Source organism: Tympanuchus pallidicinctus, unplaced genomic scaffold, assembly GCF_026119805.1.
Source record: "Tympanuchus pallidicinctus isolate F22 unplaced genomic scaffold, pur_lepc_1.0 scaffold11, whole genome shotgun sequence".
In the NCBI taxonomy this organism is placed as follows: Eukaryota; Metazoa; Chordata; class Aves; order Galliformes; family Phasianidae; genus Tympanuchus; species Tympanuchus pallidicinctus.
In genome coordinates this window covers 3770424-3842078 of record NW_026294627.1, presented here as the reverse complement: position 1 = coordinate 3842078, position 71655 = coordinate 3770424, and the positions used below count along the sequence as shown (strand labels likewise).

The 71655-nt window shown below is 41.6% G+C and overlaps 2 protein-coding genes and 1 non-coding gene across 6 annotated transcripts; 1 reads left to right on the top strand and 2 right to left on the bottom strand.

The window, feature by feature from the left end:
- The first annotated feature begins 17510 nt into the window (after positions 1–17510).
- EED (embryonic ectoderm development) lies at positions 17511–33714 on the top strand. Of its 2 annotated transcripts, XM_052670076.1 has the most exons (12): positions 17511–17639; positions 20599–20751; positions 25173–25265; positions 26068–26133; positions 26877–27002; positions 27119–27200; positions 28641–28732; positions 29618–29751; positions 30794–30899; positions 31931–32089; positions 32464–32537; positions 33386–33714. In XM_052670076.1, exons 1-12 carry the CDS (start codon positions 17517–17519, stop codon positions 33510–33512), a joined length of 1335 nt encoding a protein of 444 aa, XP_052526036.1. In that variant the 5' UTR covers positions 17511–17516; the 3' UTR covers positions 33513–33714. The 2 variants fall into 2 exon arrangements, with proteins under 2 accessions (XP_052526036.1, XP_052526045.1); XM_052670085.1 differs by lacking the exons at positions 27119–27200; positions 28641–28732.
- On the bottom strand, positions 19394–19512 carry LOC128075019 (U5 spliceosomal RNA). Its single transcript, XR_008203563.1, has one exon. It is a non-coding gene; the product is annotated as a U5 spliceosomal RNA (small nuclear RNA).
- Positions 33715–45123: 11409 nt separating the features above from the next.
- HIKESHI (heat shock protein nuclear import factor hikeshi) lies at positions 45124–54385 on the bottom strand. 3 transcript variants are annotated; one of them, XM_052670490.1, is made up of 6 exons: positions 54248–54369; positions 53823–53954; positions 53365–53602; positions 49737–49888; positions 46890–47008; positions 45124–45337 (listed from the first exon to the last, which is right to left on the bottom strand). In XM_052670490.1, exons 3-6 carry the CDS (start codon positions 53513–53515, stop codon positions 45283–45285), a joined length of 477 nt encoding a protein of 158 aa, XP_052526450.1. In that variant the 5' UTR covers positions 53516–53602; positions 53823–53954; positions 54248–54369; the 3' UTR covers positions 45124–45282. The 3 variants fall into 3 exon arrangements, with proteins under 3 accessions (XP_052526450.1, XP_052526449.1, XP_052526442.1); XM_052670489.1 differs by having other exon boundaries at positions 53846–53954; XM_052670482.1 differs by lacking the exon at positions 53823–53954 and having other exon boundaries at positions 54248–54385.
- Between the last annotated feature and the right edge of the window lie 17270 nt (positions 54386–71655).

Below are 71655 nucleotides of genomic sequence, written 5' to 3'. Positions count from 1 at the left end.
ATTGTGGCTATGAGTGTTCTACTGTGTAATGTGCAAAGTTGGAAAGCATTTCTTTTGCTTGGTTGTGAATGTTCTCCCCAAGCTACAGCCCCCCAGTTGTGATCTGAGAGTCGTTGTGCCTGACCAGCAAAGCAGCAGGAAGCCTCCAGATCATTCCCATTTCAGAACAAAAAGAGAAGCTCATCAAAGAGTTAAAAGCCCCCAAACTCTTTCCCTGAAATTTCGGAGGATTTTCTCCAAATCCCTCCCTTCCACAAGGCCCACAGCCGAACTGTTGCTGATAATAACCCAAAGGCCACTGCTCTTAGGTCCTGTAAGACTATTTTTAACTCCAGCCCATCCACCAGACAGAGCCTATAGACAGATGTCTTCCTGCAGAGCCAGCTGTTGGTGGAAAGTGTGACCACTTCTGCCTGAGCCCCCTACCTCATAAGTTACTATGTTTTCCACCCTTTTAAAATGCCAGCTCCATAGATTTCTTCCTCTGAAGCAGTGGGAATTCTACTAACCCAAATGAATGAAAAATTTTCAACTTAGCTTTGAGAGTTTAAATAATTCACAATTTAGGTCGCTTTGCCTGAGAAGGGTTTAGAAATGTTTACACGAAGAACTCAGCTGACAGAAACAAGAGGTTAGGAATCCATGGAAGAGAGGCAGCAAAAAACATTAGGGAGTGCTAACACTTTTCAGTGTCCCAGCTGGATGCAGAGGGAAGTATCAGGTCACAGTCTGAAAGTGCCTACTGTTCAGAAAGAACGTGGGCAGCTGATGTATGCAGCTAGTAGCAAAGCCATGTTTTTGCCTGGGATTCTGGCTGGGCTACTGTTAAAAATGGAAAGCTAAACTAGGAAGGCAATCAAAATAAGGCAGATTCTCTCACATCTAAAAAGGAAAATTGTGCATCACCCTTGTATTACAGCACTCTGAATTCACCAATAACATAGGAAGTGAAGAAATGTAGACTAGAATCATGGAATTTGAGAGTGGTGTAGGTTGGAAAGGACCTAAAAGCTCCTCTACTTACAATCCCTTGGATGTGCAGGGACACGTCCTGCTAGCTCAGGCTGCCCAGGGCCTCATCCAACCTGGCCTCAAACACCTCCAGAGATGGGGCATCCACAGCTCCTCTGGGCAGCCTGTGCCAGGTAACAAGGGAGCTGGAATTGAATGAGCCTTTGAATGCTGTTCCAAGATCATTTCTCATGAGAATGATCAAATGAGAGAACAAATGCTCTTTCTACGTGTCATGACTGCTCTCAAAGAAGAGCGTCATAAAACAGACGGCAGTAAAGCATTTTCTACCCAAACTAAAATCTTGCTTGCATAATAAGAAAAACAATTTCTATTATTATCTGTACAACTGCCGCCTGGGTGCTACTTATATTCCTTGTTTGCAGGGGTGTCGATGGATTTATTTATAAATGTTCACAAACTGGAAAAGAAGTGAGAAGCAGGGAGGCAAAACCTGCAGGCGAATCAGTATTATTTAAGGAAGGAGAGACCTGGAAACACTGCAGAGATTTTCTGAAGGTTTATTCTGGAATAATGTGCTCAGCTTGGTGACAGCATGCAAAAAAAGAATGCAGGTGAAGGAAAACAATTTGAAAGTTGGGCATTAAAACTCAGGTAAGAATGGGAAAAGTGTGAATATTAAAGAAAAAATGCTGAGGCTTGATTTTAGGAACAGGACAATGAAGGGAGACTGTGATGAAGTTCATAAAATGAATGCTCAGAAGAGGCACACCAGGGATCTTCCATACATGTGCTTTTCACAAGGAAACAATCACTGAAATGGAATAGCAGTCAGCATGAAAGGCATGGAAGGAAACATTATAAACATTATACAACCTCCACTGACTGATGGGGTGCTGGGTGAGAGATGAGCTGTGCTGAAAAATTCGAGTGAAAAATGCAAACATAAAGGAATAGAGACCAAACTTTTGTGCAGAAGAGAGATAAACCCCCAGATTCCATGGCATTAATGTAGCCAAACTGCAACTTATACAGTTAGGAGGAAACCACTTACCACAAACATTCATACACCTGGCTTTATGGGGTCAGGCCATTACCAGGACAGAATATTTAACTAATTCTGACTAACACAATTCAGATTCATTCCTATGCAAGCACTAACATGATGGTGGGTATCCTGATTAAAGATAATGCCTCGTTGCCAGAAGAATTTAGACATCTATTTTGAATCATCTTGTTTGGCTTCTAGTGCCAGCAGCACAAGGCAGCAAGAATTGATTAATCATGATGTGATGTCTGCAAATTCTTCATAAAAGATCCCTTCAGATCCTCCCCCTCACTACAGTGACACTTGAAGTGTATCATGCAAGTGAGTAGGTATTACGTGGGAAAGTGGGGGTAGTAAAACTTCTGTCCTCGGACACCTCTGAAATTGTACATTCCCAATTCAAAAAGGATTCCAAAGCCAAAAACTGCTGGTTTTTTTCAATTTCCTTTTTTTCTCCATGATCTTCAACTCAAGACCCAATTCAGCATGGTGTCAAACACTCTGATGCATCTATGATATGTAATTACAACTGGGAGTTTTCAGAAATGCTTTGCTAGCCAACAACAGTATGTGTACATGCGTTTAAAGCTAGGCATATCTTTAATTGCTGTGAACCTGTAAAATACCACATTTTAGCACTGAAAATCCTTCTCTAAATTCTTAATCCAGAAACAAGGATTGCTTTCTGTAATGGAGTGACAGCTCCAGTGGACAGCCAGAGAGCTGTGGTCGATGGCTCTATGTCCAGAGGGTCACAAGTGGTGCCCCCAGGGGTCTGTCTTGGGTCTTCAGTATTTATCAGTGATACAGACAGTGGGATCAAGAGCACTCTCAGCAGGTTTGTGGATGACACCAAACTGAGTGGTGCTACTGATACAACAGAAGGAAGGAATGCCATCCAAAAGGTTGAAAAGAGGGCCCATGCAAACCTAATGAACACAAGGTGTGGCACTTGGGTTGGAGAAATCCCAAATATGTGTACAAACTGAGAGAAGATCTCATTGAGAGTAGCGCCAAAGAGAAAGACTTGGGGGTCCTGGTGGATGGAAAGCTGGATATGAGCCAGCAGTGTGTGCCTGCAGCCTGGAAAGCCAGCAAAATCCCGGGCTGTATCAACAGAAGGTGGCAGCAGGGAGAGTGAGAGGATTGTCCCTCTGCTCTGCCATTGGAGAGCATCTGGAGTACCCATCTGGAGTACTACATCCAGGCTTGGGGTACTTGGCACAAGAAGGGTGCAGAGCTGCTGAAGTGAGGGGCAATGAAGATGATCAGAGGGTTGGATCACCTCTCCTATGAAGAAAGGTTGAGGGGATATTTCAGTATCTATCTAAAGATTAAAGCTATTCCAACAATATGGAATAATTCCATAATAATTCCTGGAATTATATATATAAAAAAAACAGAGATATATCAATTCACTTCTTTACTCAAAAGCTTTAAAGACTACTCCTTCCGTGGGATGTGTCACAAGATTTTTGTACGGAGTTCATTACTTTGCAATTTGCTATGAATCAGTAACACTGTGCATATGACATGAACGTGCATAAGGAGAAGATGATCGTGAGCAGCAGCCTGACAGCCAGTGCCTCTTTAGCTGCTGTGGGAGTCTGTATGTGAATGGGAGTATCACTAAGAACTTATATAGAATGACAGAATCACCAAGGCTGGAGAAAGCCTCTTTTATGTGTTCTTATATCTTCTTTTACCGTGAAGTGCCATTCCCTGCATTAAGTAAAACAAAGGCTAGATCAGCTGATCACTATTGTTTCAAATCTTAAACCAAAACAAATTAGTCTTTTTCTGCTCTCCCAGGACTTAATCATCTCATTGTTGAGCGAAGAGTAAAACAGCACTGTCCTGTGGAAGCTCATACCTTATCCCAATATGCAGCTGTTGGAACAAAAGTTGCTAACTGGGACCTCCAGAAAACTGGCCTCCAGCTCAGGCCTTTAACAAAGTGGCTGCATTCCACTTGGTATCTTTAGGGACCTCCAAAATACACTGATCTCCATTTCTCCTCTCTGTTTTGTAGTCCAAGATGTAGGAAACACTCCTTTGAAAAAGATAAGGACAGTCTTATTACTACCTCCTTCATGCCTCCACATTGTTCTGAAACTTGACTTTATAAGTAACCTGGTCAGATTAAAGGTGAGTTTAGCTTTGTGATGAGCTGTGAGGAGAGTGTTCAGCTGTGGCTTCTTGCTATGAGCTCAGAGATGTTTAGGGCTGTGACTCATAACAGATTAAAAGTGGCTGCAGGGGATGACATCTATAATATGAACACAGATTTCAATGTCCTCCATTGCACTGACACTGGAACTTGTCCAGTCCCTTGGCTTACTTCAAGGCATCAAAGTGGCAGGAAACTACTTTAGGAAAAAAAAAAAAAAAAAAGGGAGTGAAAAGTTTCTGCTGATTTGGTGCCACGGATTGTGTCATTGAGGGCCATGAGAATGAGTTGGCACTAGGAACAGGGTGGGATTATGCAGTCATGGACTGATGGAGGCTGTGGCAATCGGACTTAAATTGTCACAGAATTGTGATCAGAACCCAGTGGCTGGGTATGGACATCCTTTCCTGTGCACAGCTGTGCTAGCTGCTTCTCCCCAGCCTCCTCCACCCACCGAGTGGTGATGCTGACAGAATCACAGAACGGTTAACACTGCCAAGATCTTCCAGCAGAGCTGCCCCATTCAGTGACAGACACTTACTCTTAATGAGGTGAAGCTAACCAAACTATTTGGGACTGAAATAGGCTGGGAGACCAGCAGACAATAAGCTCCAGAGATAGGACAAGACAAGAGGTGTGATGGGTACACACAGCGAGAACTTCTGTGGCCACAACTTCTCAAAAGTATGCATGGTTGTTTGTAGCCTTCAAGAAAAAGAATGTTTTATCTTCAGGAAAAAATAAAAAGAAAGCAAGTAAAGAAAAAAGAGAGACAGGCTACTAGGTGGCTTGACAACATTTACTCTTATAGGGAAGAAATAACAAGTCTCTTTAAGTTTAGCTTAGCCGAGATAGACATAACAAGAAATAGCTTAGAGCTGGAGCCAGGCAAAACTCACATGAGAAATAAGGCAGAATTGTTCAACTGTGACAGTGATTAACTGGTGGAACAGACTGCCACAGATAGGTTTTCCATTTCTTCAGGTCTTCAGCTCAGGTCTGGATGCCTCTGAAGAAAATGCTTTCAATAAACATGAGATTTTGGGCTTAGCAGTAACTCATAAAAATGCTGTCTTTGTGCATGTTAAGCAGCAGGTCAAGGTAAATGATGCAATACTCCTCTTAGTCTTAAAAATTGATAAAGTATAAATGAAACAGCTATTGAGTTCCACTATGGAAATGTTTAGGGTATGTTTTCATACTCTTTCCTTGTCAGCATCTTGTGGCAATGGTTTGGCTGGAATACTGCAGCTCCAGATGATCTCATGTCCACTGCTGCTGATCTCCCCCTTGAGGTCCATCTCTCTCTTTTCTTAACACGATGGCCTCCAATCCAGCATTCTTTGTGTCTAATTCAGATTGTACTACATAAGAAAAGAACTACAAATCAGGAGAAAGTATGCATTGGTACCAAGCGAAGGATAAATGGAAAGAAGCATTTAGTGAGATACAACAGATGCTAAATGTGAATGAAGGCTGAGTAACATGCTTTTAAAGTAGTCTTAGATCTGCAATTTTCTCAGCAAGTTATGTCAGAACCTTTCCAAGTCTCTAAAAATCTGAGCTTTTTCTTTTTTCTTTTTTCTTTTTTTTTTCTTTTTTCTTTTTTTTTCTTTTCTTTTTTTAAAATTAAAATAATAAAGCAGCTCTTAAAAGACCCTCAGTAGATTCCTCAGTAGAGTCCAAAGTTCATTAGTAAGGAAGTGAGCACTATTATTTCCTTCAGCTTTAAACATGGAAGTGAAAAAATGTGTTGTCCAAAGCTAGGCAGGAGCCTGTGACAGTGATCCTGCTGTCTCTATCTCAGACAAGTATCTCACAAGATCACACATATACATGTGCAGCAAAGTGCAGCACATTGACAAATAAATGATGTGAGGTGGGAGATGATAAGAAGTACTTCATGCTCAGCTTGAAATTCATCACGCAGCTGTGCAGCTGCTTCACATGCATAAACCTAGATAACTGTGTGCAATGTGAGTACAGGAATGAAACCATAATTTGGAACAGTTAGCATGTATGTTATTTATGCACTAGGCTATTCTTACAAGTTTTCTATATATAAATCAAATCTTCTTTGATTTTTTATGGGACAAGAGCTAAAGCCTCTTGTCCCATAATATATACATACATACATATATATATATATATCTTCTCTTCATTGGTCTTTCATTTCTTTCATGCCCTATTATCACATCTCAGTTTTCTGTTGCTTAGGGTAAGAAGTTCTGATTCCTTCAGCTTCCCCATTGCAGGTCATGGTTTCAATCTTCTCGCTGTTCCTATTGGTTCTTCTCTGAGTACTCTCAAATTGAATCATACAGTTCTGAAACTGCAGTGCCCGAAACTGGACAAATAGTTGAGACCTTAGCTGCTATGGAAGACTTTAAATCTGCTGTAATCTCCTCAAGCTCTTCCAGACATCTGGTCCTTACTTGTGTCTTCCCTGTCCCACTCTCGTGCAGTTGAATATTTCTGCCTAAGCATGCTATCTTGAATTTGTCACCATTAAAAATCTATTTTGAGAACCTTTTAGAAATATGTAAGGAACTTTTGGAATTCTAATCCTATGTACCAGTGTGCTTCCAGTCTCTTCCCACCGCTATCATTTCCATGTGGAATGGGCCCATTTTCCATTCTAGAAGTAAGTTTAAATAGATTAATGGGGAGAGGCCAACTAGATTGTGCTGACATTCTAATAAATCACGGGAGCAAGGAATGGTACAAAGCAATTCTGACAGCATTACCTGAGTCTGGTACTATTCCAGCACAGAGACATACTGAATTCATCATCTCCATACCTTTGAAGTCTTTACATGGAAAAGTGGCACAAAGAAATATGGGCCATGGCTTAACCCACTGTTCTTGAAAGCAACAGTACTTTATGCAGTTTGTTCCATAGGATGCTTGTTCTATATGATCCTTGGAGGCACTCAAGGCCAGGCTGGATGTGACTCTGGGCAGCCTGTTGTGGTGGTTGGTGACCCTGCGTGTAGCAGGGGGTTGAAACTCGATGATCATTGTGGCCCTTTTCAACCCAGGTCATTTTATGATCCTATGCTTGCTCATACCTCAGCACAGCCTCTTTTGTAAGGCCAACACCACCAACCATTTGTGTGGTGAAGTGATAAACCAGGTTGGGAGAAAACTAACAAAAACAGGGGCATAGTCCAAAGCTGGGTGCATGCTCTGCTAATTCACCATGTGAGCTTATGCCAACACAAGGCAGAGGGCAGAAGAGTATGGCTGGGAGTGTAAGCTCACAACAGGTTTCAGACAAACTAAGCCTGTGTTTTTGCTCACAGGACCTGTGCACTTCTATGCTCTAGTTTTCTCTCTGATGTTGGGTGTATACTTTCAAATACTGCATTCCTTTTGGCTTGGTTAGCTTTCCATCTCATGGGATCTGTGATCTGGCTGATCACATATCTAAGAGGTCTTTAATTTTGGCTCAAGACAAGTATTGGACACATGAAAAGAGTCCAAAAAAAATTAGTTTAATGACCAGCTTTCATCTACTTAGGATGAGGTTTTGGCCTCATTTATCACACCTTCCATCACCTTGGTGTGTTTCTTAGTGACATACCAGTGGTGTACTGGGGCTGTGGAATCAGTGCCTTTGCATTCTTAGCTGTCTGTATTGCTAAGGACATTCCACCTGTAATTCTGCTTTCCATCCCCAGCTCTATATCTTCTTGTCCAAGATACCCTGGCAATGTTTCCCAGAGCTTCTGAGGCAGTATATTTTCCTATGTTTTTCATGTTGTTCTCATGCTGCTACTCTCATGACCTTGCACCTGCAAACTTTGATAGTTTTCTTGGCAGATTCTTATGGGAAGTAATTGCCACCAGCGTGAGAATCACCCTTTTCCCCCACTTTCCTACCCCTTGTTTGTAGCTTCTAGTTTATATTAGAGGGGACACAAAGAGTAACAACCAACCAGTATGCATCAGCTGGAACATAAGTCACAGAGTTTGAGTAGGTTCTGATGAAAACTGTACAGTTACTACGAGAAAAGCACTACACTGGGTGGGGAGGAGTGTAAAAGGAGTCCAAGAGATGATATTTATCTCCCCACAATTTTTTTCCAAGCTGCCCACTTGAAAGATGTCTACATTTCTCTCTTACTCACTCTCTCTCCAGTTTATTTGCACTGTTGAATTCAATCATATGTATGATGACATCAGCTACGAACATTGCTAATAAATCTTTGTCCTGATAAATTCTGTGCATCCACATCCTATGCACAACAGGGGAATGGTATGCAAGGCAGCAACACCCCAGCAGCCTCTTTGCTTTAGCAGCAACACTGTCTTTTACTTGTTTTGTTCATTTTATAGGTAAGAGTGTGGGTCTTAAAGCAGTTTAATATATAATAAAAAGCAGTTTAAATGAATATAAATTAGGTCTGCCATCTCATGTAACAGACAGGAGGGAATACAGACTAAATCAAGACTGTGGAATGATAACATATTTTTCTGTGGCAGCCTGCACCTACACTGAGTTGGGGTAAGGTGAAACTGAGTGGGAAGAAAAGGCACTAACACTCAAGATTCTCTTCTTGGTAAAGAGTTAACAAGAGTTTACATGAACTGGTGCAACCAGAGGAACTGTTCAGGAATAGAAAGTTTCCATGTAGATCCCTGGCTTGTGAAATGGGGCTCCTGGGAGAAGAGGGAGCCAAAGAAAAGTAATGAGTTGATAGGACATAGGTGCTGCTCCAGCAGCTGCTGCTTTGGGTTGTTGTTGTTAATACCGGTGGTAAATCTGTGCCTGCAGTCTGTTACAAGGTTTGTGGTTACTTTGGAATTTTTCCAGTGTAACTACTGAAAAAATTAAATCAAAACATGAGCTGAGAGAATAAACTATTTATTTAAATGTAGATTAACCTTAGGAGTCAGACCATTTCTCCAAGCAAACAATTCCTGCACCATGCAGCTAAAGAAAGCCTGAAGTAGGAAGAATAATAAGTGCCTGTAAGGCGTTTCTAAATCGTCAGATTTTGTTGCAGCTGAGCGCTGCGCTGATATTTTAGTACCGCAGCTTCTGGAGTTGATGCCAACACAGTCATCACGGCTGAGTGTGTTTCAGTGGAAAACATTCTGGATTAAGTGTTGGGCGTGGCTATTTCAATAGAAAAATATTTAAGGGAAAGTGTATTGTCATGGTACAAATAAGGTGGGGCATGGGAAAAAAAGGCAGAAGTTGCATACTACTGGGAAAAGGCAAAAGTCACATTTTGTAAAATTTGATTCCATTGTATTTTTCACGTAAGGCACTCCTTTGTCAAGTGCTGCTTACACAGAACAGACAGCTTGGCTCAAAGCTGAGTCTGTAGCTGAGTACTGACTTCCCCAGAGACTGTCTGCGATGATATTTAAGAGAATTCCCCAGTGTTTGTAATGGGGGTGCTTATTTAAGAGAATTCCCTGGTGTTGTGGAGTGAACCAGGCCATAAGTACACTGCCCTAGAGGCACCAAGACGTAATGGGAACATGGGGCTTCCACAGAGGATGGTCCTGACCTGCTGCATCAATCCCAAGCTGAAGGCAAATCTTCCAAAAAGCTCCGAAGTGTTTTTTAGAAAGGTGTGGAGAAAATTCTAGGGAGGTAACTCTGCATTTTTCTGTTCTCAGTACAAGGAAAGTGAAATGCAGTTTATCAGAACATAGGTTTCTTATACTGGCCCTTCAGATTCTTTGTTGCTTTGGTGATAGATGTAGTACCACACACACTTATAGGAGCAAGTTCTAGGATGGCCAAAAGGATGGATATTAGTTCTTAGCATTCAGGATGTTTCTGATAGTTGCTGATAAAAAAAATAACATGTTAAACCAGCAGCTGAATTCCTGTTGATGACAGAGGTTTTATGGCTACTGGACTTTCACACAGCCAGTGTGAGGCTGCAGATCCCTCAAATTTCTTCCATAAACTGGGGTCTCAAATCGCTTTGTAAACAGGCTTCATACAGTGTAAAATGTGACTTCCTGGCTCAGTGAAAGCTTCTTCACATGCAGAACAAGTTATTCTGGAAGAAAGGTCACTATAAACTGGACAAAAGGCTCTGTTCACATAAGCTGTGCGTCCACAAGGATTTATTTGGTTACGATACTGGCTTAAGTAATCTTAGCTTTTTTCTTCCCATTTGCCTTTCTTCCCACTGATGGTTTAATGGAGCGCCACTCCCTGCACCATGCCAGCAGAACTCTGTGTAGCTACATGATGAACAAACAATCAAACTGACCAACTGCATCTAGGCAAAATGGAGAAATACTGTTTGTTTTCTTCACCCAGAATGCTTGTGATTCATTACACAACTACACAGATTGCTCAGCAGCACAGAACAGGAGGGCAGGTGGAAGTAGAAATTAGCTGGATGGGCAGAGATGGGACTGTCTGAGCACCACTGTTGCTGACTGTGGAACAACAGACTTGCATTTAGGCTTTCTTGTTGCTGCTCAGTCATCATGGAAGCACAGCTGTTAAAGCAGCACAAATAGTCATATACCTTGGGTCAAACTCCTTCACCTTTGAAGATGAAGCCACAAACTAGGGCTGGGATTTCAGAAGGTTGCTGATCTGTAGCTCATCACCAGCACCAGGAGGTGATCTTGTGGCCATCAGAAAGTTTGCAGAAGTATGCATCCTCGTTAGCTAAGGAGAAAATACAAAGCTGCTTTGTGCTTGATCAATTTTCTTTTGGGTTAGTGAGCTGAACTGGATCATTGATAGCCTTTGAAAAGCAGAGCCCAGGAAAAAAGGAGTGGTGGAAAACCAGAACTAGGAGAGAGATATCTTTCTTTTTCCAGTGTTGAGCTGTTAGATCAATCCAGCTGTCTCATCTCCTGATTCAGATACACCTTCCACTTTCATGAAGGTTTTTAGCTTTAGCAGAGGAATGAAATTTGTGATTTTTATCCATACCATCCTTAGCTTCTCCAGGAAGATTTAAATCTGTGAGCTGTTCCCTGCTTTCAGAGAATGAGTCAGCAACATGTTTGACCCATTAATCTTTCAAAAGCAAGAGGGGGAAAAACACTGCAGCCTTTTCTGGCTGTTGTGTTTCCATTATGCAGAAGTGATGCTATGGGTTTCTGTGTCACTGGTTTTTCATTGGTTTCTAAATATGCTGTTTTCAGAAGTCAAAACCTATGGTATTAGACTTAAAAACTCAACTGGTGTTTGAAAATCCAGCTGTGTTTTCAGATTCTTAACAAAAACTAACAGTAAAACAGCCCCTGTAATTGGAGCTTAACTGATGGTGCTCTTGACAATACATGAAGTAGAACAGAATCCACCTCAGTTGCCATGGCTGTATTTTTCCATTGAGCTAACAGAATTAAAAATTTACCTTTGCCAGTTAATTCAGCAATTCTTACCAATATGCCCATGGAAAACAGTTAATATTAATAAGAAAGAACTCTTTTTATACAGCAGATGCTGTTATAGGGTAATTTAGAAGGAGAGCTCTCTCTTTCCATAAGTAAAGTATCTGTTAACTAAGACAGAGTAAAAACAGTGGCAGCACAAGGCCAGGACCCAATGTAAATACCAGAGCAATTCACATCACAGCGCAGCCCCTTCATCTTTGGGATAGCAAATTTCAGTACTAACTAGATAGCAGAGAAACTGTGAGATAACTCTGCTTAGAAGGTTACTCTTCTTAACCCACCACAATTTCTTAGGTACTCTCTTAAGTATCTTGTACAGCCTTCTCTTGGAGTAAAAAAAATATCGGGCAACCTGGACCAAATAACTGCTCAAATCACTGTAAAAAGGATGCAAGAAGGTGGAGATCCTTCTGTTTTATGTAGAGGATCTGAAGCATATCAGGGAAGAAAGATGCCAGGGGAAATGTCTTGCTGGACCTGTTACAAACAAGAGCTGGTAAAAGATGTGAAGGCACAGTCTTGGCTGCAGCAAACACAAAACTGTAGAGCTGAAAATCTTGAGAGAAATGATCAAGGCAGTGAGTAAAAACGCAGCCATGGACTTCATGAAAGCAGATACTGGGTTACTTGGAAATCTCCTTGGCAGGATCCAGTGAGAGACTAATCTAGAAGAGAAGTGGCTCAGGGCAACTGGTTGATCTTCAAAGACAACCTCCTCTAAGAAAAAGAACTGTCCGCTCTGATGTGCACAGAATCAAGGAAGTATGAAAGAAGGCCAGCTTGGATCTATGAAAAAAATCCCAGCTGAGCTCCAAGATGAAAAAAAGTACGCAGAAAGTGGAAGCACAGATGGGCTGCCCAGGAGGAATACACAGACATTGCTTGAGTGTTCAGGACTCATGTTAGCAAAGCCAAAACTCAGCTTAAAGTTGGAACCAGACAAGAGGTGAAGGTTAACAAGAAACGCTTCTGTAGGTACGCTGTTACCAAAGCAAAATATGGGTCAGTTTCTCAACAGAGATGATGATAAAGAATATGGAAAAAGCTGAAATGTTTTTCCACCATGGTTTTCAGATACATTCTATGTGTAGGCATCCCAGTTCCCCAGTCCAACTAGCAGAGTGTGTGGAGTGAAGCACTATCCAGCAAAGGGAGCACCAAAGCCAACTGAACATAAATAAGTCCACAACGGCTACTGGAGGAGCTGGTCAGTGTAATTGCAAGGCTCCATCATGTTTGAAAGGTTACCTTGATCTTGAGAGGTTCATGATGAGTGAAGATGGTTAAAGATCACACTTTTGTGTAGGGCAAGAAAAAAAATCTGCAAAGCAAGAGGACAGTCTGCCTAACTTTAGTCCTTGGGGAGGTGATGAAGCAAAGCCTCCCAGAAGCCGTGTCCAAATGCATGAAGGACAAGAACGTGATTTTGAACAGCCAGCATGGATTTGCCAGGACGAAATGACTGCTTTCTACAATGAAACGACTGGCTGTGTGGACAAAGGGGGAGCTACGGATGTTGTACAATTTTTGCAAAGCTTTTTACATGTTTCTTTAGTATTGTTGCAGTCTGATTGGTGAAAAAATGGATGGATAAGTGGATTACAAGGTGGATGGAAAGTTGGCTGGGCCACTGGCTCAATAAGTGACCAAGCAGTACAAAGTTCAACTGGCAGCAGGTTTCCAGTGGCAGCCCTCAGGCACAAATACTGGGGACAGTATCGTTCATTGTGTTTTTATCGATGACCTGGATGATTCTTAGCTTCACCCCTGTGCTAGAGAAGATCATGGAGCAGATCCTCCTGGAAGCTATGTTAAGGCACATGAAAGAGAGTGAGGTAATATGGGATAATCAGCATGGCTTCACCAAGGTCAGGTTCTGCTTGACCAACTTTGTGGCTTTTTACAATGGCATAACTGTCAGTGGACAACAGAAGAGCCATTGGTGTTGTCTCTCTGGACTTCAGCAAGGCATTTGCTGTGGTTCCCCAGGACATCTTTCTTTCCAAATTGGGAAGATATGGATTTGATGGGTGGACTGTTCAATGGGTGAGGAAGTGGTTATGAGATCATAGTCAGAAAGTGGTGGTCAATGCTTCAGTGTCCAGATGGAGATTGGTGACAAGCGTTTCCCTCAGGGATCAATACTGGGAGCAGTGCTCTTAGCATCTTCATCAATGACATCAACAACGGAATTGTACCCTCAACTGAGCTGAACAGTGTGGTCAACATGCCTGAAGGACAGGATGCCATCCAGAGAGACCTACACAGTCTCCAGCAGTGGACTCAGGAGAACATCATGAGATTCAACAAATTCAAGTGTAAGGTCTGCACCTGGGTCATGGCAACCTCCACTATCAGTACAAGCTGGGAAATGTAAGGAGAGAGCACAGCTCTGCCGAAAAGGCCTTTGGTATACTGGTTGATGGCAAGATGAACATGAGCCAGCAATGTACCCTTGCAGTCCAGAAAGCCAACTGTATCCTGGGCTGCATCAAAAGAAACGTGGCCAGCAGGACGAGGGAGATGATCCTGCCCCTCTACTGTGTGCTCTGAGACCTCACCTGCAGTACTGCATCCAGATGCGGAGTCCTCAGTACAGGAGAGACACAGACCTGTTGGAGCGTGTTCAGAGGAGGTGAACAAAAATGATCCAAGGGATGGAACACCTCTCCTAGGAGGACAGGCTGAGAGAAATGGGCAGTTCAGTCTGGAGAAGAGAAGGCTCCAGGGAGACCTGAGAGTGGCCTTTCAGTGTTTAAAGGGAAGCTGTAAGAAAAAATGGGACAGACTCTTTAGTAGAGTCTGCTGTAATAGGACAAAGGAAAATGGTTTCAAATTAAAAGAGAGGAGATTTAGACTGGACATAAGAAAGAAGTATTGAGGAACTGGCACAGGTTGCCCAGAGAGGCTGTGGATGCCCCTTTCCTGGAGATGTTTAAGGTTAGGCTGGATGGGGCTCCAAGCAACCTTACTGCAGATCTCCCTGTAACGCTGCAGGAGTTGGACTGGAAGACCTTTATGTGTCCCTTCCAACTCAAATAATTCTGTGATTCTATGGGATGGAGAGCAATCACAGCAAATTTGCAAACAATACTAAAATGTGGGTGAAAATTGATAAACTCAAGAACAGGACTTCAATGCAGAGGATCCTAAATAAGTTGGAGAAACAGATTCACAGGATCTGTGAATATATACAGAGATATATGTGAATATATACAAAGATACACTGGTAAAATTCTCATCAGGGGAGAAATATTCTTATGCAACAGAAAAGGGTAAGAACCATCACAGGATCTTAGCAGGGAAAGACTTGGAGGTCCTGATGGACAGCAAGTGGCACATGAATCAGTACAGTGCTCTTAAAGACTAACCAAAAGTTGTTAATGACAGAAGTGTAGCCAGCAAGTTGAGGGAAGAATTTCTTCCCCTCTTTGTGAGAAGACATCTCACATGTGTCCAGTTTTGAACTCCTCAGTACAAGAAAGATACTGATATATTAAACTGAGCCCTCTGGAGAGTCACCAAGCTGTTTAGAGCCAGGTAATCATGATGTATGAAGAGAACCTGAAATAACTGGGCCTGTTCAGTCTGTGAAGAAATGTACTTGACAAGAATGAATGAAAGGAGTAAGTCTCATTTACTTTCACCCACATATAAAAACATATTTCAGTGTCCCTGTATGATCCAGAAATATTTTGCTATGTTGAAAAAAAAAATAATCCTATCTGTTGAAGATTCAATGGCTATATATATATCTTCAACAGACAGGATTATATATATATATATATATATAATATTTACTTTTGGAATTCTATGAGAACTCACAATTGGCTAAATACTCCCATATATATCAAATCCAGTCCTTCAAAGCACATAATGTATGCTCATAAAATACCACCAAATCATCACTAATTGAAACAATGTAGATTTCTTACAGTTCTTCCATTTTCGTCTACATGCTGTTCCAAGGGCCCTATAACTTCTTAGTTAATCTATGCATATTCATATAATGATACCATACTAATTAAACTAATGAATCAAAAACCATGATATTCATATTTTCTTAATCATCTCCCCTGCCAGGATGTAGGAGACACTACTTTCACAACATAGCTGAGAAACTGAGGGACAGAGAAGCTCGTAGGATTTCCAAATAGAACTTTGTCAGAGCACAAACTGAAGCTAAATCTCTGAGCTTTCAAGCCAGTACTTAACCACAAACTAATTCTTCAAATAGAAGCGGGATGAAGTGTACTATGACTGTTGGAAACTCATCTTCCTCTTCTGAAATAGAAGGAAAAGCAAGTGGTTTGGACTAAGAACTAGACAGAGAGAGCAGGAAGACTGTCATGTTGTGAAAGAAGTCCTCAAGAACTCAGACAAAGGAAGGCAAAGACCAGTTTAGGCCCAGCAAGTTGATGGAGACCGAACGGTTTTACTGGCTGATTCTGGTGTGGGTGGGAAACCTTCCTGTGTGCAGGCCAAGAAGCACAGGCTGGCTGGGGCTTTCACTTTCCTTGTGTTTGGGATGAGCTAGTGAAACGTGGCAGAGCTGAGTACGTAGCTGGCCATCTGGAGGATGTCAGGTGACAGCTGCAAAATGAAGGGGAGCTGTCTTCTCTCCATTAGCTCAAGGTCACCCATGATGAGAAGTTAAAAACGCTCACTGCTGAAAACTCCATGCCTGCCCTTCATTTCTAAATCACAGTCATGATTTAGTCTTAATTAAGATGCCAATCTAAAAATATCCCGTCATATTTTAAGAATGAGCCAGTTCATTCTCCGTGTATGTCCTCACAAAGGTGTGAAATGCTTTTATCACAGCCTTGATCTCAGCGCACAAATCTGGGCAGCTGTGAGTTCCCAGAGCTTTTATTAATTGTGATCTACAGCCTTTTGGTCTATATTATACACTGCTCCAGCAGAGCCTACAGTTCTGCAGCAGAGAAGAGAGACTATTGCTAAAAACGCTACAGTACATGCACCAACTCAAGCACTTCTCCTCCTCCTTATCTCTGAAGTTCACGCCAGATTAAATTTTAGATACAGGGCAAGGTTCACCTCTGCCACTGCCCTCCAAGAAATCACTGTGCAAGACTGGAATGCCTCCTCCAGGGAGAAAAGCCTTGGTTCTGCCCCTCTGAGAGAAGCAGATAAGGCACTGTGCCTGCGGGCAGATTACTTCCTCCATTTAGCAGATTTATTTTTTATTTAATTTTTTTTTCCACTGTTCATTACGATGATTCTGGGACTTGTGGTTTTAGAAAAAAAAATAAAAATCATAATCTGGCAACTGCAGTATTTGATTTACAAGCGGCAATCTGCAAATGGTAGAAACTTGCTAGGGGGCACAGGAAAACAGGTGATTTTTCTTCTCTGGCAACAGCATTTTTTAGATGAAAGGCCTTTTTGCCCTCATTCCAGCCCTGCCTGGGTGACAGGGCAGGGAACAGACGCCTCACGTCCTTTGCAAAGCTCTTTGGAGAGCAAGAGAACCAAAAAAGACTTTGTGGATGAGAGAGCTGTGTGAGAGTGCACAGAGAGACCTCATGGGTCACAGGCACTGTGGTGACCACGGCCTACTTTCTGCCTCACGAACGTGCTCGACAGGGCTGGCACAAGGATACAAAGCCACAGATAACGGTACAGAGTGCCGTTATGCTTTATTATTTTCATACATGGCTAATTAAGTTACAAACAATAATTAGTAAGACTTCTTAGTTCGATGGTTACGTGCAGTGCGAAGGGCGCTAGCGCACATACCCCCTCCCAGCCAGCCGCCCGCCGCTGAGGGGCCGCGAGGCGCGGGAAGGCGGATTTTTCAGCAGTGTGGCAGCTGAGGCGCCGCGGGGCGCGGTGCTGCTTTACGGCAGAGCTTTGCGACGCCCCCGGTCGCGCTTTACGGCTGCGTGGCGGGGGCGGGGGGCGGGGAAGATGTCTGAGCGGGGAGAAGCGCCGGCGGCATCGGCGGGAGCAGGGGGCGAGATGCCGGCTAAGAAGCAAAAGCTGAGCAGCGATGAGAACAGCAACCCCGGGGACCTGTCTGGCGATGAGAACGTGAGGAGGAGTGGGGGTGAAGCGGGAAGGTGGGGGCGGCGGTGGCGAGGCGGGAGCGTGCGGCAGCTCTGTAGGCGAGGGGCCGCTCTTTCCCCGCGTGCGTGAGGGAGAATTGGAGGCCCTGAGGTGTGAGCGCCCTTCTCTGTCACTTAAATACTCCTTTTTCTCGCAGAGTAGCCAGAAAAAAGCTGCTTTTCGCGCAGCTCTGTGTCGTTTTTCGTCACTGCCGCGTTGTAAAGCAGCATTCAGTATTAATTTGTGCACACAACACTTTGGGGAATGAAGGAATAGGGGATAATCGCAGCGTTGTAGGGGTTGGAAGGGTTCTCTGGGGATCATCCAGTCTGACCCCTCTGCTAAAGCAGCCTTAGGTTGCTGCTCATAAGCTGCTGTCAGCAGGAATTGGCTGCAAAGGTTGAGGGCTGTTTCCTTTCAACTGTGCTAAAATAGAGGCATTTAAAGCAAAGGTTGTGCGATTGATTTCAAAGTAGCTTAAGAGTTGAAAGATAATCTGAGCAATCTGGTAGTCGGTTTGTGCAGTTGATGAATTGGGGGAGTTACTGAAGTAGCAGTCAGTGAATACTATTGGTGATAGGTAGATGGTTGGACTGGATGATCTTGAAGGTCTTTTCCACAGGTCTGTGATTCAGTTCCGCCTGATGTCTTTCTTGGTTAGAGCGTTCAGTTGAAAGTGAGGGAGATGGATCACATTGCCCATAACCACGTCACCCATAGCCTGTGCAAGTGCTGCTGTTAATGGAACAGCTCTGAGGTACTGTGTGCTACTGCTGCTGGGCCTTACCGAGCATTGGTGCCAGGCAGCTGGATGTGCAGACCACGCGTTTGTCCTTCAACTTCTGAGAACAAGACTATGTTAGGAAATGCTGCTTCTCTGAAAGAGTGATCACGCACTGGAAAGGGCTGCCCAGGGAGGTGGTGGAGTCACCGTTTCTGGAGGTGTTTGAGGGATGTTTGAATGTTGTGTTGAGGGACATGGCTTAGTGAGAACTACTGGTGACAGGTGGATGGTTGGACTGCGTGATCTTGTAGATCTTTTCCAACCCTGGTGATTTTGTGATTCTGTGACTATAAGTTCTTTAGAAGGGATAGACAAGGATGGAGTGGCTGTGCAATAACTCCATGTTAGGGAGTGTTTCAGTGTTTGGCACAGGCTGCCGAGGGAGGTCATGGAGTCACTGTCCCTTGAAGTTTTCAAGAAGAGTAGACGTGGCACTGAGGGACACAGTTAGTGGGCATGGTGGTGATGGTTGAACTAGATGATCTTAGATCATTTTTCTAACCTTAATGATTGTATGATTTGTGAATCTGAATGTAATGTGATGACAGAAGCTCTCAGATTTGCTTTGGTGTTTGTTATAGGCCATCTCAAAGGTGAAAAAACTCTATTTCCAAAATTTTGTTATGAACTTTGCTACTCCTAAAGGCCTAAATTGTCCTTAAAAGATGGCATAACAGTATTGATTTGCAGAAATTCTGTTTTTTCATGGAATCATAGAATGGCTTAAGTAGGAAGGGACATCAAAATCATCTTGTTCCAACCCTCCTGCCATGATCAGGGTTGCTAATCACTAAATCATGCTCTAGATCAGGCTGCCCAGGGCCCCGTCCAACCTGGCCTTGTTCATCTCCAGGGATGAGGCAGCTACAGCTTCTCTGGGCAGCCTGTGCCAGCACCTCACCAGGTACTCCACAGGTATCTTGAAGGCATGTTTGTTGGCTGTTTTAGTTTTAGTTATCTGCTTGTATTGTATTATACCAGGAACTTTTCCACGACACTCGTGCTTGTTCCTCTCCACGGAAATCTTTAGTAAAAGGCGAAAGATTTATACGATCTGAAGAGAAACCAGAGTAACTTGGTGTTCTTCTACTGACTGCATCTGGTTAGTCCAGAGAAAGCTTCAGTTCTGTGAAGTATTATTCTTGACAGCGAGTGCTCTTAGGAGACCAGCGTTTGGCAGGCTCTGAAATTGTTTAGGGTAAAGGAAAAGAAATAGCTGAATGTAAAAATTGAAAAACCTGGTTATCCTTACTGGGAGAAAGGATGCAGTGTGAAGGAAATGACTGACCTTATTCCATATTCCTAGTGGAGCTTCGTGATGCAGCTTCCTGTTACACTTCATGTCTTGCAATGACAGGTTGTTTATTGTCTGTCTGCCTCTGTCTCCCCAGATTTGGATCTTGTCATCACGTGGCTGTGAAATGAGTTGTATTCCACCAGCTTTCTGCTGGGAAACGTACAGGCAAACTTGCCAGTGGGAAAATGAAGTTTGTTGATTTAACAAGCTGAGCTTTCTCACATGGGTTTACTTGTTATGATGCAGGTGAAGTGTTCTTCCCCATAGCCCTCCTAATAGTTTTGTGTCCTTTTTATACTGTGGTGCCCAAAACTGACTCGCAGTGCTGGAGATGAGAATCTGTTAGAAAGAGTAGGAGGGAGGGGTGAAACTTCCTCTTCCAGTGGCACTGCTGGCTTATTGCAGAACTGTGCCTGACGCTGCTGAGGGCCTACAGAGCTATTCCAGAGATTCCTGACATGGGTAAACATGTTTTTAAACAAACATTGTCTTGATTCATTAGTTCACGAGTATTCGTTTCATCTACGTCAAAATACTTTCTAGGAAGGCAATGCCTTTTATTCAGATATTTCTTAAGAGCGGCTTCCTGGATTCCAAAGCAATTTCACTGTATCGCAGTTCATGTGTGACCCTTCTGGATTAGTCCTGGTGTGACTCATGTTCTGTTTCCAGAGATAAATGCTGTTATGTTAGTAACAGATTTAAGTATGTGAATCTAAATAAAAACCAAGTCCTGAGGGATCTTTTGTTCTTATGCAGGAAGAAGGGGAAAGTGAAAAGGCTAAGTGCTGCAGTTAGCTGATGAATTTATACGTCGGTTAATTATATCTTTGTTCCATTCTGTGTCGTTCAAATGTTTTCAGGATGATGCTGTTAGTATTGAAAGCGGTACTAACACAGAACGCCCCGATACCCCAACAAACACTCCTAATGCGCCGGGAAGAAAAAGCTGGGGAAAGGGAAAATGGAAGTCAAAGAAGTGCAAATATTCCTTCAAATGTGTAAATAGCCTCAAGGTAGGTATATGTAAACTTCAGCATGGGAATGTGGGATACTGTTTGCTGTCAGTGATGTAAATACAGGCTGTGAGACAGTCAAGGCAATTATATACATATAATAGAATATTTAAAAATATATAATAGAATATTTAAAAATATCTGTGTTTGGAGTTCATTCGAAGAAAGTACTTTTGTGATTTGGGATTGTCCAAGTTTTGAAGAAAAAGAATGCTAAGAAATAGGAATCAAGGTAGCAATGCTGCAATTAGTCCAATTATTTTACAAAGTTATGTTTGATATTTTATAATTATGAATTTTATCAAAGCTGTAGTTATTGATACGGTGGATTAACAGAATAAAAGTGGATGTGTGACAGCTTGCTGCGAAGCACAGATTCCATACAGATTCTTCTTCCTGATAAAATGTATTTAAAAAAACAATGTTGGGAATAGTTTTCTCCACACACTTTTCACATCAGTTTTTTTTGTTACCTGACCGTTGCCATTAATCAGTTGTCATGAATCACATCATGCAGTTTGATTAATTAGTCACGAGGGTTGTGTTTGTACCTGATGGGGGTCATGTTCACCCAGAATACCTGCTGCTGTGAAGGGCTGTGGGTTTGTGATTTTTGACTCCCTGTTTTTGTGTTTAGGGTATTGTTTTCTTCTGTACTAAGCACAGGACTGTGAGGAACTGAATGAGTTGTTTTCACTTTGATTCTTGCACAGCGCCAGGATATTTTTTCATTCCCCATCCTCACGTGGAATATTTATGTGTTAAAAGCTGTAAATATGCCAGTGGATTTGATTTTTATAAGATTTCTTAAAAAGGGAAAGCTTGAATCCTGAACACGATAGGAGTTGTGTTAAACTTTTTGTCTGTCTAACAAGAGGTTATGTGCAGCTCCACAGAGGGTGATTTTTGCAGAATTTCTTTAACAGGTTTGTGTCATTCTCTCACACTTAGCTGCTGGGTTTTGCTGATGTTGCTGTTTCTGAATTTAGGCTTCAGGCTGCCTCACTGAAATGTTAGGCTAGCTAAGTAGGAGGGGATGAGAGATTTGGATCATGAAAACCTCCTGAATGAGCTTTGCTGCAGAAGAAACTGTGATGTGAAGCTACTCTGACAAAAGTGTCTGGGGAAAGCAGTTGATCTTAATGTGTTTTTTGAGGTATAAGAGTGATCTCTGGATCTTTCAGAGCGGAGGAGTTCTTTCATTTTCACCCAGGTAGGCAGCAGTTGGTGTGGTTCACATGAATCGCCCCCACAGATGGTGCTTTTTGTGGCTTCAAGTCCTGGTTAAACAGGGCTGTGGGCCTTTCAGCACCCAAACATTTAGCAGTATCTGAATTGTGCTTAGCGTATTTGTTTTCTTTCCACAGACATCCCAAACTGGTTAGCACTTTTCAAGGGTATTCTGGAATAACAGAACATCTCTCATACCTACTCTGGGGTGACCCAAAAGATCACCCTGTGTGGTTAATCCCCAACTTCAAGGACTTGGATGGGGGTCTGGGAACAGATTGCTGTGCAAGTGGAATCAAACACAGAGAGTAAATGTAGCATTTCAGCTGAGTGAGATATATTATTTCTAAGTCTTCCAGTTTCTTTTTGAATTGGTTTAAAGACAGGTTAGGTAATTCTTTTTACTTCATTTTTGAGGAAGCCTCTTTCCTTTTTTCTTATCCTTGATATTACAGATACTATGAAGATAAACTGTAACAACTGAATATTGTGTGTTGGTTCAGAGAGACTTTGCACTTGTTGGATATCACATTGTTCTTTCTTTGAACTGTGCTGTAAGATGGATGTACTGAAATTAATGAAAAGTCAACATGATTTAAAGACATAGAAACTTATTTTAATATCCTTTACAGATGTATAGATACATATTTTTTCAATTTCTTATTCTTGGTTTGCCATCTTTCATTTGCTTTGACTTCTTTCCTCCTGGAGACAATGAAATATGGCCATCGCTGACTGCTTTGAATGTCAGATGGTTATGATTCAGCCTGAAAAACACAGTGCTTGCTAAATATGCCTTTTAACCACTAGTGTGGAAGTTATTTTGGCTGAAATTTAAGCATCAGGCAAACAAATATGTAACTTGGAAAATGACAGGAAATCAAGAAGTGCTTTATTTCGTTGCTTTTTACAGTACTACGTTACTGGAAGGTAACTGAAAAAATCTTTGCTGTCCATGGGCTGAGAGGTGACGTAGCTCATAAATGAGCAGATACAACTAACAGAAGTACATCCTCACTTCTGCATATAATTTTTTCTTTTAGATCTTCCAGCAAAGAGGAATTCTGCTTTGATGTGCTCCCTTCAGAACAGTGCCACCGTTTGCCCTACCCTTCCCTCTTGTTTAGGGTGTGGTTGAGTAGTTGTTAGCTGTTGAATGTCCTATTTTAGCTTTTACTCACTGTCCCTGGGCCTGGGAATTGGATTCTAGTTTGTTGTCGGGTAAGGGAGAAGTAACTAAAACCACAGCCAGCGGTGGTTTGCTTCCCTTTCAGGAAACCAGGAATGCATGTGTGGTCAGTTTGTGCCTCGTTAGCAGCGTGGGTGATGGCATTTTAAAATGTGCTCATGCACTTGCAGGTGATTATTTTGCGTGTGCGTTGGCTTAGTGTTTGTTTCTGCCTTCTGTCTAAAAACAGGTCTAACCTTATTTTGTCTGTCTGAAGCTGAGTTGCTATTTAGTGAGTGAGGGCAGAACCAACTGCTGATTATCTTTTTACTTTCGTAGTAACTGTAGGATCTGTTTCTTTGCCTTCTTTCTGGTGCACAAAGAACCCAAGTATTTTGAGCCTCTGCTCTTTATTTCTACTAGAGTCAAGGTGGCTTTTCACCATTCTACTCTTGAACCAATACTTGAGTCAAACTGCCTATAAAACCAAGAGTCAGGTTGTTGTGACAGATTCAGCCTCTCAGGCGTGCAGCACCTAACAGTGTAATGTTTTGAAAACCTGGTTAGCAGCAGGAACAAAGATTAAAACAGATAAATGTTATCAAAATAGCATGTGCTCTTTCTGACCAGTGAGGATGATGGTAGTTTAAATGAGGTAAGTGTACCTTTAGACAGATACCTGGGTGTTTTCCAATTCTACACCACTCAATTTAATTTTAATGCTTTACTGTTGCTGAATACCTCCTTTTTTTTCTTCTGTACCAGGGTTACTAATAACCTTGCTACTTTTCCCACGTTCCCCATCAAACAGCTACCCTGTTCTTTAATGTTACAGTGGCTAATGCTTAGAGTTCAACTTCAGACATGCTTTTCTTAATCTGTATTCAGCTTTGAAAATTGTACCTCTCCTTACAAGATGCAGGAGGGCCTTCACTCCAAGATTTTTTTTTGCCTAGCTCTTCCAGCTGTCCCTGTTGAGGTAATAACAGATCCTGCCTTTCCCAGTAAATATGGCCTACTTTAAATTCTTCCAGACTTCCTTTTTAGCAACCTTTTTTATTTTTGAGCAGAATTGAATTCCTCACCCATACCCCCTCCTCAAATTTGTTCTGTGGTTCCTGTATGGTTTAGATCTGCCAGGTCTAATATTTCTCATGTTGTCTCTGAAGCACTGCCATTTGAAGGCTGCTTAACAGCCATCATGAGGCACTTCCTTCCTGCCTGTACTGTCCCAGACAGTCCCCTGTGGGGAGGCACTTTAATGAACATTATTCTTACTGAAAACATCCTGTCAGGACAGGCCAAAATACTGTTATCAATTAATAACAAGCACCACCATATTCATTGTGATTTATAAACATATCTGCTTCTTTTTTTTTCCTCTTAAACTGATGTAAAATGTTTAAAAATAATACTTGACATTCTTCTGATAACTGTTTGTGAAGGAGATCTGAAAACACTTTGTAGACATGAACTTAGCAGCAGCTTTGTGACGTGTTGGAGTTAATTCATTGTGCCTGTGATGGAGTTGCAAGACTTAACTGTGCTTTAATAGTTAAATGTAACCCTTCTCCACCCTTACACCAGTATAATTCTTCTCAATCCTAACAGGTCTCCTTTGTGATGTTGTAAATCCTTGTGTGAAAGTAACTATAGCGATATAAAGTGCTTATAGACGTGACCTTAGGAGGTTTCCTTGTTGAAAGATGCAAAGCAAAGTAAGCAGCAGTTGGGCCAACTTCAGGCCTCAGCTGTGAGACAACAGTTCTTCCTTTTGAATTTAAAACTTTGTTGAAAGGAAAGAAATGTTTTATCCTCTGTGAATACAGCCAAATTCAAGTGTGATGTTACAAAACTGTTCTTTTTAGCTGTTCACTATCTGAAATTATATTGGGTGTGAACCTAGTAGTTCAGGGAGGAAAACATAACAATTTAACTGTTTTCCATTACAGCTGAATTTCACAGAAATAATGTGTTTTGTGGCCTTTTTTTTTTTTCTTCTGATCTTGCTTTAAATCTGCAGGAGGACCATGGTCAGCCTTTGTTTGGAGTCCAGTTTAACTGGCACAGTAAAGAAGGTGATCCTCTTGTTTTTGCCACTGTAGGCAGCAACAGAGTGAGTAACCTGTTTGTAACAATAAGCCCTCCTGTGTGGTTTTCTTTGCTTTTTTTTTTTTTTATCCAATGAAACCCTTTACCTGCATGTAGTACTGACACATGGTGACTTCACACAGAAAGCTATATTTCTGAGGCATGTAGTGTCTGTTATCTTGGAGATGTACTGCCTCTGAGTAACTGCATGTTGTCATGCCATCCCTGCTTGGGAAATAGCCTCTGTAGTAAAGAAAATTTTCGCTAGTAACATGAAAGTGAAGAAGACATGTGCATAGGTGTATCTTCTCACTGAAATTACTCTTCTTAAATGTTACTGTTTTTAGAAGGCAAAATTAACGGCCTGTGTGAGGTGACTTCGTATGCTTCTTCTGAACAGGATTCTATGTTGTTTTATCTTGAAGTTCCTTCAATGGAAGTGCTGTAAATAAACAAGAAGCCTCTCTTTGCCAGGTTTGTCCAGCCTGACAAAAGTGCTAAACTAAGATTGCCTCTATATCAAATGCTCGCCTAAAGACTGGGTCTGGTTAGAGGCGATTGAATTAACTAGTTATAAGTAGAGAATATTCAATAGTATCATTTAGTATTTGGGAAGGACTACTAACCTTGGAATGCTGCTTTACTAAAACTCTGCTGTGCCTGCTGTTTTATCAAACCATTTTGATAGAAACAAACAGGTGAGATGAGAGCTAAACTGTAGAAGCATATTGCCACTCCATGAGAAGCTCAGTGCATAGGTGTATTTGATTTCCTCTTGAACTATCACAAGTAAGTCATGATCTCGCCCAACTTCTTTCTTTCCCCAGGTTACTTTATATGAATGCCACTCCCAAGGAGAAATACGTCTGTTACAGTCCTACGTAGATGCTGATGTATCCTTCTAAGTAAAAATACACTTGTTTGATTCCTCTTTATCGTAATTGTGGAGGCTTTGTAGGAAAAAAAAATGCAGAGGCTTTTCTGTGATTTAATACCCTGCTCATATGGCACATTCCTCCTGTTAGGTCTTAGCCTTCTTTCTTCTTTCCCACATCCTCGAGTCTCTCATATTGAAATAATATTGGAAATGCAGACTCATGGAACATGCTGCATTAAAGTATTTGAAAACTGATTCTCTGTCAGTTCGGTCTTCCCAACACCAATATTTGTGCAGTGTTTCACATTCAGTGTTTTACAGTGGTCTCAGCTCTTTGAACTGGAACTGGATTTCAAGGCTAAGAATTATGTTTCATACTCTGAAGTGGTAATAACTTCTGTTGATCCGTTGCAGTTCACAAGTTACTGACTTGTGACTGGGTCTTGATTCATTCTCATTTTTATTCCCAGTCTTTGGATATTTTGGAAAAAGATTGAAAAGCAATGCCAAGAGAGAGGAGTTCTTTGTGTTTTATGAAACAGAAGTGAGGAAATCTGCAGAAAAGTCAGTGTTGATGATTATTTGCAGATGTCTGATCAAATACTCATCTTTTTATTGTTGGATCCAGCAGAGATTCATGGACACGTGGACAACAAGTTTGCTTGAAAAAGCACTTTAAAAATATATATTTAAAGTTAAGTTTGCTTGAAACCAAAACAAAACTCCATTCTCTTCTGTGTTCCTTAACATGAGATGTAGGCAGATGAAAACTTCTATACCTGTGCATGGACATACGATAGCAATACAAGCCATCCTCTTCTTGCTGTGGCAGGGTCCAGGGGTATTATTAGGATAATTAATCCTATTACAATGCAGTGCATAAAGGTAAGTGTTCAGAACTTTGAAATGAAGCTTATGTTTCAGTAATGCATGAAACATGTCTTCTAAGTACATGTAAACATGAGGGGAGATGATAACTTGGTCTCTGAATTCTATCCCAGCACTACGTGGGTCATGGAAATGCAATCAATGAACTGAAATTCCATCCAAGAGATCCAAATCTCCTTTTATCTGTAAGCAAAGGTGAGGAAAAAAAAAACCCTCTTGTGTTGTTGAATAAATCAGGATACTTTGGATTGGATTTTTGATCTTGAAAATGGCCAAAATCTCTCAAGTCTTTGAAAATTTTATTAGTGGGACTGAACAAGTTTACCTTGGAAGTCTAGAGCAAATCTTGTTCTTCTTGGATATATATTAGATACATATTAAATCCATGGCCTACAATAAAAATACCTATGGTGCAAAGGGATTGTGAACACCACTGCTTTTTCAGGAAAGAAATGTGAGCACCTGAGTTGCTTTTTCCTATCTCAATTATTTGGTTTCAATTTCTTTCGATTGTTGAAGCGTGGTGCCATCTAGTGGGGGTATTTTAATGTTGCAGATGGCATTCACCACTGCAAAGGGAAAACTGATTCTGTCTCTGCAGAGCAGCTCTGACTTTCTTAGGACTTCTGAGTGAAAAGGGTATCAGTGAAGGAAGAAACAAGTTTATGCTGTGGTGTCTCATGGGCTTGTCCAGTCTAAACAGCCACAGCTTCCTAATCTGGACTGTTCTGTTAAGTAAGGGGGTACTTGATGTGCCTCAGGAGCAAACCTTCAGAAGTGCAGAGCTGGTAACATAGGGGGACTTTTGACTTACATGTAATCAGTGTCACTGATTAAACTACGTGAGAATTATGTTGGGAACTTCTCTGATTCTTCCCACTGTCACATTTGTGCTGTGGGCCTACTTTTGAATTTCAAGACTTCTGTGTATTTTGTCTTTTTGATACCATCTTGACATCAGCCAATAGAATTACGAGGTTTAATCTGGATACTGCATATCATTGAGCATAAAGCAGGAGAGTACTGGAGTCTCTCTGATTGACTGAGAGATTGAATAGAAAATGTGGAAAATATTTGGGACTGAGTGGCCTCCAGTTGGTATCACCATAATTCAGTGTAGTGTGTGTTTGTAGAATCCAAATGGGAAATGCATTAGAGGTTCCCATTTCTACATGGGAAATACAGTACAAGTCCTTAATTAGCAATTGTCAGAATTGTCTTTAAATGAGCAGGCTCATCTGACTGACTTGGGAATATATATTGTTTATTGAAACAGTTCCTCCTATCCCTACAGTCTGTGGCTCATAAAGAATAGCAGTTAAAAGAAAAAAAAATTAAAATTAAAAACAAACAAACAAACAAAAAAAACTTATTGAAAGAGTGGCTAAAAGGAATTTTAACACTTCAAGATCAGACTCATACTCACTTTTCAGATGATCTAAAGACCTTAATATGTTTGGTTTAGTTGTAATGGCAATTTAGTTAATGCAGTTCCATTGTTTCTAACAACTGAAGAAGAATGAAGTGCCTTTTGAATGTTTACATCAACACCTGTTATTGAAAGTGGTGAAGCTGAAATATATTATTCATATGTACATATAAAAAGCAGCATGTAATTTTATTTGTTCTTTATAGATCATGCATTGAGACTGTGGAACATCCAGACAGACACGCTGGTTGCAATATTTGGAGGAGTAGAAGGGCACAGGGATGAGGTGTTAAGTGCAGTAAGTGGAAGACTGTGGGGCAGTGATTTAGATTTACAAAGGGTAGTAAGCCTATAGCATGCAACTTTTTATCCTCCTGTGCACTGTTTTGATATTTTACCTGCTTTAAAAGAAAAGTGCATAAATAAAGTTTAGATGTAGTGGTTTCATTGATCTGGCCACCTCTCCATAGTCAGGACAGGTGTTCACTTTCTGTTTCTGTTTCAGTAGCTAGTTTTCTCACAATGCAGCCTAGAACTAAATAAAATACTGCTCAGTGGGGCTAGAAAGAGTAATAAGTTTATTGTAGTCCCACTTGTGAAGTTCTCATGGTCTTATCAAACCAAAGCAACAGATCTTTTAGAGGCATGGTAGTGAAGGAAAGAAGCTCTTTCAGGTAAGTTATGCTGCATTTCAGTGGCTACAAACAGATGCTGGTAACCAGTAAATACTGACCAGAATAGCTGACTTTTGAATACACTCTTCGTAACAGTTGTTTCTTTTTCTGTTGTGGGATTTGAAAGGTGAGGTATATATCTATTCAAGACCTGATGCTGTATTCTCTTGTAGTCATATCCATGCAGAAGGCCTGGAGTTGTGTCAGGATTCCTCTATAAAATGAAACCTTAGGAACTAACTGAGAAGGAGCACTAGCAGTAGATTTGTTGTTTGTCAGTGCTGCTGAGTGTGCCTCTTTCTTGAAGGGGAGTAACAGCTGTTATTAAGATACTGTGTTTCTTTGTAGTTAGTAAGATTAAGTTGTTAGTATTTTTCTCAGTAAAATATGCAGTTTTTATTACATTCTTTACACAGAAAAAGCTGTTTTGATGGAAATGTTTGAATAAAATCTGAGTTGCTATAATGCAGCTTAGGCTGGGGGTGCTCAAAATTATTTTATATACATAGGATTATGATCTTCTTGGTGAGAAAATCATGTCTTGTGGAATGGATCACTCTCTCAAACTCTGGAGAATTAATTCCAAGAGAATGATAAATGCCATCAAAGAGTCTTATGAGTACAATCCAAATAAAACAAACAGGTATGCAGTTTTCATCTTCTTGTCTTTGTGGGTTTTATTTTTTTATTTTTTTTTGGTTTTCAAATGAAAACTCTCATCAATGGCCCAGATCAATCCCTTAGACATTGGAAGTTCTTGGAGATAGTGACCTGGGAATTGTGCTGGAGATTGGATTCTTAACACTTTTATTTTTAAATATCTTAATTACTTCTTAATTATTTATTTGACTAGGGAATGTCTGGGATTCTCATCTTTATCATTCTTAAAGCTTGTATTACATCATGGTTTAGTGGCTTCTCTTCCCCCCACTTCCAAATTTCTAGGAGGAAATCAAATTGTTAAATGTAGTAAACAATTTAGTTTTATATTGTGTAGTTTTCTCTCATTGTATTTGTTACCCGCACTGGGGCTGGAAAAAAACAACTGCTTATGTAATATTAACTTTAATTTTCATCATTCTCTTATCTCACTTCAAATACACGTAAATTGTTGATTAAACATAGTGATTTGTTATATGATAGATACATTTCTCCCTATGAAGTTCATCAACTCTTTAATTGAAGTCTAAACCACACTGAACATGTTCAGCAATGAGACTAGCTGTGAAAGTGCTCACTTTTTTTGGTAATGTTACCAAATATTAAATGATGCTTTAAAAAAGAGAAGTAAAAATATGTTTGTTTGGGTTTTTTTTTTAGTGTGCTTTTCTATTTTACTGTCTAGGTGTTGCAGAGTAAGCATCAGGAAAGTGGAGCTTAAATTAGTTCTTAAGGTACTTAGCAATGGGAGCTGCATGGAGCTTCTGAAGGTGTGGTTTTGCTTTGTGCAGCCTTTTATAGTAAAGCATTTTGGGAAATAAGTTATTTTAGTAGGAATGAGATGAAAATGGACAATTCCCATTTTATTAAAAAAAAATACAAAATCTACTTTGCAGCAGAACTGTTAAAAGAAGAAAAAAGACAGACCTGTCCTTTTAACATTGAGATACATGAAAACTGGCCATTGAAAATTGGGCTTGTATTTCAGTGTTTCTCTGAATCTCACACGGCTGTTTTTTCCATAGGCCTTTTATTTCCCAGAAAATCCACTTTCCTGACTTTTCTACAAGAGACATACATAGAAACTACGTTGACTGCGTACGATGGTTGGGTGACCTAATTCTTTCCAAGGTATGGTGCAAGCTTTTTCATCCACCTTGCTTTTACTGGCTTTTTTAGGCCCTTAAACAGTAGTAGTTTCACTAGAATACAAATTGCAGGTTAACCTACTATGCTGCATGACATGATTTTATATTACCGATTTTTGGCGACTGTTTGCACGTGTAGATAAGCAACTTTTACTTCAAAAGTAAAATGATTAAAACAGTCATAACTGTGCTAAAAGTAGCAGGATATCAACTACCCGTGTTCTCCACAAGAAGATCAGAAAGAGAATGAATGCATAGTTACACGTGTGGGATCCTGCAGCTAAATGGAGAAATGAGGATTCGCACAGTTGAGTTCCTTGGATTTGTGTGATAACTTGCTTGTAGACATTAAACTACATTGGGCCAGAAATTGGTGCGTGTGTGTTCTCCTAATTATTAAAAGGTCTAAAACATCCTCAAATCTGGGCTATTTCAAACCATGGTTGAGCACATGTGGTTCTGGAATGGACTGCCAAGGGAGGTGGTGGAGTCACCAACCCTGGTGGTGTTCAAGGAAAGGATGTTGTGTTGAGGGACATGGTTTAGTGGGAGCTATTGGGAATAGGTGAACGGTTGGACTGGGTGATCTTTTAGGTCTTTTCCAACCTTGGTGATTCTATGATTCTGTGATTTCTTCTGAAGTGGGTGAGGGAGAGCTCCTGCAATCCTGTGAGCTGGCAGACCTGTGAGGGCAGCAGTACCCAGCAGGGGGTTGTGATGTTGGTGATGTGGCTGTGATCTGAGGACAGAGATGAGATTCTCAGTTTTACTTTTTTAACATAGGATGATTTGGGTTGGAGGGTAGTTTTAAGATCATCTATTTCCAATCCCTTGCTATAGGTAAGGACAATTCCCATTAGACCAGGTTGCTCACAGCCCCATCCAGCCTAGGAACACTGTTAATGAGGTGAAATGTTAGCTTATAATTAAAGAGAATGTTGTACAGTATAAACTGTAGTGCTTTTTTTGTGTGTGTGTGACTTTTTTTTGTTATTCACTACTTTTTCCCCCTAGTCTTGTGAAAATGCCATTGTGTGCTGGAAACCTGGTAAAATGGAAGATGATATAGATAAAATTAAGCCAAGTGAGTCAAATGTGACCATACTTGGGAGATTCGATTACAGCCAGTGTGATATATGGTACATGAGGTTTTCAATGGATTTCTGGCAAAAGGTATGTGTGAGCTTGGACCTTGCTGTACCTAGGGGTGCATAGCTCTTCATTTATTACATATTTCTGTGCATGGGAAGAGTTTTGTTACCTGTGATGTGGTGTCTGAGAAGCAGAATGGTCTGCTACAAGGGGCTTTATGTGAAACTGTTGTATTTATTGGTATCTTCCTCCTCTATCTGCAGAGATAATAATAATATGGGAGAAAAGAAGCAAATTATTTAGAATTACCAACCACTTCATCAAACTTGTTAAGCAATTAATGTTCAAACATTTAAGCACAACTGAACAGTCTTCATAAAAATTTGAGTTTTATGAGTTTCATATCTTTTGAATAATACAGTAAGACTTCTCTGTCCTCTGCTTTCTTTTTTAAGATGCTTGCTCTTGGCAATCAGGTTGGGAAACTTTACGTTTGGGATTTGGAAATAGAGGATCCTCATAAAGCCAAGTGAGTACTTAATGCTCAATTTTCTTTTTGTTGAGACAGGAATCTGGGGAACTTCCCTCTTTCTTTTACTGACAACTACTGATATTCTTAAACAGTGGTAGCCACTCTAACTACTAAGTAAATAAATGTTCTGAGCCCCTGGAGGTTATTTATTTATTTTGCTGTTCTATTATTTACATTACAGTAGTGCCAAGAGGTACCAATCAAATTGTATTGAGCGGTGTATGAAGATAAAGTGAAAGAAAGTATCCTCCTCCAATTGCTTGCAAACTGATTAGGTAGAAGATTTATGGAGCAATTAGGAGAAATAGATGGAAGAACTAGAATAATGAGGTTACAAAGGTTAGCTCTGAGCACAACCTGAAGAAAACAATATGGCTTTTCAGTTTCATACCTGTGTGGCCAGGTGATTTCATTGCATGTTTGAACACATGTGCAATGTATTTGTGAACGTCCAGTAATGTGTATGTATGCCTGTGTAAAAATACAGGTGTGCATATACCAACTTGCTGAAAAATGCTGCAGTACTGAATTGCCCCATGGCCATATTTTATTCCTAACAACTGGAAAAGAACATTGATTACAAGGTCCTAAATAACGTGATGCAATAAGATTTTAATCAATGCTTCGGTGAAATTTGAGTGGGTGAGAAATGGCACTGGGTGAACCAGAAATCAGTGCTTTCCCAAGTCCAAATTTGGAATACAAAATACACTGATATAATCCTGCTACCTTCTGAATTCCTCCTGGGTCATATAAGTAAGAAAGTGGTGGAACAGCACTCCATAATGTAGTAGCAGCAAGTGCAGGTTGAACATTGCAGCTGAATGATTTTCTTTTGTTTATAGGTGTACGACTCTTACTCATCCTAAATGTGTTGCTGCCATTCGACAAACCAGTTTTAGCAGGGACAGTAGTATCCTTATAGCTGTGTGTGATGATGCCAGTATCTGGCGCTGGGACAGACTACGATAAGTAACTTTTTTCTTAATTCAAAGTAGAAAATATATTTTCAAATTATAATATAGTCTGTTAACCTGCTAGCACGGTAGATGCGTTTAGCTTAGACTTTCTCGAAGGTTCAGCAGGCTGGAGCTGAACTTAGTGATGTTTACATTCTGTGTATTGTTCTGCTTGAACTTTTGCTGCTTTTAATAAAAAGAAATATTTTTGTAAAGTTTTCTGAACTGTCCATTTTAATTATTTACCACAATAAGCTTTCAGTTGTGACCCATGGAAATGCTTTATGTACAGCTAGTGCATAAATACATAGGAATTTACTTGATGCTGTATTCATCCTTTTTTATGCTGACTAGAAACGTAATGAAGCTATTGAATATTATCCAGGGATAAAACATTTGTTGTGTGTATAATTGAAATGTTAGTGCTTGTATTCTTTGTAAGTGTTCTAAGACATTGCAGAATAGTTGTGTGCACCTATGTGAACAATGGAATTGTTAATAATATTTAGTAAAGATTAACCATTTAGGGCTCTTTTTTCCTACTGTTCTCTTATCTTTTACCCTAACTTAATCCATAATGTATTATGTACATGCCAGCACAGTCTTTGCCAACATATCAGTGAATTTTTGTTACTGAATTAAGGAGATGGTCCTGTCTCCCACTGACTTTTCAAGTATACGCCTGGCTTTCATCTTTCATGATATTGCATTTGCCTCTTTGTTCCAGTTTGGGAAGCTCATAAATTCTCTGTTTAGGTGGCCTACCTGTTCAGCTTGAAATGGTATTGACTAAGCCAGTTCTATTAGTTTGTACTTAGAAATTTGCAAAAGAATGAGATCTGGAACTGGCAAGTAGTTTGCAAGTGTTAGTCTGTAACATACAATTACCCCCCTTTATAGAAAAAAAACACATATATTCTTATTCCTGGAGAACAGCCATAATACCTTTGTAGCAAAATAAGCTGAGAAGGGGAAAGATGAGAAGTGGGGCTGGAGGGGTTTTTTTAACCTCTATTTCAACTGACCTGCATGAGCTAGTGTTTAGGTGGCAGCAGCAGTGGGCCTGTGTACTTCATGTGTGTGGGGCTGGTAGAGTGAAAAAGCACGGGGATGGAACTGTGGAAGTGAGTTGGAGAGTACTCCAAAAAGCCTGTGGGAACGCTCAGGAGTTCTTCAGATGAGCTAAACCCTATTCAGAACATAGAGGTTGGAGGCTGATAGCACTGAGTGTTTGCAAACGTTGAAAGTGAAATAGGACACAGAATCAGTTGTGACTTCCAGTCAAGGTTGTCTGTTATATTGTAAGTTGTATGTTCTTACCACTAAGCTGTTTCTGAGAGGAAGGAAGGGTGGTTCTTAAATAAAGGCCTAAATACAATTGGGGTGGCTTCAGCTTTTTCAACTCATAATGTTCTGACAACTGTTCTCTTAAAATGCAGGAAAATGTTCCAAGAGGTTTCCTTTGAAATGCGATTTAGGGTTGGGTCCCATTTGGTGGGGACTCTGTGTTCTTTGAAGTGCAGTGTCAGTGCTGTTGTGTATTTACCATTTCTTCCCTGCAGTGGGACTGCTTATGGTTTCTTTCAAGAGTCATAGAGCTCCTCACTCTTGGGACACAGCAAACAAATGTTGGAGCTAATAAAAACTTTGTAAACCTCACCTCTGAAGGTGGTTATTATATGCAGTGTCTGTCTCAGCTTTAGGCTTCTGCTATGAATGGCGTTGGTCAGATTTATCTGCTTGTCACACAAATACTAAAGACTTTCAATATGTCTTAGGACAGAGCTACTTGGAACAGAACATGAGTGAAGTAGGAAAAAAAAAAAACAACAGCAGTTACTGAAACACTTAAGGTTAATTGTGCAAAAAATATTAAAGAACAGTTGCTCTAGTCCAGGTAGATGAGTTAAAATACAGAGTAGGAGACTGCTCACCCAACTGGAGATATGCACAGTGTAGGGACAGTACATATCAGTCAGAATAGGAGGGGTACTTCTGAATGATGGTGAAACTAGTTCTTGGGCATGTCACACAACTCAGCAGTAGCAGCTTCTCTCGGTGTGTGCAGCTTGGGATGAATGAGGTGTAGATGCTTGCAGCATAAATGACTGCAGTTGGTCTCCAGCATCTTGACTGTCTTTTAAAGAGCTTGTCCAGCTGACTGTTCAGAGTTGAGTTACACAGGACTTTGAGCACCTAGAAATGTCTTAAGTTAAATTTCCATAGATAAACTAAATGCCTGTTTCCCTAAGCATCTTGCAGTGATCACATTTCAAATCCTTCACAGCCAGTGAAATTCAGTAACCTACCAAAATCAGTATTCCTTACAGGAGAGCAAGAAAAAACATGCTTAAGCAGCACAGCAGTCCAAGTGAGCAATCCACAGTTGTTTTGAAAGATATTTATCTGATACAATGTGAAGGGAGATGGAGTCTTACTTCTGCAAGTTTCTGTTCTGCAAGCTCAGCTACAGTATGTTGGCAAGAAGAGGAAAGTAGTTTACAGTGATGTTCTCAAGCACATGCCCTAATGACTAAGCTTAGAGAGACAGGATCTGGCTGTACCTACAAGGGCTAGTGCACTAGGAGACATTTTTAAGCACATTTCAGCACACTGCTGAATTAAAACACATATGATTACATATGTTCATTTACAGCCTTCAAGACTGGAGCCTAGGCACCAGGAGTGTACTTGAAAATAGCAGCCACAAAGCTTATGATGGGGAGACTTAACAATGCCACCCACTTGATGTAGTCTGGTTTTCTAAAACCCAAGCAATAAAAAGCTCAGGGTTATAGAATAACATGAAGGCAGTATTGACCTAGTCAGAACAGAAGCAGCTTGTTACTATAGCTGTAAAAGAGAAGGCAGAGCTGCAGAGCAACTTCCTCTGCTGGCACAAGCTGCCAAAATGAGGCTGTTGCAGAAAACTGAAACTCAGTTTTCATCAAGCCATATAGAAAGACTACAGAAGAATGCAAGAAGGAACACATGGATTACAACGTACAGGAAGGCTACAGACAATCAGTCAAGGAAACTCAAGATAATAACTCCCCTCCCCCCCCCCCTTGTTTTTTCTTCTATTCTTTCATTTTTAATTAAAAATATCCTTGCTCCTTTATTAATTGTCTGACTCAGAGAGGCCATTAGGTCACGCTGACATGCAGCTCTTAATTAGTGAGGCCTCCAGAGGCCTACGAGGTATTAATTATTTTACTTCCACAGCAGGCAGGCATTTGCACAGTAGTGTGAAAACCTGAGAAATCGTGACCACACTGCTTCTGTGTCACAACTACTTTTACTCCACTTTCCATTTGTCTCCTCCATCTTCTTCCAATACTATCTGTGATGTCAGCTATATGTGTTATCTCCATCTGCACAACAAGATCTGCCAAATTCTACAGGAGGACTTGATGGGTCACACAGAATTGCTATGATCCATTCCAGCACTTCACTCTGGGCCTCATCGACTGCCTTCATTGCTGCTTCTCCACAAATGGACATCTTAGAGAAAACCAAGTCTTCATCTGAGCTGGAGTCTGAGGGTTTGGGTCTCTCCCAAGGCTTCTGGAAAACAACTCAGGGCTGTGCTAGGTAAGTTACTTGGGATGTGCTACACGTTGATCCAAAAAGATACAACTGAATACAGCAGTGAAGACAGTTGAATTTGCTAAGGATCAACAGGATCTTATTGTTTTTACAATTAAAGTTTTCATTATAAATGCAGAACTCAATAGAGCTTACTGCTGTTGCTTTGATATAGTGGTCAGGAACGTGGAACTCAGTTCTGGGTTCTGCTTGAAGTGTTGTTTACCATCCAGTTCCTCACAGGATCTTCCCTCATCTTCATACAGCCTCCTAAAGAACCATACCAGGAGCATTTCGAGTACAGTTGACAAGTTTGCTTACAGCTGATGTTCACAGCAGAAAGCCTGCTTCAGGTACACACAGAGGATCTGCAAAACTAAGTGCTGTTTCTTGCCTCTCTCCAACAAAAAGCAAAGGCAGAAGACCTGAGCTGTGCAATGCTGGTTTCAAGCTCCAAGGTCAAGAGGCCTTATTGGTATTGATGTTACCTCTCTAAAAGAAGCCAGTTATGGTTCTGGGGAGCACAGACTGACTGGAATTATGTTTTACCCACTTAAGCAACACCTTTTGAACTAGAGCAAGATTGCTCTTTCATGGTTAGTCACCTCTGAACTCTGCTGGTGTCTGGGAAGAGTCCAAAGTCTTGAACAAAGCTGAGACGTGCTGATACCATCAGGAAGCGGTTCAGAGGGCAGTGAGACTATCCTACCTCTCATAAAGTATTGTTAGACTCTGAACATTACTCTCAGAAGACAAAAGGAGCAGGCTGGTTCCAATAAAAGAGAATAGGAAAATAACCCTCAACTTCTGGAACAATTATCCCCACTCAGTTACTAAACAGAATGGAAGACAACTCAAGTAAAAGGAAGTGGATCCAAAAGGTCTAAGTAAGTTTGCGACTCACATCCTAGGCTATTCCTTGTGAGCCATAGTCTTTCAGATTTCACACATGCATCCAAAGGAAACATCCTGCTCACACATGAACAAAGGCACAGCATTACCCTCCACCATTTCCTCCACAGACTCACCTAACAGGGAGTTCTTTTCTCTTGAATTTCTCCCTTGACCGTTCTTTCCAATCAACAGCCCTGACTTTCACAGGACCGCTGTGAGGAGGAGCTGAAAGAATCCCTGAAGGTGCAAAACAACATCACCATTAGAACAGGACCTTGGTGAGGTTTCACATGAGGATGACACAGACACTCGTAGGTCATAGATACCACTGACTGAGACTGTTAATTCCCCATCTCCCCTAGTTGTTGGGGGCTTTTGATCACTGGCACTTTGTCCAATGCTTTCCTTCAGTATGACTCATAGCAACATTTTTTTTCCCATTCCTTCATCGTTTCCTTTGTGTGAAAGGTTGGTTGGGAGATGGCAGAGACCTGGCAGTCTCTCTCGGAGAAGCAGCGCTACTTCACAGAGTCTGGGTGCTTTGTATTGGCCCCATCTACACATCCACCCCACAGACATCGTGGGAAGTTCACCATCAGTTGAAAACAGTGAAGTTCCATTTTGGTACAGATAAGGAGCCTTTTCTACAACCATTTCCAGATGGTGTTTCTCCTCAGAACAAAACAAGTGGGTTCTGTGAGAACCAGCCTCTTCTCCCTGGTGACAGGACGAGGGGAAATGGCCTCAAGTTGCACTGGGGTAAGTTGAGGTTGCATTTCAGGAAAAACTTAACAGAAGGGGTTGTGAAGCACTGGAATAGGCTCCCTAGCGAGGTGGTTGAGTGACCATGCCTGGATGTGCTTAAAACCATTTGGATGTGGTGCTCAGGGACGTGATTTAGCAGAGGATTGTTAGTTAGGATAGTATGGTTAGGTTGTGGTTGGACTTGAAGTTCTTTTCCAACCTGAGCAATTCTGTGATTCTATGATTCTAAACACCAACACTACAGCCAGTTTAAGGAAGAACTCATTACTCAGAAATGTGAGAGAATCTTCTAATTTTTTTCCCCCTGGTACATGAAGAAACTTATAAAAGGAATAGAACAACTTGCAGCTGGGATTCATCAAGAATAGAGCTGTGCCTTTTAGCATTCACATGAAGCACCTGAAATCAGGACAAAAGGAGAACACACTGAGTGCTACCAGGAGTCTGCTCCAACATTACCTTTTCTGTTAATCTTTTCCTTAAAGATGCCTTTTGTCTTCCTCTCCTGCAGTGGTTTGGTAGGTCTTTCACGGAGGGATTCAAGGAGGAATTTTCCATGTTCAGTCTTAAACTGCAGGCTGCAAACAAGAAGGCAACACCTGTACGTGCACAAAGGGCACACTCCCTCTGCAGCTTTCATGAGTGACCTTGTCCTGATGCAGAGATATCTTACAAGTTCTTTGCAGTCTACCACTTAAACTGAAATGCCCTCAGAGGCTTTAGTAGGAAATGAAGCTACATGGAAAGGGACTCCAGTGCCTGGAGAATAAAAGACTCCATGCATCCTAAAGATCTCACTAGACTCAGCCTGCTAACAGTGAAGATTAATGCAAAACCACCTTGCCACAGTTGGATACCATCCCTCATTTTGAGTGTACCTGAAGAACACGCAGGTCTCCTGTTGTCCAATATACCCACGGCATTTTAAGTTTTAGTTTCAGCCCCTCATTCACTTGGGTATCCTTTCTGACTAACTGCATTGCTTGGGTCACAAACAGAGCTACTTTGCAGCATTAGACTTCAGACCTGCCCCACGATAAAGCTTCCTATTGGCCAATAAATATCTTCTCAACTCCCGAAGAAGGTATTTAGGATGCACTTTGATTACTTAATTCCCACAAAGTCATGGGAATTTCACAAACACATGACATACATGGTTCCAACAGGTAGAATTTGGTGTGAAGTCCAACACAGAAACGTTTCTTAATTGTCCTGTAATTTTCCTTTCCTTTTGCAGTCTCATCAAAAGGAAAGAAAAAACAACAGGTGAAAATTGAAGTTGCCAGTATTTGCCTGCCTTCTCTTCTATGCTTCACAAATTCTAATGAATAAATGATGTTTATTTTGCATGATTTATGACAACATATGAGAAATCACTTCTCTGTATTATTTCAAGCAAAGACGTACATCATTCAGTGCAAGGAACATTGAGCATGGAGCGCACTGTGAATGAATCTTTCCAGTAAATGCATGAGCAGCAGGAAACCCCCAGTAATGTGCTGCCCAACACAAGGTGAGAGGCTGCTCATATCATATGTGAATGGTAACAGAAACAGCCTCACCTGGGAAACAGGATGTCAGGTTCAGTACAGACATCAGAAACTCCAGTTTCTCCCTGGGAAATGACCCAGTTCATCGTCCCTTTTTTCCTCTATAACAGAGACAGAGAGAGGCAAGATGATTTCAAAGCAATTAACGTTTGCTAACCAAGGTTGCAAACAAAGCTGATAATAAAAGCAGCAACTGCCTCCAGCAATGCTCTCCAGCAAAGTCCTCTTCATCAGCTTTAGCCTCTCAGGACAACAACCAGAGATACAACTTCAGGGAATTGATTCTAGGAACTTAAACTGCCAGGCTTTCTGTGTGAGTGACACCCAATGGATTCAACCAGAAAACAAATCTCTTGACTACTGGAGAAGTCAGTGGAGGTGAGCACAGGCTGGTTCTTCCCTCAGCCTTCAGGGACAGAATGCTGCATCCCTCAGCCCGGTGATCAGTATGTAACAGCTACCAGGACATGGTCCTTAGCAACTTGGTCTAAGTGGCCTTGCTTGAGCAAGGGACTTGGACAAGATGATATCCAGAGGTCCATTCCAATCTCAGCTGTTCTGTGATCCTTGGTTTGATCCAACACAGCTGTCTTACATTTCAGCAAGACAACCAACTATACGAGAAGGAATCCAGAGAGCAACTCCTCTGTTGTACTTTACATCTAAGCCAAGTGGCCAGTCAAGTCATGGCACACCAGGAGGCACCAATTCAACCGGCCCTTGAGATTCAGCTGGAAATCCTCTAAGTTGTACTGTGTAAGACTTACATTGATAATAATTTCCTTCAAGTTTCCCACTGTGTCCAGGCTGAGAAGAAAGTTTTCGTAAAACCTCATTTTGACTTTCTTTTGCCTGATAAGAAGGACACCCATGTCCCTGAGAACAAAGTCAATATTCAGTCCGTTTGAGACACAGCGAGAGAGATACATCACGGTCTCCTTCACACAGTTCTCCACGGCATCCAGGGGATGAGATGTCTCCAGGGCAATTGTGGTGTAGTCCAATGGGACAGCTAGCGTAGAACCTATTAACACCAGAGGAGCACAGTGACACATAACTAAGATATCAATTGCAATCAGCTTTCAGCAGTATTCAGGCCTTGAGACAATTACACTTTACATAATGGGCTTCTTGGGTCCAGGTGCTATGATAAGGCCATTGGAACTACCCCCATTCAGTGTGCAGGCATGGAGGGATTGAGTGATGCAGCATGCTCTGACAACCTCCTACAGTTAAGGAAAACAGAGAAGCTGCTCAGACCCTCTGATAAATGTTCAGATAGATTTATGGGCCAATGTGGCAAATTTTAGGCCCAGCAACCATTGCTAGACACCAGCCAGACATGCCAAATGTTTCCAAGGAACATCTTGGTTTCAGCTGGGATGTTATGATGCTACGTTTTCATTCCAGGAGAAAAACAGTGTTGTGGTTTAACCCTGTAAATGTTATCAGCAGCAAATACAGTTTTATTTCATCTTCTCACCAGGCATAATTCTTTTAGCATAGTTAAGATCAAAAATTCTTCTCATAATGTTGGACATTTGAAATACAGGTCTGTGAATGAGTAAGCAATCATTTCTTCCTATATGTAGCTCTTGTGTATGAACAGCAAAAGTCCCCAGTCCAACTATTTCAACGCTCTAGAAGGAAGACAAGGAGAAAGGAAATTGGGTAAAGAAAAATTAACGCAATTAGAAGGTTTCTTAAATCTCTAATGCATCCTGGAAGGATCAGGTGATCTGGGTGATCTACTCTGGCAGTGGAAAATGGAAACTGAAAGCATCAATCATTTGATTATACCAAATCTTATTTTTTTTCCGTAAATGCTCAGAAAAATCTGTTTTGTGGCACATTTGTAAACTGCATTTTAAAGCAGAAAAAAAAAAAAAAAAAAGCAAAGGAAGAGAAGTACAGTTGGATACATTGATCTACATTAAGCTACCAGAGTATGAGAGGAAACACAAGGCACGATGATTACCTTGCTCAGTGCCAACTGCTGCCGAACATCAAGAGACACCTGATCCCAAATCTGCACGATCTCTGCAGAGCAAAACAAAAGACATGGCATGCTCAGTGTCCCCGAGCTTACTGCCACACAGCACATTCCTAAACCAATTATTGTACTTTGAATCACAGAATATCCCAGGTTGGAAGGGAACCACCAGGATCGTCGAGTTCAACTCCAAGTTCTGCACAGCACTGCCCAAAAGGCAAACCCTATGTCTGAGAGTGGTGTCCCAATGCTCCTTGTGCTCTGGGAGTTCGGGGCTGTGCCCACTGCCCTCTGGGTCAGTAACCCCCCGTCTCCCCTGAAACAGCTCCATGCCATTCCCTCAGGCCCTGCTGCTCCCTACACATCTTCCCCTCCAAAACCTCACCTCACCTCTTTTCAATGCTCTCTAATAGCTTGATCATAGAATGGCTTAGGAATGAAGGGACCTCAAGGATCGTCAAGCTCCAAGCCTCCTGCCGCAGGCAGGGCCAGCAACCTCCATATCTAATACTAGATGTCCTTTATTGTAGCACCCAAAATCGCACGCAGTACTTGAGCTGCACCAGCACTGAGCAGGACAATCCTTTCACAACTGAATAGAGAGTATCATGAAAAAGCTCCGGTTGCTCTTACCTTTGATTGTGAGAGACATCAGTGTTGGAAACAAGGCTCTTTCAGATGCTTTCCAGTCACCTTTCCGTGGCCAGAAAAAGGAAGTCGTGGCTGTCATTACTCACCCTTTAGGTAAACACCTGGACCTGAAAGTTCAAAGATGTTTCTCTCTTGCACTGTTATAAACACCCTCATCTGGATGTCAGAGGAGCCATCCAGTGCTCTCCCACTGCCTCTCTTCTCCTTCACACAGCAAAGCAGCACAAGAGAAAAGCAGACATGAGAGCAGCAGGCATTGGGAACAGAGCTGGGCAGCACCAACCCCTAGGTCACAACTGACTCCACTGTCACTTGCGGACCAGAAGAGGGCTGCTTCCTTTCCCTGCAAGGAGCTTCGCCTTGAACTGACCATTTTAGGCAATACCTCATCCCCAAAGTCCCAAAGTCCCCTTGGGCTACGGGCTGAAGTGAACCACAACCTACTTGGCTACAACACCTGGTAGTGAATGAGCACATTTTATCTTTCTCCTGAATAAAAGAACAAATGAGAAGGTTTGTGTGATGGCAGGAAATGAGTAGAGTGCTGTTTTGGTATTCCCTTCTTCATAGCCTGGAGAAAGCAAAGTGCTTAATGGGCAGAGAGGTTACCTCTCACATGCAGGGGTTTTACGTCCATTCACCATCAGTATCAACGCAGACTGTTATGCAAGTCCACAGTGAAAATCCACCTCCAAATGGTCTCACAGTAAGGGAGAAACCTAAAACAGCATATTGGCAAATTAACTTCCACACCTCTGCACTACAGTATTTCCACACTGTAAACCATTTGTGTTTTGTAGGGATACAAAACTCATCATGCCTGGAACAAGGTGGTGAGCTGCAGCCCAGCACCACTGCCTGCTTCCCCAGAGCGAGCTTTACAGTGGCTTCTTCTTGAGGTAATGGAACATGACAGCTGCAGAGAATGGGATGATAGACAGAAAGTCCATAACACCTGGAAGCCTCTCCAAGGAATCAGGAATATCCCCAACCACTGCCATTTGCACCCAAGCATTTTTAATGCATTCAGACACCAGCATCTCCATCACACATTGACACAGGGTGGAGGAAGGATCAGAAAGCTGTTCTGCTTTGTCACTGATTCCTTCTTATATGGCTGCTCCAATATTACATGTAGGAAAACAGAGTGTAGTGGTGGTGGGCCTGCTTGAAACATCACACAAACTTCTACAACAGACCAGAGTGCTTAAAAACAAACCTTTTTCTTCATTGCAGTAGTGCTATGGACATCGTGCTGTCTGGAACATTAAATATTTGATAATACTGAAGAGGAGATGCTCTCTCTACTAAAAAAAGGACACCAGCTTCACCCAATGTGACTCCTCCTACCCTCAGCATCACACAGAAAAAACATTCTTTACGCTCTGTTCTAAGTTCTGAGAACAGAAAAGTTCCACAGAGAGGCTCATAGGATGAAGACAACCTTCTGTTCACTTCACATCAATGTTTCTCTACATAGACAACAATAATTTCCCCTCAAACATTGCAAAGATACCTCACAGATCTTGAAGCGACTTAAAAACATCTTGATGTAACCTATTATTCTTATTTTCTCTATAGAAAAAAACCTCTACATACCAAGAAGCATTTTTCTCCCTCTCCTCACGCCTTAAACAGAGAAAGCTGAATGGAGACAAAACTCACCAAGTACCTCCACTGTCAATAACCTGTCACCTCACAGCTCTAGGCTGCCAAATACAAATCTACTAATCCAAGTACACCCCTAAGAGCTGTTTCAAAGGTATTTATTTGGCCAGCAGGGAAAAAGTCCCAGAGACTACTCTAAACTACATAGGGAAAGTTCAAGACAGATACCTGGGATCAAGCTCCATAGCATCTTCTAAAGAGAGGGAGATGTACTATCTATACAAGCTGGGGACAGCAATCTTAGCTGTCCATGAATTAAAAGCATTTACAGAGCAAGGACCAGCAAGAAAAACATCAGCATACTCTCAGTTTCCCCATCTCCTGCACAATGAGACTAAGTTAACTTCACTTACAATTAAACACCACCTCAGAACTTCACACAAACATGAAACTGCTTTGTCATTTCTCGTTTTGTAATTCCTTCCATTTTAAATACAGGTTCAAGAGTCTTTCTACAGGTGCATACTGACTTTTGCTGTAGTCAAGCATTTCCATTGAAGAAACACACAGACAAGCAGTTTTCACAGATTTTAATTTTAAATAATTTGAGAAATATAAAAGTTACAAGGTGGTCTATTCAGACTAATCGTTTTTTTTCTGCCTCAGAGTTCTTCAGTGAAGTTATCTGCTGTATATTTCAGATCAGAGAGCACTTCAAATGACATGATTCAAGCTTATGTTTTCCAGAAGAGAGGGTTCTGTGTCAGGCGTCTCTGGAAGTTCTCATACCTACAAAAAATAAGTAAATAAACAAACTCTAATAAAAATCCTGAGAAATTAGTCCCCGTTATTTTTTTCCTCTTAGCAAATAATTCTAACTTCTACATTTATTGTCCACAGTAACATTTTAGCAAAATATAATAATTAACAGAGTGGAATGAAGCATGCAAACACATCATCCTAATTTCACTTTTCTAACCAGCAAAGATGTGCAGACAATGTTGGAATTCACTACAGATCCAGAACAGTGGGAAAAAAATAAACAAAAAACAACCAAAACCAGAGGAAGAACAATTTCCCTGGCTTTCTCAACTTGCAGACTCTGAGCTACAAGAGCCTGGACAGCCCTTCAAACCACCACAAACACAAGCTGTAAGGTAACACAAGCTACTACTGCTGAAACAAAGACAACAAAAACCTCTACATCTGGAAATTTCTAAGCCAATTCCAATTAGAGAAGAAATTCTGAAAGGTTTTATTATCATCCCACTCATATTAAAAGAGAAGAGCTTTTAATTAATGGCATTCTAAGCATTAGTGCATTTCCATTGCAGCTAGCCCACTGCAGAGACCTCAGATATATACTCAGATACTGTTTTACAAGCTATAATTAAATACGTTATAATGACTCACAAACAGATGAAACTCTTTTTTTTTTTTAAATCTCTTTTGGCTGCAATCAATTTAACAGATTTACATACACAAACATGTTTGCTTTATTGGAGTTATGCCTCACTTCACTTTACTGTTTAGAACAAAGGCAAATTGAGCATTACTCAGGGAGCAGCCAGCCATTACCCTGCTTTTCCAGCCTGCCTTCCCTTTGGTTTCTCAATGGAGACTCCCCACATGTGGGATGCTTACAGTTACCTCCTATTTAGGAAGAAATCTGCATCAAATTACATTTCCAAAGGAAACATATTGCTTATGTTAACTGCTCACATACTCATGCTGACCCATGCTGATGACTCAACTATCCAGAAAGCCCAAAATACTATTTTAAGAAGGCTTATGTCAATAAATATTGAGGGGAAAAAAAAAAAAAAAAAAAAAAGGCTACACTTATAAACTGTAGGAAAGAATTTTTAAGACATTCAGAAGCACTGCCCACAGTTTACCTCCAGAGAATCACCATCCCTGCTAGGAAACCTCTTTTAAGCCAGCTGCTGGAAAACAACTCTCAGGGTGACTGTCTCATGCTGGTGGCAGAACCACGTAAACTTGGAACGTGTTTTCTCCATCCCTCCCACCTTCTTAAGCAACATAACCCTGATGGCTACAAGCATAAAAACAACTTGTAACAACAGACAGGCATCAGTGTTCCATGCTCCCATTACTCAAAAACCTGCAGCCAGCAACACACTGCAAATCGACGTGTATGAAGGGTGACATTTCCAGTGCAACAAGGTGACAAGTTTAAAACCAGTACAAAGAGCATCTTAGCTTCACAACAGCATTTCTGCATCATCTTGCTGGAACAGCATGACAGTAATACTTAGAAAAGAGCTGTTTTGATGCTGAGGAAAAATATACAATAGTTACTAAAGATAGTTTCCATTACCATTTCAGAACTACATTTGCAGGAATGAAAGCCTCAGAGGGGTTTGGTGTCATCTGTGCCTGAGTAACAGCAAATGAGGACGCAAAATTATAGAAGTTATCCAACATTTTCTGGGTGAACTGAAATAAAAGAAAGATACTAAGTAAGTACTTTGTTAAATATGGTTTGTTGTGCAACATGTCAGCAGATACACAACTCCTATGCGAAATAAAAACAGCACTGTTATCTAGAATACCGTGGGAAAGTAGAAACAGAGCAAGAGAAGTCAGTTTGAAAAGAGATCAAAATATGATAACTCTTAATTTTGCCCTCAGATCCACCTACTGTTTAGAAAACATTCTCAGATCTTCACTTGTGGCCTCCTTGGCCAATGACATCCAACTGGATAAAGAGCTCCAGGAAGAAATATTCTTTGTGACAAACAAGTGATTCAGTCACAAACCATCAGGTGAACAGCAGGCCAAGTTAAAGCTGAGAAGCCCGACTCACAGCAAAACAGCAATTGTTCAACCAGCAGAAAAGTCTCCAGCAATCTGCCTCATGAGCAATAGGACTAGAGGGAACGGCCTCAACTTGTGCCAGGGGAGGTTCAGGTTGGGTATTAGTAAAAACTTCTCTGAAGGAGTGGTGAGGTGCTGGAACTGGCTGCCCAGGGAGGCAGTGGAGTCACCATCTCTGCAGGTGCTCAAGAAACACTCAGATGTTGTACTAAGGGATGTGGTTTAGTGGGGAAATATTGCTGGCAGGTAGACAGCTGGACTGGATGATATTGGATGTCTTTTCCAACCTTGATTCTATGATTACAACTCACTGCCAGACTCCAGCAACAGGGAAACTTCCTTCAGCTATGTAGTCTGTAATATTTTCTTCTTTCCCCTACTTGCTGTAGGAGAAAAATAAATGTGTTGTTTTGGTGGGGGAACAAATTATTTTCAGAGACAGTAAAATGATAGAGTAAAACAGAATCTGGAGCAATATACAGAATCATACAATAGTTGGAAGGAACCTCTGAAGATCACCTACTGCAATGCCTGTGCCATGGGCACGGATGTCTTCCATGAGTTGTAGCTGCTCCAAGTCCTGTCCAACCCAACTCTGAACATTTCCAATCATAGGTTGCCCACAGAAGCTGTGGATGCCGTATCTCATCACTCCCATCATGAAGAACTTCTTCCTAATTTCTGATCTAAACCTACCCTCTTTCAGTTTAAAACCATTGCACTTGCCTTTCAAAAAGACTCTTAAAAACTCATTTGATGTACTGAACGGCCACGATAAGGCCCATGCAAAGTCTTCTGTTCTGCTGAACAAACCCAGCTGTCTTCACAGGAGAGGTGCTCCAGCTCTCTATCATTTTCATGGCCCTCCTCTGGATTTCTCATGCTGACGCCCCAGAACTGGATGTAACTGCTCCAAAGCTCCCCTCCACCTGCTCTGACACAAATGGATCGGAACAGCTGATGTCTGAGAATGAGTAGCCCACCCTCAGCCTCATCCCTCTCACACTACTGTCTCACTTCTTTCTATTTACTTTCTTAATATGATAATTTTCTCTAGCTACAAAACCACACATAAATATAAGATAAAGCTTCATAAACCTTTCTAAAAATGTAGTGGAAGAAGAATGCCACAGTTCAGCTTAAAAATCAGTTAACATTCTGCTCCCTTTTAAAAAGGAAAACCCACCTAATTGGAGAAACATTGGTTGCTAATGTTATGCAGTAATGAATTGTTTTTCTTCTTTAAATGTAGTTGCCAGAAAAATCCACCAGTGGAAATGCAAAAAAACCTGGAATATAACTTATTAACCTATGACTTTATTATAGGAACTAATGGAATAAAAAATATTACTTAGATGTCATTAGCCCCTAACTTCCCCAACCCCAAAAATCTGTTAGCTCTTATATACAAAAATAGCTGTAATAACTACTAACTTTCTCCAAAAGAGACATTTACCTATGTGAAGATACTATTTGTATAAACTGTCAGAGAACATCAGCTTCATGATCAGGATTACTGTTCAATTACCAGTCTACTTCAGCAAGTATCTGTAGGAAAAGTGAGCAAGAAAAAGCCTCAAGAAAAGCCTCTTCAGCTCCTGAAATCTTAAAAGGTAACGCCAGAGCCATCAGTTTTAGAGAAATTAAGACTTGATATTCAGATCAAGTTTGCCCTGAACTACTGTTAGAGTGTGATATAACTGCCTGCGCTGGCTCAGGATTTCCAGAGGTTGAGACTAACAGACAGGATAGGTAAAAATTGGCCAGTATTGCAGGTTTCACACAAAAAGAAAAAAATCCTGTTCCACGGGATGAAGAAACAACAAAACAAAACACGTTTCTGTGGGAGAAGGCATGATTTTATAGTTCTGCAGAACTACATCAGAAGGATTTCTCCGGAGTCAGTGGTACACCTAGATATCTGTATTAATCCAGCCCATATATACCTTGAGTAATTTTTGACCATCGTTGCAGAATGCTGTGCACTTAAATTGCAGCATCTAAAATCAGCATAGATCCACTGTCTCACGTGCATTTCACTGCAGTTGCTCCTATAGGGAAGTCTCGCCTACTTTTTGTAACAGTGACATGGGTATGATAGAATGCATTGGCTGAATACAGAAATACAAAATCTGATCCTTTACAGGAGACAGCCTTCTAGTGTAAGAAAAAGTCATTGCAAATTTTCAAACTATCCATCCAAACGATCTGGTGACAACTAGGTTGGTTACACCCCTAAAACCACCCACAAAGGCTTCGTTTTGTATTTTGAATTAATTCTTCAGAGCCCATGCTTTTAAAACTTCAGAACTGCAGAGGATTTCTGAGAACAGGATGTTTGCAATACCTCCGTGAACGAATCTACCGATGACACAGCAGCATTTGCCACAGGAGTCTGCTGTGCCAGGTTCTCCAGCAGCTCCACCGAGATGCCGATCTGGGCCACCGTTGGTGTCTGCGGGAGGTTCATGGCACCAAAGGGGTGCTGGCTTCCCTTCCCTGAAAGCACCACAAACAGCACGTTAGACCTGATACACACTTGAAGACATGCTGCTGGCATTCCAGTGTTTCTTCTGTATGAGGTCCCTGGTGGGAGGTGTGGAACACATCTTCCCTATCGCAGAAATCAGACAGCACAGTCCAAACACAGATACATGTACGCACAGGCACACACACTACAGAAAAACAGAAAACACACAGCACTGCTGCACAACAGCTTGACTCATTCAAACGTGGTGCTTTTGAACCTGTTTATGCATGAAAAAAACAGACAACGTTCCTTCAAGATCACTCTGACTTGAAGCTACCCCTGAGCAGGGCTGCACAGCCCCACATTTCATCAAACAGTTCGAAACCACCAAGGGTCAAAGAAATAACCATGGAGCAGCAAGGCCTATGCTATTGAACAGAATATTGAAGCTATGAACAGAACAATGCATTAAGCAGAAAAACACCCCCAGGTTGCATATTGCTCTTGCAGGCATCATCCCAGTCCCTGTCATCACCTGTGACTCAGTATTAACCAGCAATTCCTGCCTAAGCTTTAGCTAGAAGCTCTGCACACAGTGACAAACACCGAGAGACGAGTGGCTTTAATCACACAACCCTCTTTAGGGGACCACGGTGCTACTGGGATGATTTTTTTTTTCCTAAATAAATTCAAATAAATGCAATGAAAGAAGTACTGATGCTTCAGTAGCCCTCTCTGCTGTCTTACTAGCAGCAGGGAGCAAAGCCAATCAATAGCTATCCTGCAGACCTACAAATACTATATGGAGTTGCAAAAAAGTGCTAACTGAAATCTAAAGTACCTTCTGACTCAGTTCCACTACATTTCCAAGCACTGTTCTATGGACACTTTAACATAGCTTTTTAAAAAGTATTAAAAGTTAGGAGAAACAGCTGAGAAGCCTGCTTTTAGACTTCACAAGTTTCTACCAAGACTACTGAGAAGTACAGTCTGACTAACTTCTCACAGCTCTACAGGAGCTCTACAGGAATCTTTTCGATGGTACCATGGCATTCTTCTGAGACACCTTCAGAACCTGATCTGGAAATCTCTTATTCAAAAAAAGATTACCTGAGTAATAACACCTGTAATCAAGAAAAAGAGTCTGAGTTAATGATTCAGTGTCCACTCCACAAATGAATTCTTCATATTCAAGTGCACTTCCTAAAAGCAATTTCCCCTTTAGTTCAGCACTGATAAACTACTGGTCCCAAACTTGGAAACACGTTCACCAGCACTGGCCTTCCTAAGTGAGCAGAAGGATAAGCAAACTAAAAATCCTGGGGCAACACAAATTTCCTTGACCCTCACTGTCCAGAGTGCCTAATGCTCCTAACAGCACAGCCACTCCTTAAGATGTCCAACACAGGCAACTTACATTGCAAAACCAGCACATTCCAGACACTGAACACACTGAAGAGCTATAAATTGTGCAATTAACCTTTCCCAAACCTGCTGTATTCAAATCCTGAGCCACTTCAGCTGACTACTTACAGCCACAGAAGTAGCACATGCTGGCCTTTATCACACAGTAGGAAAGAAACTGCTACAATCACTGCTTCACAGGGAACTGACAAACAGTATGGAACAGAAATTTGTTCCAATCACACTTAACAACGGAATAAGCTCAAGACAACACAGCACACCACAGAGCAGCTGTTAATACAGCTATATAACATCTCCAGCAACACGCTGAGGACAAGCATACTTCTAGTGATATTACTAAAATTACACAACAGTAATTTGAGTTTTATCGTTTTAAATGCACACATTCCCAACATAACCTAATAAAAAGCTGACATTGTGGCTACTTCTGCATGCTACACAACCGTTCCAGCTCATAAGCAGAGCAGGCAGCCTCTTTGTTCTATTAGAAGTTGCAAAGCCACACATTAACTTCATTGTGCTATTTGTCATCCAAGCTAGCCCTTACCATCTTTGCTTTAGCATGCACTCAGGAGGTCAGAAACATCTGCCCAACCTGCATGTTTCTTACAAGCCTGGGTACAGGCTAGCTTGCTTCTCCTAACCCCAACCATCTAAGTGACAACATTAGAAACACCTGGACAATGGAGCTACCTCTTTCTTTAATCTCTTTACAGAACAGCACTGCCACCTACTAGCTAGGGAAAAAAAAAAAAAGGTACTCTGAAGCAGGACACATCCTGGCACCCCACTGGTTTGCTGAAGGGTGTATCATTGGAATTTATCCTCTTCTTCCATTTCACAGATTCATATCAGCAGCAGGCTCCAGCAGTTAGCCTGAGACAGTCAAACATATTTCAGAAGACAGTAACACCTCTCCAATTCCTTTCTCCATAATCACTCACTTTTGCTTCCGCTTTTCAGTCTGTCTTCCTCACTGAACATCCTCACGAACTTAACTTCCTCGTTATCACAGCAACAGCTCATTCTGACTCCAATTCTCAAATAAGCAGTATACAACAGGAACAGCTGATCAGAGCAAGCACAGCATTGCCACCTGGCATGGAAGCTCATCCTCAAGCACAATCCCTTGCACACCGAGGCGACCAAAATGTTGAGACAGAAGAAAATGTAGTTCAGAACAAAGTTAAGATTTCTCCCTTGAAAAATATGGTTAAAGGCACTGTTCTGCAAAAGCAACTGAAGTTACCTTCACCTACAAAGCTCTCTGAAAATACATACAAATAAGGAAGTCTTAGGAGCGTGATGAGCATGCTGCAGAAGTGACAGAAAAAAACAGATGATATACACTCTGTTCTTTATTACTGAAATGCTTTAAAGCTGCTTGATGGACATACCTTCCCTTAGGAGCAGAAAGCTGTGTCTCGGGGGCGGTTTGTCATTTTTACAATATGCGTAACAAAAAATGCCCACATAATTACGTATTAACAGAAAAAATATATATACACACACACTGTTCGGGTAGCATCAGCCTTCTCTCAGTCAGCTCAAAACCACCAAAAATATTTGGAAGACTGATTTCCACTGACAATATTCCTTATTGGACAATTATGCAGTGCACACTACCAGAGGCAGTGAGCTTTCTGAAGTCACAGTGCTACACTTCGCTCATTGCAAAACCTTTCTCGGTGCTACAAATACAACAGCTAAACAGCTGGAGCAAGAGGAAATATTGCAGAACTCTCTAGCTGAACACATGAAAACCACACCAAGGAAAATACAGACTCATTCCTAATCAGATTCTGTGGAAGCACTGGAAAACACGTCAAACTTGTTGAGCTGAATTTCCAGATTTACACTGCATACAAGATAAGAGTGGGAAATTTCATTAGGAACACATACACACAGACTTTCACAAAACTGACTGAATGCTTCTAGTTACTTATCTGCTAGGGACTACCTGAATACAGAGAACCACTTCTACAAAAAAACACTTAATAAAAACACCTTCTGACATTCACTTTCTCATACATACAGTAACACATTCATTATGCTGACTGCTATGTTGTTCTACACTTACCAGATTTCAAACCAGAAATTTTAAAGATTGCACTTGGCTTCTCGTTAGTAACAAACCCCAGCAGCTGCCACACTGCCATCCCACTCTGGTCCGGGTAACAAAAGTAGACAGATCCTCCCATCCCTTCAGGAAATGGTACAGTTCCCAGCATGAAGACCACTACGTGGTTGATGTTTTCATAGTCTGGTAAGTCAAACACAAATTTGTCTTCGGCCACTTGCTGGGGAGCTGCTTGTACCTACAGAGAACAAAGCCTTCGTTAATGTTTTCCATTTCTGGCTAACTACAAATAGCCCTTTACAAAAACATACCTATGGTGAGACATAACTAAAAGTGAGTCACGTACTAACCTAAACAGCACATAGCCAGATGAAAGTCAAACAAAGCAGAACAACTGCCACAAAAGTATCACTGGAAAGGCACAACAATGTTCTACCTACGCTGGAAGTATATCCTACCCAGCACTACGAGAGCAGAATACCTTCACTCCCCACGTGCGTAGGAGGGAAATAAGGTGCAGAAGAGGTTGCCAAGTCTATAAGCAGTGGCTGTTGACCACCTGGCTGGCACAACCCCCGGAGCACGGCAACCTGTTCACACAGGAAATACAATAAACCTTCAGACAGGCGGCACAGGGACGCCAGAGACAGATAAATCCTCCTCTTCACCCCAGGTGCCACAACCCTGCGGCCAAGGCACGCTATAGCGTTAAAATGGCTCTTTTAAGCTCCCGCCTCGCCTCTGAAGAGCCCAAGCCTGCTCGTCAGCAGAAAGGACAGGATCCGCAACGGAGCTGCCCCGTGGGGACTGGAGGCAGGAGCCGGCCAAGGCGCGGCCCCTCGGCAGTCCCACCCGCCCCGAGCGGGCTGAGGGCCCCGCTCACCAGCCTGCCCGCCACCAGGCAGCCGAACATGGCGGCGGCCGCCACCGAACCCCCCTCAACCGCTCCGCTGCTGCCGAGCCTCCTCCATCAGCGGCGGCTGCCGGAAGTGGCTGTGCCGCCGTCAGGCCGCGTGCCGCCATCACTTCCGGTTCGCGCGCAGACTACAACTCCCATGGTGCACCGCGCCTCCCCTGCCCCGGGAGGCGGCGCGCGGCGCTGCGTTTATTCCGTTTGTGTTCCTTGCCCCGAGTGAATTTGTTGACTCAGTAGCAGCGGCGCCCGTGTGGCCGTGAGGGCCAGTGTTATCATGTGTTGCGTTACAAAGTGCGTGGCCAACAGGTCGAGGGAGCTTACCCCTCTCCTCCAGTCTTTCTTGTGCTGCCCTGTTGCACGTGTCCCGTTCTGGGCTCCTCTCCAGCAAAAGGCCACAGGATTTGGGCCCAGAGAATCTGCTGTATGAGGAAAGGCTGAGAGACCTGGGGCTGCTTGGTCTGAAGAAAAGCCGACTGAGAGGGGATCTTCTCAGTGCTTATTGGGTGGAAGGCAGGCGGAGGAGACAGGCTCTTCTCAGTGGTGCCCGGTGGCAGCACAAGGGGCAATGGGAACAAATGGGAACACAGCAAGTTCCATTCGAACACAGTTAAAAACCTTACTGTGAGGGTGACAGAGCCTTGGAACAGGCTGCCCTGGGACGTGGTGGAGTCTCCTTCTCTGGAGATACTCAGAACTCATTTGAATGCTTTCCTGTGCAACCTGCTGTAGGGTACCTGGTTTGGCAGGGGGTTGGTGGGGTCGATGATCTCCAGAGGTCCCTTCCAACCCCTGTGGTTCTGTTATTCTCTAAAATGATGCATTTCTTCACATGGCACAGATGCTGCCAGTCATAAATACGGGAATTTTATGTATGCTCAAAAAACGTTGCATGTGTTCAAAGAAAAATACAACTTGACTTACAGTTTTAAACTGTAATTGGGGAGATTTAGATTAGATACAGGAGGAAATTCTTTACTCAGAGGGCAGTGAGGCCGTGGCACAGGCTGCCTGGGGAGGCTGTAGGTGCCCCATCCCTGGAGATCCTCAAGGCCAGGTTGGATGGGCCCAGGGCTGCCTGAGTTGCTGGGTGGCAACCAGCCTATGGCAGGGAATTTGGGACTGGATGGGCTTTAAGGTCTCTTCCAACCCAAACCATTCTGTGATTCTGTGATTGTATGAATGGTACTACAGTTGCTTTAACTACAGAGGGTGCAACTCCAAACCAAACTGCTTTTACCTTGTGCTTTTACTCTTGTGTATAATTTCTGCAGGCTGGAGATGAGGCACTAGGATTTCATCAAGGCAGCCATTCCTATCTCTGAGTTAAGATATGGCTGATGAGCTCTGCTTAGTGAAGTGCAGAGGGAGTTTTGTATCTTGTTTCTGTATCTAGAAATTGAAGTTGATGTTGAAAGATGAAATCCAAAGTGTTTAAATTCAGATAAATTTGGCCAAAGAAATTAGAAGCAAATAAAATCTGCATTTAGAAAACTAAAAAAAAATAAAAAAAATAAAGCTTAATTAAAAAAACAAAAGAAAACAATCTGATTAAACATGCTGACATGCTCTAAAAGTACACTGAGAGAATACTGACTTGACAGTATACGGTAATGCATTAACATGAAACAGAATTTGTCTTCAGAGATACCGTGCAGAAGCTGGCAGCTTCTACTGGTGAGATTTCCGAGCCTGTATCAAACCTTCCACAGGCAGTCTCATGCCGTGGTTAACATCATGCAGCATCTCGGTGGACCTGATAGGAACAATTCTTGTTCTCTGTGGGCAAGCTCAAAAATGATCTTTGCTGTGCCATCACTCCTTGCTGCCAGTGCTTCTCAACATCTTCCAACTTTTTGTAAAAATAGGGAAAGATTGTGACAGCAATAGGATAAACTTCAATGCAGAATGTCAGCAGAAGGGGACAGGGACCCTTTTGCTTTCATTTCACAGACATTTATACATCTCAGAGAAGATAAGGAGCAGAGCTGGAGCCCTGTGCCAGATTAAGAGGAAGAACGTTCTGGTGGCTGAAAATGTCTGCTCTCTCTTTGGGCTATGGGTTGAAATTAGCATGTGGTAATTCCCCACCTTTCTCTAACATGCCTAAAAAATACTTAACATTTAACATCTCTCTTAATTCCTCAGTGCTCTAGAGAATATCCACCTATAGACCAATGGCAAAATGGCATAGCTATGGCAAGCGACATAAATTACATATGAACAAGACTAAAGAAAAGAATATCATGAGACACCAGATACACCTTCAGGTCCTGCACATCACCTCGTATATTATTCCTTGTAAGGAATTAGCTCGTTTGAATTTGTAACACTGTGATAATTTGATCAGTAATATGCCTTATTACTATTTATCACTGTTGACTGATAATGCAATTTTTGTGTAGGCATATTTTCTTTAGAATTAACATGATAATTATGTTTAAATAAAACACATTTCAAGTCCTGGATTGATAATTCACCTCTTGACAGAAAATGAAATATTGAATGAAGAGAGTGTAAGCTTTGGAGGGGTGAGAAGGAACAGCTCACAGAGATTAAGTCTCTGTTTATAGGGAATTTCTCTGCCAAATTAATGCAGTAACTGTTAAGCTGCAACCGTGTTCTTTATGATCCAGGGAAGCTCTTAATCTTCATTGCTTGCCCTCTCCTGGGTATCATAGCAGAGGCTTTCTGAGCTAGATGGAAACAAGGTGTTCTTCAATTTGACTGCATTGTGTGTAGAAGCCATTCTTTTAAATCTTGTTCTGCTATTTTTTAATGGTATATATTCAGATATTTTCATTCATGCTTTAATCTTAATCACACTCTTATTTTAGCATTTTTGTTGCAAGTCAATTTTAATCATAGAACATGGAACATGCCAAGTTGGAAGGGATCATCAAGTCCAACCCCAGGCTCCATACAGGACCATTCAACATCCAAACCCTACATCTGACAGCAGCGTCCAAACCTTGAACTCCAGCAGCATAGTGCCATGCGCACTGCCCTGGGGAGCCTGTTCCTTGGCCATTACCCTCTGGCAGAGAGCCTTTCCCTAATCCCAATCCAACCTTCCCCTGATATGGCTTAGATTCTGGACAGGTTCTGCTCTTAGGCTGGCCCTCAGCTGTCCACCAGAATCATCCTCTGTGAAGGAGGATCCTGCACACATCCCTGCCCACTTTGCAGCATTCGAGTTCTTGCAAAGGGTGGTGTTGCCTTTCAGAATTCTGAAAACATAAAAAACGCAAAATATAAAAATCCCCGATGCCTGCTACCAGATGGAGTGACCAACCTGTGCATTGCAGTGTGCTTTTGCATAGGAATAATGAAAGGAAAATCTAGTAAAAATCATGGTGCTGCCCCACTGTTTTTATTATTATTATTATTATTATTATTATTATTATTATTATTATTATTATTGGGAGGGGGGAGGGGGAAAAGGGGGAGAACATAATGGAATAAATATTTGCTTGATTCACCTCATAGTTTTAGCAAGAAGCCAGGTGTGAGAATTGTTAAGGCACTGGTGCAGAACTGCCCCAGTCCCAGGTCTCATTTTGAATCTGAACTTTTGCAAGGGAATTCTTCCACTTGGCAGGTGCTCTTCCAGCTGGCCCTGCTGATCTGGAAAGAAAAAAGGAAAGTGCTTTAAAGCTTGAGATGTTGCAAATTAGTGGAATTTGGCCAAGCTGTCTCTGGTGTGCATTCACTGAGGCACAAGGAGAAATCTGCTAATTAGGCAAGAGCTCATTTCACATTGCCAATTTACTATAGACCTCTGAGATTAAACCATGTCTAAAAGCCACAGGGCAACTCTATCTTGTATCTTGTAGGCTTGAGCTCAGTAGGACTCTCATGTGCTCTTGCTGAGGCAGGAGTTTTCTTCTTTTTTCTTTTTTCCCCAGCTGAATTCTGGGGATTTTATTCTGCTCCCCATCCCAGACTTCCAGACCAGGGGATAGAGTACCCTGAGGACAGTCATAAAACTTATAAAGACAGATGTAAAGAAGACATTGAGAACCTCAGACTTTTCCTGATCCTGACCCATAGAGGCTTAATCTTATAAATCAAAATGCTCTCTAACATAGAGAGCCACGCCATCGCCCCTCCTTCCTTACCTCTCCCTTCTGAATAGCATAGAGCCATCCATTGCAGCACTCCAGTCATGGGAGCAATCCCACCATGTTTCTGTAATGGCAGCTAAGTCATAGTTTGCTTGCTGCAAAACAGCTTCCAGCTTCACAGAATCAAAGAATCACAGAATGGCCAGGGTTGGAAGGAACCTCAAGGATCATGAATCTCCAACCCCCTGCCACATGCAGGGCCACCAACCTCCACGTTTAATGCTAAACCAGGCTGCCCAGGGCCCCATCCAACCTGGCCTTGAACACCTCCAAGGACGGGGCATCCACAACCTCTCTGGGCAGCCTGTTCCAGCATCTCACCACTCTCTGGGTAAAGAATTTCCCCCTAATGTCTGAAAGCTTCTCCTATTTCTAGCCTATGCTGCATTCATTGGTGTAGATGCACTTCAGCTGAGCTTCTTGCCTCACCCCCCCCCCCAAACCCACCATTGTTTCAATAGACTCATCTCTAGCAAGCCTGGTTTCATCCTTTGCTGCAAGCCTCCACTATATGGTGATCTGCACGAGGTCTTTGCTTTCTGTGAAGGATCCCGTGGTGCAAGTCTCTGCTATGCAGCTGATCTGTACAAATTTTTACTGAAACATGTTGAATAGCATTCAGATAAAAGAATTACTGCTGTATTACTTCAGTAAGACTAATTCTTGCACATACTGTTTTCTGGCTGTTGACTCAAGGCAGGGCATAAAATCCTCTTAGAAGTGTAGAAACACCAACGGAGTCATTTACCTCTCTGAATTGCCTAAGGAGCTTGGAGATGAGCTCCAGGCTCCACATCACTGGTGGACCACATGCTTTCTACCTACGCATTTTAACTGGGCCAGCAACCTCACTAGCTGCCTCTTAGTCGAGCACCAAACCAAGAGGGAGTATCAGGCCTTCCCACCTAAATTAACTACCTGAAAGAAGTATGCAAATTAATAGCATAGTTTATTTCTCAACTAGTGGCTCATCTAAGACAGAATTGATCTTTCTAATTGAAATGGGCTTTCTAATTGAGGAGCCACAGTTATGGTGGAAGTGGGATGAATACAGGCAATTCTCCACTCTCGCTGCTGATGTTTAGTTGTGAGAGGAGGTATAAAAGGGAAAAAGAAGTAATGATAAGACTGGAATGAAGCCATAAGGACATCAGGTTGTATCAAAGGGCAGAAAGGAGGGAGAATATAATTTACTTCCTAGTAATGGATTGGAAAGGGTGCTGCATTTTTTTAGCTTTGAGGAACAGTTTTATGACCCTCTGAGCAATTGAGAGAAGGGATCACTAGTCTGATAGCTGGCTTCTTGCCCTCTTTTTTTTTCCTTTTTTTTTTTTTCCTTCATTTTTCTTTTTCTCAGTATCTGCACTGGGATATTTTTTTTCACTTGTCAACAGCCTTGAAGCTTTCATTGTGACGGTGATATCTGACAGCACCTGAGTACGTATCCCTAACAGATTTAACAATGATAGAATGGATTAGTTGTAGGAGAGTACAGGAGATCTTGTAACTTCTGTCCCTTAGATGAATTTTTGGGATGTGAGTTCCATGGAGGTCTTACTAGTCTGTGCTGCCTTTAAAAGCTTTGAATCTTTATAGACAGGTATGTAATATTTTGTCTATGAAGTCAAAAGTTTTAAAGCTGAAATTAAATTTATATTTTTAAGTGAATTATGTCTTGTCTCCAGCAGATGGTGATAAAATACCAGGATTTGGCTTACTGGATACCACATGACAAAAACTGAGATTGGCTCTTACTGTGTCTCAGGGAGAAACTGCTCAGCTCAAATAGTTTGCACCACAGTTGCGATGTAGTAGTTCATAAATATATTAATGAGATGTAATTAATTGGCAACCAGTCAACTATGCTCTCAAGATCAAACTGGTAATACAACAGATAAACGACAGTGCCAGACCTTTACAGAATGTTATCAGTGCTCCATCTGCCTTTCCAAACTAATCCCTAGAAGTCTGAGTCCCACTGATGCCACACACACAGTTACCAGGGTTCTAAAGTTGCACTGCTTCTTTCCCATATAAATGAATAAAAAGAAACTGACATACAGCTGTGTAAGGAAAAAAAATTGAACTCATTTATGGGGTAAGCAAGACATTCATTCTCTGGACTTCTTTGATGGATAACAATCAAAACTATTGTCTAAATATAATTTTTGAGGTCCAGCTGTGCTGAGCCTTTGTTGTTCATCACTCCTCCTCAAAGGTTTTTGCTTCTTCAGGTTGCTTTCCATGTGCTTCCTTAGCAGTTTTGGGCAAAATAAACAGGGTTAGTTCAAACAGATTAAATACTACATGCCTGTTAAGCGGTCACATTGAGAATGAAACATATCAGTTGATAAAAGGAAAACTGGACAACGTGGCATGGCAGCTTAAGTTACTGCTCTCCTGTTAATTGTTCATCCACAGCTCTGTCATCTACAGCTCTTTACATGCCATTACTTAACTAGTTATGTCTAGGCCATGATCCTCCTGTGACAGGAGTATTCACAAAAGCCAGCACATCTTAGATATCTAAAAACTGCAGATGTACAAGGGCACAGCATGGCTCTTTCTCAGTAGATGAAACTTCTCTAGGAGCTGTGTTCTTCTAACTTATGTGCTGTCGGTGCTCCTTTTCACTGGGCAGAATTTCCCCGCTTTTCTTGATGGTCAGAAATGTCTGAATAGAAAATTAAACACCAAGGTGACTGCGTTTGGTGTTGGAGACAGGAGGAACATGTGACTTCTTGAAGGTGAGGTGTGAAATGTTCCCAAGGTTTTGTTCACGATATTGCAAGAGGTTGAGCTGGTCTGTCTTGACATGACGACATCACTTTCGAACTCATTCTATCCCAATTCAGATGGTGAACTACATGTTTCTTGCTTTACAGCATCCAGTTGCATCAGCTCTAACAGTCACATCTCTGCTGACACGTGCCAGGTCTTTGGCTTGCTATGTATGGAATGGTATAACCCTTGTCAATGTGCAGTTAATACTTAACCTCATAGGTTCTTAATTCCTGCTCTTAGAAACCGTAGCTTGCTGTTTACGTATGTAGAAATCCCTCCTTGAAGTGCAGACACTAAAAGCAATAAACTCAGTATCATTCTAATAAATTGTTACACAGTACATGTACTACTCCTTTTGCAAGCTGAAATGCAGTATAAGGAGCTGAATCCGAGGCCCTCATGTACGAGAAGTTGGTGAGAAGCAAATGGTGCTTTTAAAAGCCATTAGTGGGATTCTCCATGTAGTAGAATCAGTTTCTGATATGGAGACTGTAGACCACTACGTCTGAACTTTTGGCTTGCCTGGGCCACATTAGGAGAACAGGAATTGCCTTTGGTGGCATGCACAAAGATCATTCCGAAAGTAGTGCCTCTTATGTCTCATGGAACTACAACTGATACAAAGAACACAAGTAACACTATTTGATAGAGCAAAATCTCAGCTACAAAACACTATTTTTCAACACAGTCACCACCACTAGCTGTGCATTTCCACCAGTGATGAACAAGAAATCTGCACCAGCAGAGGTGACCCACTACCACTATCTGCTGAAATGCACCACCCACTGCATCACTGTGCTCACATCCACTGTTTGGTCTCATTATACATTCAGCAAATATCAGTGAATGTCAATGGGTGCCATTTTTTTTTTCACGTGGAGGGATTCAGTTCCACACCTTTGCTTCTATACACTTCCACATCAGATGCTATTTGTCACCATCCCTGGAGGTCTTCAAGAACAGGGCAGATGTCACCCTCAGTGATATGATTTAGTAGCAGTGGTGTTGATGAGTTGATGGTTGAACTAAATGATCTTAGAGATCTTTTGAAACCTTAGCAATTCTACGATTCTATAATTCTATGATTCCATAATTCTATGATTCCATGATTCCACGACCTACTCTCTGCATATCTGCCAAATAAGAACATTGATCAAGAATGCAGTCAGCCTTGGCTTCCAGGATTTGGACTGAGATATGGGGCTAATCCTGAGATGTGCTGAATTTCTTCAATTCCTGATCAAAGATCAAAGGCTGTTGTGAAGGCTCCTCTCAACTAGTCTAGAAAAATCAGGGGAAAAAGAAATCCTTTCTTTGGGGAACCTTACCTCCACTCAAGTCAGGACAAGATATAAGTGGCTGCTAGAAAACAGCAGCTCACCAAGTAGATGGTGTATTAGCAGCTTGAGCAGACCAATACTTCCTACCCAGTGCTGGAGAAAGGACAGAAGGCTGAAGGATGGTTAGGAAGTGCTAGAAGTCTCTACACATTTAATTCAGTGAAGTATACCAGTTTCCATCAGAGGAGGTTATTACTGTCCATGCGTTCCCAAATGTCCTTCAAAAAATCAGCACTTGTGCTTCCAGGGAGATTTATTATTTACAGTCTCTAATGTTAGAGTGCTTATAAAATGATTGTGACTGGTATTTGTGTACCAGAAAAGCAGCAGTCCAAGTTCAGAATTGCTTTCTGTTTTGCAGCCAAATTATGTATCTCTCCCATGAAGACACTTTCCACTTCTTTTTGCTTGTACTCCAGTCAGTTCTGCTGAGCAATCCCTCACAGAGCTCACTGTAACTTAGCCCTGTTTTAAACTCCTTTTAAACTCTGTGTCTTTACTTCAAATGCAACTAATATTATTCAAGCATTCGCATGCATGGAAGGATGGACACAACCACCCAGCATTTATAAGCTCCCTCAGGGAGAAGTGATGATTTTTCCTCCTCATCTGACAAATCCCTGTCATGTCAGAGACGTTGTAATTGATCTTTGTCATTAAATTCAATAATGTCCAAATTTACAGATCTACCTCATTTCAGGCTAATGTAGATAAATGAGGTTCACGGTAAAATATTGACTTTTACTTGGCACCTATGCACCTCAGCACTTTATGCGTTTGATTAACATACAAGCAAGGCAGTAAAATCAAATAAATGAATACAAGGAGTAATGTTTTATTCTCCTTAAATGATATATGGGGCTCAGCTATTTATAGCAAGGAGTTGGGAGAGAAATGTAAAGCTAAGCCAATTCTAAGAATGCTGATACAGGAGATTCAGTGAAAAATTGATATTCGTATGAAGAAACTCATAGGGAAAGTGAGAATATCATGCAGTGGTGTAAAGCTAATTCGTTTGTGCCTTGATCATGGTCTCTACATAATGCACTCAAGCACTGCATAAGAAGAATTTGGGGGAAATAAGACACGTGTTTTTAATTATTAGCTACTGGAATACCATGCTAGGGGCTGTGTTAGGTCATCTGTATGTCTTTAAAGCAAGAGTTTATTTATCTCTGTAGGCATTGCAGACTTAATGACATAATAAAGAAACTTCTTCAGGAGATGATCATTATGCAGGAGCTCAGGCTGGGTGATCGTGCTGATCTGTGCATGGATGTGACACATTTGAATCAGAGAAGGTTTATGTTCATGCAGTGATGTGGTGAGCTATTAAAAATGAACAGAAAAAAATGAAGATTCACTCAAAGACATGATTCCCTTGAAAGAGTGTTTATCAATTGCAGGAAGAATTGCTCATATCTCATGGGTCCACAGCCAAGGGAGTTTTTAAAGTACCTCATGTGAGTGCAGGAAAAATCCTGAGTCATTTAGGACTTTTTCTTTCACTGTTTTGACCTGTGCAAAATGAAAAATGGCAGATGCTTAGATGGTGCAAATTCTTAAAGTTCCATTGGCATCAAGGGTAAATCTTTAAGAAATGCAGAGGATGCTGTATCTCTGAGCAGACTGTGTTTGAACTGTTCTCCACAAATAATGAAAGTAAGTACAAAAACATGAAAAATGTGACCAGTAAAATCACAGATCCTTTGTCTGTTTCCTTTGCAGCAATCAGAGAATCCTTTTCAACTTTCATGTTAAGGGGGAAAGGGGATGCACACAGACCCAATGGCAAATGGCTGAGTGAGGTACCTCAGCAAGACAGTTCTCCCACAGAAATGATCCTGGAGGGGATACTGTGGGGATACTCCTCTTTCAGATTGAAATGATTTCATTTCAGACACTTAGTTTGCTTCCAAAACACGCTCAATTTTCAGGAATAGTGATTCTTACTTTGGAGTAGCAAGTCCTACTGATATTTGCTATATACCACAAAGTCCCTGTCTCTTTCCACTGCCACAAAAGAAACAGAAGATGACTAGCTGACATATAAACATCTACACAGTAGACTTTTAGAGGTAAGTGAATTAGGATGAAACCTTAATCTCATTTAGTATCTTTTAAAAATGGAACCTATACCTTTTATTTGCATAAATTAAATAAAAACAAACAAATAAATCAATAAGGGTGTGAAGAAGGATCACGTTCCCCTGGATGGGATCATGTGTTGTTCCCATATTGTTTCAAGGTCATCAGAAATTAAATTTGGTGATCCGCGGACTCGGTTGTCTATGTCCAATAAATTATGGCAGGTAATCAAGCTGTTCATTTTAACATCTCTGCTTCACTCCAATGTCCTTGTTGGTCTGCTACTTTGAGTGTTTTCTTTGCAATAAAAGATTTTGTTTTGATAAGAGTGGTGGTGGTGGAATGGCTCATCAGGGCTACAATACCAAGACATGCATTAATTTAGCTGGTGCATTGCTTCTGCCCTGCTTGTGTCCCTAGCTTCTGTAACACCCACAAACAGGACAGAACTCTAGCTTCACAGGGCAATGTGGAAGGGCAGATATCTGCCTTAGACTGGCTTTGTAGAGCATAGGCTCCTACTGGTGGGCCTGTTCCCTCCTTCTTCTGTTCCCACACGCTTCACTCTGATCCACCTTTTCCCCTTTCTTTCCCCACCCTTCATTTCTCCTGTAAGCATCCCATGATAAGTTTTGTACCTTTCAGAGTCCCTTTAAAATGTTCCATAACAGATTATACGCAATCCTCAGATTTTCTCTGTTCCAGTCCCAATCCTCCCATAGTAAGTCCGGCCCCTCTCTGGCAACATCTGCTTTCAGTTTGCTCACAGAAGCAGGTGATTCAGTGCTCTAAGCTACTGGGACTCTTCCAAGTCCCATTGTTCCTCTGATCCTCCCCAGATCTTTATTTAATGCAATTAACTGTTAGTCAGATAACCTAACAGATACATTAATTACATTTTTCTGAAAGCACGGGAGGTTGTATTTCCGTGCTCATTTCTTTACAGTACTAAATATTTTTTTCCTATTAAGCACCTCTCTTCTTTCTCATGATGTGAAGTTCAGATCTAGACTACATAATTTGGAGGGTTTTGGTGGTAGGTTTACAGTTGGACTTAACTCTAGAAAGATCTCAGATAATGCAGTAACCCACTAATAAGTGTGTTGGTGTGATACCTTCAGAAATAATGAACGTTAATGTTCTTTCAGGAAGCTTCTTAGTCCCTCTACTCTGAGAAGTGATGCCTAAAGGGTGTGTAGAGGTGCCACTGGTCTGTAACATTGCAGGGTCTTTGTCCTTACTTCAGCACCCAAATAATCTATTAGGTTGAGGGCACTTCCAGAATAGAAGGCTATTTAGTCAAACCTCTTCTCAGCTTGTCAGGTTGCTCAGGGCTTTATCCATTTTGAGGCTTTCTTCACAAGGAGAGTAGTTAGGCCCTGGAACGGGCTGCCCAGGGAGGTTGTGGATGCCCCGTCCTTGGACGTGTTCAAGGCCAGGTTGGATGGGGTCCTGGGCAACCTGATCTGAATGTGTATGTTTGGTGGCACTGCTAGGCAGGGGGTTGGAACTACATGATCCTTGAGGTCCCTTCCAACCCGGGTGATTCTGTGATTCTGTGATTCTGTGATTCTGCTTGAATATCTCTAAGGATGGGGATTTGGCAACCTCTTTGGCCTTCTCTTCCAGTTCTTGAAATGCTTTTCCTACTATTTAACTGAATTTTTTAATGTTCTGCTTGGGTCCATTGCCTCTTGTTTTACCACTGTGTACCTATGAGAAAAGTTTGGCTCTCTGTTTTTCAGAGATCAGCAGATCTGTTTTTCCATTAGGTAGCTGTAGACAGTGGTATCATCACTGTTTTGCCTTCTCTGCTTCACACTGAATAAACTCAGTTCTGTCAGAGTCCCATTTCTCATTCATTTCCTTTGGGACTTGGAAGAGATTATTTAGTCTCATTCTACAGTTCTCGCTTTAGAAGTTTGGGAGTAATGCTCTTTCTGTACCTCAGAAGGAGTTGTGAGGATAAATGCATGGTAGGCTGTTCAGTTATTGTGACCATGGAGTCATATGGAAATATCACTGCTAGGCAGTGAGTCAGATTTGGTGGAAGGCATTGTCCATAGGAAGAGTCTGGAAGGGGTGTTTGCATTTGGGGGTGAACGGGTATCTGCCCTTGCTCCAAACTGTTGATCTGCTATTTCTTAGTGAGTTTTCTAAGCAAAATGCTTTGTGCTGACTTACTTTATGAGTGTATATATGTGTTTATTCTTCCAGACATATGGAACTTTTTTTTTTTTCTTTTTTTTTCCTTCTATTACAATACTAGAGAAGTAACGTGTACTGGCATGGGAATAGGTATGTAAACAGTGGGAAAGAAGGGTTCTTCTATGTTCACCTTTGCTGTTTTTCAATAGACAGCAAAGTCAATGGATCTCATAATCCACATTTCCTCAACAGAAAGGGTTTTACATGTTACCTGAGATTAAGATCTACTGGGACACAAGAATAAATAAATTCCACCATTGTATTTCTGGAAAAGGAAAAGACAAGTTCCTTGGGGGTTTGATTGTGCACAGTGCCATAAAACAAACACTTGTCATTCAAACCTGGTTATAGCTTAGGTGAAAGCTAGTAAAAACTTTTCTTTCTCATAACCTTCTGAAGTGTTCACTGGAACAGGTTGCCCAAGGAGGCTGTAGATGCCCCATCCCTGGAGGCATTCAAAGCCAGGCTGGATGTGGCTCTGGGCAGCCTGGTCTGGTGGTTGGTGGCCCTGCACATAGCAGGGGGGTTGAAATGAGGTGATCATTGTGATCCTTTTCAATCCAGGCCATTCTATGATGACTCTATGATTCTATGTTCTGCCCTAGCCAAATTATCCCAAATGCATGTGTACTCTTTCTGGAAATCTTTTTCTTTAGTTCTTCCAGCACATTTCTGCAAATGGTGCCTGAAGTCCTTCAGGGCTAAAAAGCCCTATACACTTTCTCTGTATTATTTGTTATTTCACAAAGCCTAATTATTTTGGCTTTTTTTTCCCCTCCAAGCTAAAGTCCTTGCTCCTCCAGTTTCTCCTTGTAGAGAATCTATACCACAATTCTCATTGTCTCTGTGTATTTCCTAGTTTGTCTCTAATCTAGCTGAGAAGGGGTGAAGGTGCACTACTGACAATGAAATTTTAGCATTGTTCAAATAAAAGAGAGCAAAAGGCATTACAGTTCCCAGGATGGAGCTTTGGCTATCCTAGTTTGATCAGAATTTGTTCACTTTAAACTAAAATAAAAAAATAGAGATGAAAAGAGGATGAAAAGATCCAAGTGAATAACATCATCTTCATCATGACCCCATTAAGGTTAATAAAATGTTAAAATGAGACAGTGCTCACCCACTGTTTTATCTTTACTTCATTGCTTTTTCCTACTAGCAGTGCATCAATAACCTGCAGTATATTCTAATTGATTGAATAAAAAGTTATATTTAATTGGGAAATCAATGAGCAGGAATAGGGCACCGAGGTCGTATAGATTGTATCATCCTGACCAATCTAACTCACTTGCCCTTTGAGCTGGTCTTTCATCATTATATTTCACTTGCCAATTCCTCAACGGTCTTAATTATGGGCACAGCAATTTGCCTTCAAATATCACACTACAGTGAAATCTATGCATCAATAAATACAGCTCAAAAGCTGTTTTCCACACTGCTGGAGAGTTAATTGCTTCTATGGTTAAAGCAAATGCTGTAATTCTTTACGTTTCTGGTGCTTTTCAACATCTTCAAGTGACTGGAGGCCATTCAGAAAGGCTAAATTAAAGGCAAATATGTCATTGAATATGAAGATTGGTTCTGAGCAATTTTGACACTTTATCTGTAGAGAACATTCTGTCCTTGCCCTGCAGTCTGAGCACAGCTAAGAAATAGCGGAAAATACGTTAGAAAGCAGGACTACTTTAGTTAGAAAGATCTGCTAGCTGTTCATTTTCTTCTTCCACTTTTTTTAAACACCCATTCCATGTAAAGGAAGTGATGAATGCCACATTTTCAAATTTTGCCCAATCTGGGAAAAACAACTTTTTCTGTTTAGGAAAATGCAGTTCTACTGCAATTTTGAGTTTGCCCTGTCCGAAGCAGGAATGTTCTCCAGTGTGTTAGTGCCACTTGGGAAGCACAGAATGTTCATGAGCCTTGCAAAATCAGACTCTGAGCAAGGTTAGTGAGGTCTACAGTTGTGGAAGATATTGGTTGGGCTGGATGACATCCTTGAGGAATTTGGTTGTTACCACAGCAACACTGGCAGCCTACCTGAACTTGACTTCCGAGTGGCTGTCAACATTTTCATAGAATCATAGAATCATACAAGGAAAGACCTTTTGTCCAACCATCAACTCATCATCACCATTACCACTGAACCATGTCACTCAGTGCTACATCTACCCTGTTCTTGAAGATCTCCAATGACGGTGACTTTACCACCTTCCTTGGGCAGCCTGTTCCAATACCTCAGCATTCTGTCAAAGAATAAATTTTTTGCTAATATGCAGCTGAACCTCCCTGGTGCAACTTAAGGGCATTCCCTCTGCCTATTGCTGGTGAACTGGGAGAAAAGGCTGCCTCCCACCTCACTACAACCTCCTTTCAGGTAGTTGCAGAGAGTGATTCGCTCACCCCAAGCCTCCTCTTCTCCAGACTGAATAATCCCAGTTCCTTCAGCTGCTCTCCCTAAGACTTGTGCTCCAGACCCCTCACAGCTTTGTTGCCCTTCTCTGGACATGTTCCAGGGCCTCGATTATCTTTCTTGTAGTAAGGGGCCCAAAACTGGACACAGTGGCTCTGGGCAGTCTAGTCTAGCAGCTGGTGACCCTGCCCATGGCAGGGGGGTTGAAACTAGATGATCTTCAAAGGTCCTTTTCAACCCAAGCCATTCTATGATTCTATGATTCTATGATTCTATGATTCTATGATTCTATGATTCTATGATTCTATGATACTTGAGGTGTGGCCTCACCAGAGCTGAGCACAGGGGACAGCCAGCTTCCTGCTGCTGCTGGCTGCACTACTGCTGATACAAGCCTGGATGCCATTTGTCTTCTTGTCCACCTGGGCACACTGCAGGCTCATGTTCAGCTCCCTGTCAACTAAGATCTTCAAACCCTTTTCTGTCCTTGTAATCAGCAACTCAAGGCTCACCAAGGAATGTTTGTGATATCTCTGGAAGGAAAACTTTCCTTTCTGCCTGATGCTAACTTTGCAGGGTGGATGATTCAGCAGCAGGCCTGGGACCTTCAATGTAGTAGGCGACACTCCGATACCATTTTGCAAATGTGCTCCAGGCAGTGGGCTCTCCTGAGTTTCCCTATGAAGAATAGCTGCTGAATAGTTTGAAAAAAGCACTGTGTGGGAGCACAAATTAAACTGCAGCTATGAGAGATCCCAGGCCGCATAGCGCTGTTGATGCAAAGAAGGAAACGACTTTGAGGCAACTAACTCCACATTGTCCTTCAGGGTGAAGAATAAGGTCTAGGCATACTCACTGCTCAGCTTCTTGTCTGTAGGCAAAGTTGGTAATTTTTCCTTCTCTGAATCTTTGAGGAATCCATTTTAGGAACAGAGAGTAAATTATTGTTTTAATGTGTGGATATCCCATTCTCCAATACCTTCAGCAGAAGCTGCTTAACTGTAGGAAAACAAAACTGGCATTGGCCAGTTAAACATATTTGACATTTAAGTGAGCCAAGGTCAAACTACAAGTCTGAATTATGTTGCAAAGAAGGAAGTTGAGTCCTAAATCTTCACCACACTACCAAAGCTATCAGCCCACACATGGACATTGACAAGACAAGTGTGTTTTAATTAAAAAACCCACAGTCTTTACCCCTCCAAGTTTACAAGCCCACAAAACTTGTCTCAAAATGGGACAGCCTTATGAGAGGTTTGGTCTTCTGCTCTTATTGTATTTTTGACATCGGAAATTCTCTACGCTGAATTTTTCAACGTAAAAACACTGTGCTGGATGTACTACACATTATGATAGTGGTGCATCTGTAGGAAAAATATTTAAACAGACTTCCTGCTACAGGGGCACTAATATTGTTGTATTTTTTCCCTGATGTATTCACAGTGCTTTGTTAAGGATACTGGCACCAGTACCTTTGAAAACTCTGAGGGTTAAGTATTGCCTCCAAAAAAACCCACCCAAAACGAATGAGAAGCCTGTCACAGAATGCACACATACACTTTAGGTACTGTACTGCAGATCGGCCCGATGGAACTTGTCATGAAAAGTGATGGAGTCCACACAAAATTAGGCAGCTGCAGCACTAACATTTGCAGAATATTAAACGTGGACTTTCATCTAGAATTTTCAAGTCAGAGGATTGTTTTTTTTTTTTTCATTTTCTGAGTATTTATGTCATTAATTCCTAAATTGCTGTCCAAAAAGCAGGTCCATCCCCAACATCTACAGTTTTGGCTGATACACAGAAAAATCAAGCATTCCTTTGGGAGTAAATCCATGTGGTTGGCCTCTTGCCACTGCAATTACTTACTGAAATGCTGAAATGCTGCATCAGCAGATATTCTTCTTGATTTTCTCTGCCAAATGAAAATACACACCCCCTGTTTTTCTTCTTTCTTTAGCCACAAAATCCTGTTTTATCTGTTTATGGAGTTCTGAGATCCACTCAGGTTTGTAGGCTTTGTGCAGAGCTATTATCTGGTTGTGTTTTGTTTTGCCAGCGGGGATTTGGCCAGATTACCTGCCCTCAGCACTGAAACCCTTACTGTACAATTTCTATGCACATGACTGATGTGATGTTGATAAATCATCCTACAGAAGCTGGAAAGATTGTCTTGTGACTTTGCCCAGAGCAAACTGACCTTCCTAAAAATGAAGCTTCACTTTTGTGAATGCTGCTTTAGTGTCTCCTTTGTAAGATAATTCTTTTCATGGGCGACAACCTGTATAGCTGTGCATTGCAACACTTTCTGCCTATAAAGAATTCAATCTTCTTAAAGAAATAGCGCAGGACTGATTATTCTCCAGTAATTCGCTGTTTTTCTTGAGGTCTTCTCTGCTAGTCTCAGGTAGTGAAATAGA

Bases quoted from the DNA above. Each gene is read 5' to 3' on its own strand.
- HIKESHI (XM_052670482.1), bottom strand. From the start codon at position 54,277: ATGTTCGGCTGCCTGGTGGCGGGCAGGCTG. The intron at 49,889-53,364 runs GTAAGTGTAGAA...TGGTGCTTTCAG, and splicing joins AATTTCTGGTTTGAAATCTG to GGAAGGGAAGCCAGCACCCC. The intron at 45,338-46,889 runs GTAATGGAAACT...TATTTTTTGTAG, and splicing joins GCAAATGTAGTTCTGAAATG to GTATGAGAACTTCCAGAGAC.
- EED (XM_052670076.1), top strand. From the start codon at position 17,517: ATGTCTGAGCGGGGAGAAGCGCCGGCGGCATCGGCGGGAGCAGGGGGC. The intron at 17,640-20,598 runs GTGAGGAGGAGT...AAATGTTTTCAG, and splicing joins ACCTGTCTGGCGATGAGAAC to GATGATGCTGTTAGTATTGA. The intron at 28,733-29,617 runs GTAAGTGGAAGA...TTATATACATAG, and splicing joins GGGATGAGGTGTTAAGTGCA to GATTATGATCTTCTTGGTGA.